Genomic DNA, 72,089 nt, shown 5'->3' on the forward strand with positions numbered 1-72,089 from the left:
TTGTATTGAGACAATATGCTCAGCAGTGGTACTTACTGGACTCTGTACTGTCCTACAACTCCTCAGGTGAAAAAAAAGCATTTTCTGTAGTTCACATTCAGAAGAACTAGATTACTAGGTCAAAAGATGTTCATTTTAAACATACTAAAAATAGCTTTATTGGGGTATAATTTACATACCATAAAATCCTGCTGTTTAGAGAGTACAGACCAATGACTTTTTTGTGGATTTACAGAGTGGAGTAACCATCACCACAGTCCAGGCAGCTACCATCTCGATGCGTTTCATCAAGTTATCCTTTAGTTGTTCTGTCCATATTCTCAGCAGGCTGTGAGACTGCCTGACAGTTTGGCAAGGGAATATTATCAATCGGAAATCTTTGTTAATTTAGAAACGAAAAACCAGTCTTTCAATTTTATTGCCACTTCTTTAAGTCTTTATGAAAATACAGTAACTTTTTCTTAGAACTATTTAACTACTAAGACCTACATTTTATCTAGGAAAAGTAGAAGATTTCATTAGGAAAATGAGCATATGAAGGTTTTATGGTTATTTCCTGCAAGGCTGCTCTTGACTTTGTTTTATAGCATTTCCTTTTTATCTTATAAATATGTCTATCTTGTCCATGTGACTTTTGGGTTCAGTAAGGATCCTAAGATGAAAAATTTTCCAATTCAGAATTCACACAAGGATTCACTCAGTTCTTCTGAAAGTTATTAGTTTGTTTACATTAAACGTTTGAGTCAGCCTGGAATGCATTTAGATGTACAGACTCAAGAAGGATCCGTAGCTTGTTTACTTAAGCACTACCTAGTTATCCCATAGCATTAACTGGATAATCCACTTTCCTCTATTGAACTGAAACGCTACTTCTGTAACTCCAGGCAGACCTGAATCTGCTTGGACTCCCTATCATGTTAGTGGGATTTGCAAGGGGAAGTCAAAAGGAATTGAGAGAGTGGGCCTAGAACATGAAAGCTGGGGGAAGGTCGGTCTGAGAACTAGTGTGGAGTCAGGGAACAAAGACAGAGGATCTTATGGATCATCCAGTGGGACAGTGCCGGGGGTGGTGGTGGAGACAAAGATGCCAGCCTGGTGCTCCATTCCTCAATGAAAATAAGATGAGGGGGAAATAACCACGAGACTGGTATTGACCACTGGAAAGATACAGTTGAAATGAGATCAACATTTTTTTAATAATTAAAGTAATTTTTAAGAATTATTTTAATAATTTTTTAATAATGAAAGAATATGATTAAAAATGTTTACCCCTCAATTGATGAAGTTTTCATCAGAAACCTTAAAGCAGAAATTCCGCCTCTGGGAGTTTATCCCACAGAAGTAAATCAGGCAAGTAGGCAGTGTGTTAGGATGAAAAGCTAGAGGTCCAACAATGTGGAATTGAGTCAATAAATTAGGGTACATTCATTCAACGGGAAAGCCATATTACTCGTTCAATAATCTCTTGTTATGGAAAAATGTTTATCATCATTATGTAAAACTTAAATACTATATACAATATTAAATTTTGCTTTTAAAATGATACATATATTGTACATAGAAAAAAAACCAACTGGAGCAGTGTAAATTCCAAATTGTGGTCCATGGTTATCTCTAGGTAATGCAATTATGAATCATAGGTAATGGCTTTCTGCTTTTGTGCTTATTTGTTTTTCTACTTTTTCCTGGAATGAACATGTATTATTTGTGTAATTAAGAAAAACAAATTATAAAACAAGAGCTATTAAACTTCCAATAAGCAGAAAGGTTTGCATGCCTGCCTACTGTAGATGAATTCAAGCCCTGATTTGACTTGGTTTTTTTTAGAGCTCTCCGCAGTTTAGTTATTTTTTGAACTTTGTCTCTAGCTCTGTCCCTCGGGGCCTGATCTCGAATCCTATGGTTTGCCTCCCTAGTCTCTAGCGTGCTTGTTTTTCCTCTCTATCTTTCCTTCTCCTGCTCATATTTCCATTTGCTAGGTAATACATTTCTCTTCTCTCACAGCCCAGGTCAGATCTGACTTCCTGCAAGAAATGCACCTATTTTCTCCAAGCCTGAAATTTTATCCCTTCTAGGAATTCCCAGAAACTAATTTTTGAACTTATTTTTTTATCATTTATCACAACTTCCTTAGAACTAGTAGTTTTTTCTTTTACCCCCATTTCATTGTGAATTCCTGGAGAACAGGGGCAGCATGCTTTGTTAAATCTTTGAATCTAATACCATCCTCGAATCAAACTTGGGTGTGCAATTTTTTTTAATATCATTTTTCTTCACGACTGATACATAGAGCTAGGATTGTTTACCATCGTCTCACGTCCATGATCTAGTTGTCATGTAAAATATATTCCGTACTGTTGAGGGCAGGTGTTTAAAGTGTCTACTGAATAACAGTGCTTTAGGGCTATAAGTTCCCATTTTTAAATTTTGGTTGTGTTTGAAGTAACCGTTTACCTATACGGGTGGGTGCTAGCTCTGATAGTTTTGGTGTTGACAGACCATCAGACTCTGGTACCAAGACTAACTGCTTGTGTTACATCTGTAAGGAAAGATGCCGACCACATTAATAAAAAACCTTGCTTCTCTCTAGATAATTTTTCTGAAGTTATGATTTACATTTAAAAAACAGGCTTTAGTTACTTTTTTAAATTTGTAGATTAGATTTAGTTGGTTACAGACATCATTTCAAGGTTCAAAACAGGACATGCTCAGTTTCTTAAGAGGATTTTACTACTGAAACTATTTCTGTAATGCACTCGGGCTGAGGAGTCAGAAACTCTTCAGTACTTGAGGTGGCTCTTTGGAGTTGAAAATAATGTACAGCATGGGAATTCGTAATATGTCCAAGAACTCATGCTGTATTATTGTGAAATGCAGTCACTAATGTCTGGATAATTTATCATTCATATAAATATTTAATTTCTAATACACTAAAAAATACTACAAATGTACAATGATACTATTTTTGAAATACTTCACATGCTTCAAAAAAACTTTTGTAGATAGCCTCGTACCTGTTTGTATGCGTGTATCCATTGTCAAGATCTACTTGTAAGTAGCAGATATGTTATAAGATCTTGTTTAGACTGTAAGGTAGAACTAGTTTATGCTATTGGAGTCGAAGGCAGCTACCATTTAGCTTGGGTACAAAAAGGGGAGAGTAGGTTAGCCCACCAGGCTGCTTGCTATTTTACTTTGGGTGGATGTAGAAGCCGGGACTCTGACTTGGATTATGTCTTAAGATGGTCACTCTGTCTGCTTTGTGGAGAGGAAACTATGTGGGGCAAGGGCGGAGTCCGGGGCCAGGTAAGAGATCACCGCACAGTCCTGGTGAGCAACGGTGGCCGAACCAAGGGCCATTGTAAAGTGGAGGCTCTGAGGAGTGATTTGATTCTGGCTGTACTTCGAAGGTGAGACGAATATACTGGCTGTTGGGTGGGATCTTTGGATGGAAAGAGGGGTCAAGGGTTACCCCAAAGTTTTTGGTCAGAGCAACGGTGAGGGTGGAGTTGCTGATTTGAAACAACCTATGAGGTTCCAATTTCTCTACATCATCTTCAGCACTTGTTGTTATTTATATTCTGGATACTCAACCTACCTAGGTGTGAAGTGGTATCTCATTGTAGTTTCAATTTGCATTACCCTACTGACTAATTATGCTGGGTTTCTTTTCACGTCCTAATTGGCCATTTGTGTATCTTCTTCAAAGACATCTATTCAAATTCTTTGTCCATTTTTAATTGGGTATTTGTCATTTTACGGTTGATTTTTTAATAGTTGTCACATATTCTGGGTAAGTCACTAAACAGATATATAATAGGGAATATAGTTCTCTCGTACTGAAGTTTGTCTTTTCACCATTCATGGCGTCCCTTGAAGCAGAACATTCTAAATTTTGATGAAGTCTAGTTCATCTTTTTTTTTCTTGTTGCTTCTACATTTACTGTCATATTTAAGGATTTTTTACCTAATCCAAGCTCCTGATTTACTTTTTCTACTGAGGCTTTTCAATGTTTCACTTTTACATTTAGGTCTTTAGCCACTTTGATTTAATTTTTGTGTATGGTGTAAAGTAGGCATCCAATTTCATTCTTTTATGTATGGATACAGGTTGTCCAAGCATTATTTTTTCAAAAGACTATGCTTTCTGCATTGAATTGTCTTAGCATCCTCTGTCAAAAAATTGACTGTGCCCCTGTAAGGGCTTATTTCTGGACTCTAGAGTATCTCTTTCCATTGAGCTATGTTTCTATCCTTATGCCGGTAGAATGAGTTGGAAAGCATTCCCTTACCTTCTATTTTCTAAAAAAGAATGTGTGGACTTTACTGTTAATTCTCGTAAATGTTTGCTGGGTTTCACCAGTGAAATCTTGTGGCCCAGGCCTTTTTCTTGACAGAAGTGTTTTGATTACTAATTCAACTTCTTTATTGTTTTACTGGTGAACTCTAATTTTCCATTTCCTCTTGAGTCAGTTTTTCAGATTTGTTTGTCTCTAGGAATTCTAGATCTCACTCAGGTTTTCTAATTTTTTGTCATACGATCATTCGTCATATTTCCTTACATAGTATTTCCTTATTTCTGTAAGGTCAATAGAGATGTCCTTTTTTCATTATTGATTTTAGTAATTTGAATATTTCTTGCTTTCTTGGTCATCCTATAAAGGTTTGTCAATAATAAAGATTTTTTCAAAGAACCAAACTTTAATTTCGTCCATTATCACCATTGTTTTTGTTGATTTTATTTCATATATTTCCACTCTAGTCTTTATTATCTCCTTCCCTTCTGCTTGCTTTCAATTAGTTCAGCTCTTTTTCATTCTAGTTACTTAATATGAAGAGTTAGGTTGTTAATATTAGATCTTTCATGCTTTTTAAGATAGGCACTCATGGCAATAAATTTCTCTCTGAGCATGCGTTATCTGCATCCCATTAGTTTTGGTATGATTTTCATTTTGGTTTTTTATCTCTAAGTATTTTTCTTTTTTTCTTTCTTTTTTTCTTTTTTTTAAATATGGCATCACTGCCGTTGACACTTTCTTTCCTCCTTTTTTTTAATGCTTTTTGTTGAGGAAAATTGGTCCTAATTGTAAGGTCTCTTGCCAATCTTCCTCTTTTCTCCCCCAAAGCCCCAGTACATAGTTGTATATCCTAGCTTTTTAGTTCCATGTGGGATGCCACCACAGCATAGCTTGAAAATCAGTGTGTAGGTCCACACCCAAGATCTGAACTGGCAAACCCAAGGCCACTGAAAATGAAGATGCATGAACTTAACCACTTGTTCAGGGACATGGCCTCTGTCTAAGTATTTTCCTAATTTTCCTTTTGGTATTTCCTGTGACACAATGGTTACTTAGGGGTTGTTCCTTAATTAACATATATTTATGAATTTTCCAAACTTCCTCTTGTTATTGCTTTCTATTTTCATTCCGTTGTGGTTGAATAACATAAATTGTACGATTTCAGAGACTCCTTTAAAATTTATCAAATGATGTTTTATCATTAACATAGTATCTATCCTGGAAAATGTTTTGTATGTACTCGAAGAATGTACTCTGCTATGATGAATGTATGAATGTATTCTGCTATGATGGGTTCAGTGTTGTCTAGTGATTTTTAGCACTAATTCCTTAATAATGTAGTCAATTCTTCTATTTCTCAGTTGATTTTCTGCCTGATTGTTATATCCATTACTGAAATAGGGATATTGAAATCTCCAACTCTCATTATTGACTTGTCCATTTCTCACTTCAATTCGGTCAGTTTTTCATTCATGTACTTTGGGACTCTGTTGTTCAGTGCATATATTTCTGTTATATATTTTTTGATAGATAGACTGCTTTATCATTTTATAATGTCCTTGTTTGTGTCTCATAATAGTTGTCTTCTCAAAGTCTATTATGTTTGATATTGATTGGGCACCCCAACTCTCTTTTGGAAATAGCTTGCATCCTATGTCTTTACCATTCTTTTACTTTCTAATTTATTTTGTCTTTGAATCTCACAGGTGTCCAGCATACAAATGGATGATGTTTTCTTTAATTCTTTTTGTTGCTAATGTCTGCCTTTCCATTAGAATGGTACATTCCATTTAAATTACAATAAGGTAGGATATATATCTATGATTTTGCTATTGCTTTCAATTTTCCATTTCTTTTATGCTCCTTTTATTCATCTATCACTCTCTTGTTTAGTGTGAAAAAGACATTGTCTAGTATGACATTTTATTGCCCTTGTTTCTTGTATTTTTGAGCTATTTTTATTAGTAGCTGCTCTGTGAATTACAACTAACATCTTAATTCATAACCACTAATTCAGATTAACACCAAGTCAATTTCAATAGTATACCCAATCTTTGCTCTTCCAAAGCTTCTGTTCCCTTCCCACTATCTAATGCAATTCTTGCCCTAAAAATTACATTCTGTATACACTGTGTGTCTATGAACACAGATTTATAATTATTTCTTTTTATACAAGTCTTTAAATCAGAATGGAGAAAAATAAATTAAAAACAAAATTCATATAATCTTATACATTTACCTATATAGTTATATTTACTAGTGCTCTCTAAATGGACTCATACAATATGTTGTTTTTTGGGTCTGGCTTTTTTCACTTGGGATGATATTTTCAAGGTTCATTCATGTTGTAGCATGTATCAGCACTTCATTCCTTTTTATGTTTGAATAATAGTCTATTGTAAAATATACCACCTTTTAATTAATCCATTTATCAGTTTATAGGCATTTGGTTTGTTTCCACTTTTTACTCTTATTGATAATGCCATAATAAACATGTATGTTCAGGGATTTGCTTGGACATATGTTTTTAATTCTTTTGTGTATACACAAAAGAGTTGAAAATACTACATAGTATGGCCATTCCAAGTTTAACATTTAGAGGAACTGCCAAACCATTTTTGAATGTGGCTGTACCAATTTACATTCTCACCAGCAATGTATGGGAGTCCATTTTCTCCATATCCTCACCAACACTTGTCTGTTGCTTTTTCTAAAAAATGTTTTTATTGCGGTAACATTGGTTTAGAACATCATATCAATTCCATGTGTACATCATTGTATTTCTTTTTTTCAATTTATTAACTTATTTTCGGATGTACATCATAATCTCTGAATTCTGTGTAGATTACATCATGTTCACCACCTGAAAACTAATTATAGCCCATCCCCTCACATTGGTCCCTAATCACCCCTTTTGCCCTCCCCCCTCCCCCCTCCCCCTCCCCCCTCCCCCCTCCCCCCCTCCCCACTTCCCCTGTGGTAACCACCAATCCAATCTCCATTGCTATGTGTTTGTTTGTTTCGTAGTTTTTTGTTTGTTTTTGTTTTTAAAGATTTTTTTATTTTTTCCTTTTTCTCCCCAAAGCCCCCGGTACATAGTTGTGTATCCTTCTCATTGTGGCATGTGGGGCGCTTGCCTTCAGCGTGGTGTCTGACGAGCAGTGCCATGTCCACACCCAGGATTCGGACTCAAAACATGGGCCGCCTGCAGCGGAGTGCGCGACTTAACCACTCGGCCACGGGGCCAGCCCTGTTTGTCGTTGTTTATCTTCTATTATGAGTGAGATCATATGGTATTTGACTTTCTCCCTCTGACTTATTTCACTCCTCATAATACCCTCAAGTTCCATCCATGTTGTCACAAATAGCAGGATTTCATCATTTCTTATGGCTAAGAGTAGTCCATTGTGTTCTGAATACCCACACCTTCTTTATCCATTTTTCCCTTTGATGGGCACCTAGGTTGCTTCCAAGTCTTGGCTATTCATTGTTATGCTGCAATGAACATCGGGGTGAAAGTATCTTTATGCCTTTGTGTTTTAGGATTACTTAGATAAATACCAAGCAGTGGGATAGCTGGATCATATGGTAGATCTATCCTTAATTTTCTGAGGATACTCCATACTGCTTTCCATAGTGGCTGCACCAGTTTGCACTCCCACCAGCAGGTAACAAGGGTTCCCTTTTCTCCACATCCTCTCCAACATTTGTTGTTTCCTGTCTTTTGTTGATTCTAGCCATTCTGACAGGAGTGAGGTGATACCTCATTGTAGTTTTGATTTGCAGTCCCCTGATAGCTAATGATGTTGAGCATCTTTTCATGTGCCTGTTGGCCATGCCAATATCTTTGGAGATCTCTTGTTCAGATCTTTTGCCCAGTTTTTAATTGGATTGTTTGTTTTTTTGTTGTTGAGCTGTATTAGTTTCTTCTATATTTGCATATTAACCCCTTATCTGATATATGTTTGCAAATATCTTCTCCCAATTGTTAGGTTGTCTTTTTGTTTTGTTGATGGTTTCTTTTGCTGTGCAGAAGCTTTTTAGTTTGATGTTAGTCCCATTTGTTCATTTTTTCTTTGTTTCCCTTGCCTGGTCAGACACGGGACTTGAAAATATGCTGCTCAGACCGATGTAGAAGAGTGCTGCCTATGTTTTCTTCTAGAAGTTTCATGGTTTCGGGTCTTACATTCAAGTCTTTAATCCATTTTGAGTTGATTTTTGTGCGTGGTGTAAGGAATAATCTCATTCTTTTGCATGTGGCTGTACAGTCTCCCAGCATTTATTGAAGAGACTCTCTTTTCTCCATTTCGCTGTTGCTCTTGGCTCCCTTTGTCAATATTAGCTGTACATAAATGTGTGGGTTTACTTCTGGGCTCTCAATTCTGTTCCATTGATCTGTGTGTCTGTTTTTGTGCCAGTACCAGCTGTTTTGGTTACTATGGCTCGTAGTATATTTTGAAATCAGGGAGTGTGATACCTCCAGCTTTGTTCTCCTTCAGGAATCCTTTGGCTATTCGGGGTCTTTTGTTGTTCCATATAAATTTTAGGATTCTTTGTTCTATTTCCGTGAAAAATGTTGTTGGAACTTCATAGGGATTGTGTTGAATCTATAGATTGCTTTAGGAAGTATGGACATTTTCACGATGTTAATTCTTCCAATCCAAGAGCATGGAATATCTTGCCATTTCTTTGTGTCTTCTTCAATTTCTCTCAACAATGTTTTATAGTTTTTGGTGTACAGATTCTTTCACCCTCTTAGTTTAAGTTTATTCCTAGGTATTTTATCTTTTTTGTTGCAATTGTAAATGGGATTGTAGTCTTACTTTCTCTCTCTGCTACTTCGTTGTTAGTGTATAGAAGCACAACAGAGTTTGTACCGTAATTTGTATTCCAGACTTGACTGTATTCCTTTGTTGTTTCTAAAAGTTTTTTAGTGGAATCTTTAGGGTTTTCTAGATATAGAATCATGTCGTCTACAAAGAGTGACAGTTTCACTTCTTATTTTCCCAATGTGGATCCTTTTTTTTTCTTGCCTGATTGCTCTGGCTAGGACTTCCAATACTATGTTAAATAAGAGTGGTGACAGTGACGTCCTTTTCTGGTTCCTGTTCTTAGAGGATAGCTTTCAGTTTTTCTCCATTGAGAATGATATTTGCTGTGGGTTTGTCATATATGGGCTTTATTATGTTAAGGTATTTTCCTTCTATACCCACTTTATTCAGAGTTTTTATCATAAATGGATATTGTATCTTGTCAAATGCTTTCTCAGCATCTATTGAGATGATCATGTGACTTTTATTCTTCATTTTGTTAATGTGGTGTATCATGTGATCAACTTGTGATATTCTAACCATCCCTGCATCCCTGGAATGAAACCCACTTGACGTAGATGTATGATCTTTTTAACATATTGTTGTATTTAATTTGCTAGTATTTTGTTGAGGATTTTTGCATCGATGTTCATCAGTGATATTGGCCTGTAATTTTCTTTTTTTGTGTTGTCCTTGTCTGTTTTTGGTATCAGGATAATGTTGGTTTCGCAGAATGAGTTAGGAAGCCTCACCTCCTCTTCAATTTTTTAGAAGGGTGAAGGATAGGTATTAAGTCTTCTTTGAATGTTGGTAGAATTCACCATGGAAGCAATCTGGTCCTGGACATTTACTTGTGGGGAGGTTTTTTGATTGCTGTTTCAATCTCCTACTGATGATCGGCCTATTCAAATTTTCTACTTCTTCTTGGCCCAGTTTTGGAAGGTTGTATGTTCCTAAGAATTTATCCATTTCTTCTAGATTATCCAATTTGTTGGTGTATAGCTTTTTTCATAGTCTTCTCTTATTATCTTTTGTATTTCTGAAGTGTCCATTATAATCTCTCCTCTTTCATTTCTCATTTTATTTATTTGAGCCTTCTCTCTTTTCTTCTTGGTAGGTCTAGATAAGAGTTTGTCAATTTTGTTTATCTTTTCAAAGAACCAGATCTTGGTTTCATTAATTTTTTCCTATTTTTTTTAGTCTTTATTTCATTTATTTCTGCTCTGATTTTTATTATTTCCTTCCTTCTGCTGATTTTGGGCTTTGTTTGTTGTTCTTTTTCCAGTACCTTAGAAATATGGCTTTACAATTGTCTATTTGGGATTTTTCTTCTTGTTGAGGTAGGCCTGAATTGCTATCAACTTCCCTCTTCAAAACAGCTTTGCTGTATCCCATAGATTTTGGCATGTGGTGTTTTTCATTTTCATTTGTCTCCAGGAATTTTTTGATTTCTCCTTTGATTTTATTCATTGACCTAATCGTTGTTCAGTAGCATTTTGTTAATTTTTCCACATTTTTGTGGCTTTTTCTGGTTTTCATCCTGTAGTTGATTTCTAGTTTCATACCTTTGTCATACAAAATTCATGGTATTACTCTTTGATCTTCTTAAATTTATTGATTTTCTCCATTCAGTTTTTTTGTGGCCTAATATGTGATCAATCCTGGAGAATGTTTTATGGGCATTTGAAAAGAATGTGTAGTCTATGGTTTTTGGATGGAATGTTCTGTATATATCTACTAAGTCCACTGGTCTAATGTGTCCTTTAAGGCCAGTGTTTCCTTGTATTGATCTTCTGTTTGGATGATCTATTATTGGTGTAAGTGGAATATTATAAGTCCCCTACTATTATTGTCCTCTGTCTATTTCTTCCTTTATGTCTGTTAATAATTGCTTTATATATTTAGGTGCTGCTATGTTGGGTGCATAGATACAAGTGTTATAATTTCTTGTTGGACTGTTCCCTTTATCATTATGTAGTGCCCGTCTTTGTCTCTTGTTACAGTTTTTGTTTTAAAGTCTATTTTGTCTGATATAAGCATTGTTACCCCCGCTTTCTTTTCTTTGCCATTTGCGTGGAATATTTTTTCCATCCTTTCACTTTCCATTTGTGAGTGTCTTTCAGTACAGAAGTGTGTCTCTTGTATGCAGCATAAGCATGGGTCTTGGTTTTTTATCCAATTGGCCACCCTATGGCATTTGATTGGAGCATTTAGTCCATTGACATTTAAAGTAGCTATTGATAAATATGTATTATTTGCCATTTTTCATTTTTTTTTCTGGTGTTTTAGTAGTTCTTCTCTGTTCCCTTTCTTTCTCTTGCTCTCTTCCCTTGTGGTTTGATGGCTATCTTTAGTAATATATTTGATTTCTTTTGTTTTCTTTTCTTTGCTTGTAGGTTTCTGATTTGTGGTTTCATGAGGATCCTATTAATATTCTATGCATATAACAGTCTATATTGCGTTGATAGACTCTTTAGCTTGGCCTCTTTCTAAACGCTCTACTTTTTCACTCCCCTCCTCCCACATTATATGTCTTCAAATCATATATAGTCTCTTGTTTAGTGTGTGTCTATCCGTTACCCTCTTATCACTGAAATAAGTGATTTTAGTACATTTGTCTTTAACCTTCATATTATCTTCACAGGTAGTTGATCTGCTGCCTTTACTATATTTTTACCTTACAAGTGATTTTATTGCCTGGTTTTTTGTTGGTTTTTTTTTTTTTTTTTTGATAATTTTGTTAATGTTTATTTGTGGTCATTGCTTTCTCACTTAAATAAGTCCCTTCAGCATTTCTTGCAGAACTGGTTTCTTGGTGATAAACTCCTTTAATTTTTGCTTGTCTGGGAAGCACTTTATCTCTCCTTCCATTCTGAATGACAACCTTGATGGATTGGCTGTAGGTTTTTTTTTTTCTTTTTAGCACTTTAAAAACATCGTGCTGTTCTCTTCTCGCCTGTAGGGTCTTGGCTGAGAAGTCTGCTGATAGCCTGATGGGCTTCCCTTTATATGTCACTTGTGGCCTTTCTCTTGCTGCTTCAGGATTTTCTCTTGTCTTTAATTTTGGACATTTTAATTATAACATGGCTTGGTGTGGGCCTCTTTGGGCTTATCTTTTCTTGGAGCTCTCTGTGCTTCCTGAAGTTGGATGTCTCTTCCTTCCTCAGGTTAGGAAAATTTTCATCTATTATTTCTACAAATAAATTTTCTGCCCTTTGTCTCTCTCTTTCTCTTTTTATTGGGACATCTATAATCCAAATGTTAGCATGCTTGATATTGTTCCAGAGTTTCCCTAGACTGTTCTCATTCTGTCTAATTCTTTTTTCTCTTTTCTGTTCTGCTTTGAGTGATTTCCTTCATCTTTCATCTAGCTTGGCTGATCCGTTCTGATTCCTCTACTCTGCTATTGAGTACCTATCATAAATTCTAGTTTAGAATATATCTACATTTGTCATGTTTTTTTATATCTCCAGTTCTTTGCTGATGTGCTCACTGTGTTCATCATTCTTCTCCCCATATCTGTGAGCATCCTCATTATATTTTGTTTGATTCTTGATCAAGTAGGTCGCTCGTTTCTGTTTCATTAGGTCCTTTTTGGGGGTTTTGTACTGTTCCCCTTGCTTGCAAAGTATTCCTTTGCCTCCTCATTATGCCTCTTTCTCTGTGCTTATTTCTACGTATTAGGTGAGTTGGCTATGTCTCCTGATCTTGGAAGATTGGCCTTATGCATGAGATGCCTCATGAGGCCCAGCAGTGTGCTTCCCTCTCATCACCAGTCCATAAGAACCAGGAGTGACCCCTCTGTGGGCTACTCTACCTTCTGCTATGCTAGGGTTGCTCCCACTGCAGGTACCCAGGGAGTCTGAGCTCCTTCCCTGGCCAGCTGTTTGTAGATCCGGTTTGGGGAGCCTCAGACTGTTGGCTACAAAGTCTATCAGCACACTCCTATTGCAGTTTTCCTCTTAGCTGGGGTGATTACACAGTCTAGGTCTGCTAGGCTCAGGGGCTTACAGTTGTGATAGGCCTAGGCCCACATGGCTGTTGTCAGACTATTAGGAGTGCAGCTGAGTGGGGCTGACCCTTGGCAAGGGGGCACTCAAACTATTCAGGCTTTGGAAGGTGGGGCTGATCTTTTTTATGGCTATTTGTGAAGCACAGGTCTTCTGCCACTGAGGACAGCCCCACACCCCACAGGTCTACACACACTGTCAACACAGTCCTGGTCCGTGCACACTTCTTCCCAGACCACCTAGAGCGTGCCCCCGATGGCACACTGCCGAGGCCCCCACCTCTCCACCAATGCCCCCGACAGTTCACCTGGTCCTCACACAGGCCCTGCCCCACAGAGGCAGACCCCCTGCCTGCCTGTCGAGGATCAAGGCACCCAGTCAATGCAGGCTGAAAAGTAGCCTGAGGGCTTGCTGTTAGCTGGGGCTGGTACCTAGGGCAGGTTGCCTGCCCTGGCTGAACTGGGATTAATTTGTGCTCCAGTGAGTGTGGTAGACCTCTGGGCTAACAGGCCAAGGGATGAACCTCAATGGCACCCACCAGGGTCATGTCAGCATGCCTGGACCAGCTCAGAACAATGGCACCCACCAATGTCTCAGTCTGGAAAGGTGTCTCCTCACCAAGATGCCCCCAGAGCCCACCAAGTGAGTCTCATTTCACCAAAGGACTGTCAGCCTTCTCTCTGGTGATTTTATGTTGCTGCAATGAGTGAGTTTGTGTGTGGGCCCTTTAAGACCTGGGTCTTTTTGGCTTTGGACGATAGCTTTTCTGGGGGTATCCTCGCTGCAGTTAAAAGCCAGCAAAGCCAGACAGTAAGACTCCTGTCTCAGTTGTGCTGAGTCTGAAGGATGCTTATAGCAGTCTGGACCCCGCTCCGGACCTCACTCCTCCAGGGAGAGCTCGTACCTTAGGGTGGCTTCCCTCGCCTGGCCAGCTGAGAAGCTCCGCTGCTCCCAAAGGTGGCTTTTTCCTCTCCAGCAGGAATTTCTGCCTCTTCCGCCTTAGTCAGGACTGTCCTTGTTTGTGGGGCCCCTCTATACAGTTTTCAGTTTTGAATCTGGGGTAATTTTTCCAAAAATAGTTGTAACCTGGTTGTGTTCATGGGAGGAGCAAGAGCTTCAATGTCTGCTCACACAGCCATCTTAGATTGCCCCTGCTTTTTTTGACTATAGCTATCCTGAGTTATTTTGGTGTGAAGTGATATTTTATTGTGGATTTGATTTGCATGTCCCTAATTGCTGATATGACTGGTTGAGCATTTTTTTCATGTATTCTTGGCCATTTGTATACATTCTTTTCAAAAATGTCTATTCAGTTATTTTCCCCATTTATTAGTTGGGTCATTTGTCTTTTTTGTTGTTCAAGAAATAATTTTTTATATTTTCTGGATACTGTACTGTTAGCATATATATGATTTGCAAGTATTTTCTTCTATTTGTGAGATGTCTTCTCACTTTCTTGATACTGTCTCTCATTTCATTTTTAGTATATGTCAATATTTCTTGCGTGCCCCCTCCAGTGCCAAACACTGTGTCAGGTGTGAAACATTTGATGGATATGACAAGTGAATATGTCAGGCAAAATTCCTGCCCCAGGTCGCTTGTCTCCCAAAGTGTGTTTAGAGAGGGCATATGCTGAAGAACATGTAAAGAATTCCTTTCAGTTATACTAAGATCTCTGAAAGAAATCAGCCATTCAACCCAAATACCACCACTGCTGTCGCCTTATTTATAAAAGGGATAGGGACTTGGAGTATGGATTGGATTTTCAAACATAGCTAGCCCTCTGGGAGCTTAGAGAACAGACTCTCAAACTTCAGTGTCAAAACTCCCTTGTAAAAAATTTAATGAAAAGCTAAGGCCACGGGGATAATGATTTTATTTATAGAAAAAAACACAGAATCTTCACAGGTCTCATGGACTTCTTGAAGTCCCACAGAGTAAAACCAGCAGGGCTGGCTCTAAGACCAAGAACTCATTTTCAGTGAGATAAGCCCCTACTGTTTTTGCTTTTATTAATTTTATTGTGGTAAAGTATGCGTAGTAAAATTTATAATTTTAACCATTTTAAGTGTACAGTTTAATGGTATTATGTATATTCTCATTATTATAGGACCATCACCACTATCCATCCAGAACATTTTCATCATCCTAACCAGTAACTCTGTACCCATTAAACAATAACCCCATCTACCCTACCCTAGTTCCAGGTAACCTCCCATCTACTTTCTGTCTCTATGAATTGGACTGTTCTAGGTTTCCTCATATAAGTGGAATCATATAATATTGTCAACCTGGTCTGCGTTATTTCACTTAGCATAATGACTTCATGGTTCATCCATGCAGTAGCATGTATCAGAGTTTAATTTCTTTTTATTTCTGAACAATGTTCAATTATATGTATATACTACATATTTTGTTCATATAATCTGTCAATGGATATTTGATTTGTTTCCACCTTTGGTTCTTGTGAATAATGTTACTATGAACATTGTTGTACAAATATCTGTTTTGAGTCCTTGCTTTCAATTTTTTATGAATATATATAGAAGTAGAATTGCTGGATCATACGGTTATCTTATGCTTATGTTTTTGAGGAAATGCCATACTGTCTTCCATAGAGTTTCTACACCATTTACACTCCCACCATCTATGCACAAGGTTCCAATTTCTCATGTCTGGCTAACACCCTGTTATTTATGGCTTTTTTTCCTTTTTAACTATAGCCATGCTAACAAATGTGAAGTGATAGCTCATTGTGTTTTAATTTGCATTTCCCTAACGATTAGTGATGTAGAGCATCTTTTCATGAGCTTATTGGCCATTTGTACTTCTTCTTTAGAAATGGCTATTCAAGTCCTTTGCCTATTTTTAAACTGGGTTGTTTGTTTTTGGTTGCTGAGTTCTAGGAATTCTCTATATATTCTGATATTAATCCTTATCAGACATGATTTGCAAATATTTTCTCCCATTCTGTCGGTTTTGCCTTTCACTTTATTTATAGTGCCTTTGATGCACAAGAGTTTTGTCTTTTGATGAAAGCCAACTTACCTACTTTTCCTTTTGATGTCTATGCTTTGGATGTCATATCTCAAGAATTACCCGAATCCTTCGTCATGAACATTTTCCACTATGTTTTCTTCTAAGAGTTTTATCATTTTAGCTTCATATGTTTAGATCCTTGATCTATTTCAGTTAATTTTTGTATATGATGTAAACTAGGGGTCCAACTTCATTGTTTTGGATGAAGATATCCAGTTTTCACTGAACCATTTGTTGAAAGAGTTGTCTTTTCCCCACTAAATGGTCTTGGCACCTTATCAGAAATCACACACTTGGACCATGGGGCCAGCCCTGGTGTCCTAGTGGTTAAGTTCAGTGCATTCTGCTTGATGGGCCCAGGCCCGGTTCCTGGACATAGACCTACACCACTCATCTGCCAGTGGCCATGCTGTGGCGGAGAATGTGGCAGTTGATGTTAGCTCAGGGTGAATCTACTGGGGAAAAAAAATCATTGGACCATATGCAGGGGTTTATTCCTGGGCTTTCTATTTTATTACATTGGTGTCTATGCCAATCTTTATGTCAGAACCCTACTGTTTTGATTACCGTAGCTTTGCAGTAAGGTTTGAAATCAGGAAGTGTGAGCTCTCCAACTTTGCTTCTTTTCAAGATCTTGGTCTATTCTGGGTCCCTTCAGATTCCATATGAATCTTAGGATGGGTTTTTTTCTATTTCTACAAAAAATATATTTGGAGTTTTAATAGACACTGAATGTGTAGATCAGTTTGGGTAGTATTGCCATCTTCACGATATTAAGTCTTCCAGCCCATGCACATGGACTGTCTTTACATTTACATTCTTGTCTAATTTCTTTCAGCAATGTTTTATAGTTTTTAGTGTACAAGTCTTTTGCCCCCTTGGTTCAATTTATTCCTAAGTATTTTATTCTTTCTGATGATTTTGTAAATGGAATTGGTTTCTAATTTCCTTTGTTTATTATTCCATTGTTTATCCATCGTTCATGTATAGAAACACAACTGATTTTTGTGTGTTGGTTTCGTATCCTGAGATTGGTGAATCTGGTTGTCAATTCTAACCATTTTTGGGGGGAATCTTTCAGAGCGTCTGCTTTTTAACTATCTTCATATATTGCACCTTCAAGAAAGATTACTTTCACTTGAGTATACTGCAGCTCCCACTCATCCAAAAACTAGTTTAGAAATATCCACCTAGATGATCTATCTCTACTTATATTTCCAACATTCCATTTGTAAAATTCCCACCTGGCAAGACATTTCCTCTGTTTACTTTCTTCAGTTAAAAAAAAAAGATTGTGTCCCCCTGCACTTTTTCAGTGGCTTAGTGGCAGTCTCAGTTGGCACTCTTTCTCTTAGATCACTGTCATCCGGCTGGAACACGAAGCTGCCCACCACACTGGCCAATGTGTGATAAATTTTAAACAACTTAAATGTCTATCAACAGAGGCCTGGCTGAATAAACTACGGTGAATCCATTCTACAGACTACACTGCAGACATTGAAAACAATGTGATGGATTTCTGTGTGCTAATGTGCTAAGATGGCCATATATTAATGAATGAGAAAGTAAGTTTGGAAGACAATGTATATAAAATAATACCATTTTTATTATACTGGAAAATATTTTTATGTTGAAATATCTGGAAGGATACACAAGATATAACAAGGATCCCTCTAGAGAGTAGAATTGGAGGGGATGGGTTTAGAGTTGTGCTTTTTACTCTATGTCCCCTATACATTTGATATTTTTCATGAGCTATGAAGTTTTATATCATGCTAAACATAGCCCATGAATATATATTCAGTGTAACCCAGAAAATATAGCCGGCTAAATGTTAGAGCCTTTGATGTTTTTCTCCTTAACTCATATAGCCTTAAGTTGTTAAAATCTCATTAACTGAGATATTTGTTTCACTGGGGTGCAGAGGATTCAGAAAGTGATTGTGAAAAGCAGACTGTGCCCATAGAGAAACAAATACATGAAGTTTTGAAACTAGGATGAGTTTAAGTCTCAAGTCAAATAGGGAACTTTGAGCCAATTGGAAGGAAAGACAGCACAGACCTACCTCTAAGGTAAACACAAACACACACATATTCAGAACAGGCATTTAATATAGACACGGACTGGGGCACAAAATCTCTCCACTTTACACCTAGTGAAAAATAAAATGGAAGCCCCATGGTCTTATATGACCTCACCTTGGCATTCACAAAGTATTGCTTCTGCTGTACTCTGAGATTCTGTTCATTTTTCTTCATTCTTTCTCCTTTCTGTACCTCAGACTGGATAGTCTCATTTAGTCTATCTTCACACATGCTGATTCTTTCTTTAGCTTGTAAAAGTCTGAATCTGAGATTCTCTAAGGACTTTTCATTTCAGGTATTATATTGTTCAACTTCAGGATTTTCACTTGGTTCTTTTTTATAATTTCTATGTTTTTATTAATATTCTCTGTTCGGTGAGGCATTGTTGTCATACTTCCCTTTCATTCTTTAACATGTTTCCCTTTATACCTTGGAACGTATTTAATATAGCTGATTGGATGTCTTCGTCTAGTAATCCAACATCTGGGCCTTGACAGGGACAGTTTCCATCAACTACTTTTGATCCCCTCTGTGTTGGTTATACATTTCTGCTTCCTTGTGTGTCTCGACTATTTTGTTTAAATAACTATACATTTTAAAGACTATAATGTGGCATCTCCGGAAGTCATATTTCCCCCTTCTTCCAGGTTTATTGTTGTTGCTGGGGTTTGTTTGTTCATTTGTTTTTGAGTTTTTGTTGTTGCTGTTTGCTTACTGACTTTCCTGAATTAGTTATCTACTGTTTATATTCTTTGTCGCGTGTGGTCACTGAAGTTTCTGCTCAGTTACCTTTGTGGTGAATCAATGATTGGAACTAGATTTCATTAAAAGTCTTGAACCAATAAATCTCCCAACTTTTGCTAAGGGGTTTTGTGTTCCTTCAATGCACATGCAGTTTACAAGTCTGCCTTATCCTTCAGTTCCTGTTTGTGACAGAGCCTCAAGATCAGCCAGAGGCAAAAGCATCAGCCTTCTTAGGTGTATCCATCACCTCAGGCAGCCATAAAATGATTCCATTGCCAGTAATTTTTTTTCTTGACAAATGCCCCCAGGAAATGCTTTTCACCCTGGGTAAACTCTAAGTCAGGACAAATAAAGTCAGGTTTGCAAATGGGGTCTTCCAGGGAATATCCAGCCTCATCAAATAATGATGCCATGGATACTAGACTCTTGTTAGATATGGGATTTGCAAATATATTCTCTCATTCTGTGGGTTGCTCTTTCACTTTCTTTTCTTTTATTTTTTTTTGATGAGGAAGATTGGCCCTGAGCTAACATCTGTTGCCAATCTTCCTCTTTTTTTTTTTCCTCCCCAAAGCCCCAGTACACAGTTGTATATCCTGGTTGTATGCCCTTCTAGTTCTTCTATGTGGGACACCACCTCAGCATGGCTTGACAAGCAGTGCTAAGTCTGCACCGGAGATCCAAACCAGTGAACTCCAGGCCACCGAAATGGAGTGTGTAAACTTAACCACTAGGCCACTTGGCCAGCCCCAACTCTTTCAATTTCTTCATCATTCCCTTTATTCATTCATGTTTACCTCAAATATGTATTGAGTGCCTCCTATGCGTCCCTCACATTGCCAGTTGTACATTCAATGAGTGGGACAGTGAACATGTTAGGCAAGATCCCTGCTCCAAGGAGCTTAACACATAGGGTAGGGGAAGGGGTTCACACACTACACATAAGGAAACAATAATTTCCAATCACAACAAGAGCTATAAAAGAAATAAGCCATTCAACCCAAATATGAGCACCATTAGCCTCCTAATTTATAAGTGGGTTAGAGATTTGAACTAGAGTATCGGTTTCCAAAGCATGCCCCTTAGACCCCTAGAGAATGGATTCTTAAACTTTGGAGTATTAGCGTTCCTTGTTAAAATAGAATGAAAATTATAGGCCATAGGGATAGTGAGTTTGCTTATTAAAAAGCACATATACCAATAACTTCCTATCTCTCTCTTCTCAGGGTTCATGGATTACTCAAAGTCTATCTGGAGGAAGCTAGTAGTGGTGGCTCTAGGCTTAGTCCACCCGTCAGCCAGAGCAGCTCCTATTGTCGACTGTTTTTACATATTGAACCTTCAAGAAAGATTTTATTTGATCCAAGTGTGTTGCAGGTCCCACTCCTCCAGAAAATAGTTCATAAATACCCAGCTAGATGATCTGTGTTATCAGTTTCAACAAAACATCTGTAAAAATCCTGCCCTTCAAGATGCTTTTTCCCTGTTTACTTTATTCAATGAAGAAGCTAGACTGTGTTCACCTTCTTTTCTTTTATCCCTGTCATCCTCCTGGAATAGTCACCTGCCCGCCATTCTTGTCAATGAGTCATAAATTGGGATCAACTTCAGCGTCTCTCAGCAGGGGGCTGTCTGAACAAATTGTGGCAAGTTCATTCCATGGACTGCACTACAGCCACTGAAAATGAGGTGGCTGGCTTCTGTGTGCTAACGTGCAATGATGCCCATATGTATTCTTCAAGGAGGAAATCAAGTTTGCAGTGCAACGTATATGATACGAAACCATTTTTGCAATACCTGAAAATATTTTGATGGTGAAATATTGAGAAGGATACACAGAAATATCATGGCTGCCTCTAGAGTTTAGACCTGGGGAGAGGAGAGTTTCTGCTTTTCGCTCCACATCTTCTCTCTATTTTGATATTTTTCTATGAGCATTTAGATGTTTTATGTCACAAAAGAAAGCTAGACCAATACTCTATTCACAGTGTAAATAATATGGTAAAACAGAAACTCTAGCCAGCTAAATATTAGAGGAGGCCTTTGGTGTTTTTGTTCGTAACCTATACATCGTCAAAGTGTAAAAATCTCAGTAACTGAGATGTTTGTTTCACTGGGGTGCGCAGGATTTAGAAAGTGATTTGTAAAAGCAGATTGTGCCCATAGAGAAACAAATAAGTGAAAACTGATAGTTTGAAAACTAGGATGAGTTGAATTTTACAAGTCAAACAAGGAACCTTGAAAAAATATGGACGTAAACACAACAGGGACCAACCTCCAAAGGAAACACCAACACACGCATACACAAAGCAGGCATCAGGTTAACATAGACACAGACCCTTTCACTGGGGCACAGAATCTCTCCCTTTCCCCTAGTGACAAAATGGAAGCCACATGGTCTTATAGGACCTCACCTCGGAATTCATACAGCATCACTTTTGCTGTACTCAACTAGCAGCCGGCTCAAGCCTGCTAAGTCTTGAGGTCAGGGGACATATACCTCACATCTTGATGTTAAATGTATGAGTTTCCTATTGCTGTTGTAACGAATGACCACAAATTTAGCAGCTTAAAACAACACAAATTTATTATAATACAATTCTGAAAGACAGAGGTCTAAAGTCAAGATGCCTGCTGGGCCAAGTTCTTGTTGGAGACTGGAGGGAGAAACTATTTCTTTGCCATTTTCAGCTTCCCTGAATTGTGTGGTTCATGGCCCCTTCCTGGCATTACTCCAACCTCTTGCATCTGTCGTCATATCTCCTACTACTCACTCTGATCCTCCCACCTCACTGTTATAAGGTCTGTTATGATTATATTGGACCAACCTGGATAATCCAGCAAAATCTTGCCATATGAAGATCCTTAACACATACAAAGTCCCTTTTGTGATGTAATATACCATATTAACAGGTTCTGGAGATTAGGGCTTGGAAATCTTTGTGGAGGGCATGTTTTTCTACCTGCCATAGGTCCATAGGAAGGCATCTGCAGCAGTGTTTTAAAAGTGCTACAACAAATAAACCAAGATGTGGAGGCTTGTCAAGATCATCTATTTCGTACACATTTGAAAGACCTCTCAAGCTAATATTACCAGCTCTCAGCTTGAAAGGGGAAGACTTGTAATGAGAATCATAGACTTCCTTCACTCTTTCTTCTTACCTTGGTGTGTTGGGAGGACTCTTTTGCATGCGAAGGATACCCTGAGAGTTATATCTTAAGAGAAGGAACTCCAGCCCATCCAGGGTGAACTGAGGTGTCTCAGGAGATGTGGCAGTGGAGGTATTCCCCCCCACCACCACAGACTAAGATGAGCGGCCTCCTGTCCTTCACTGCTTGCCTTCTACACTCTCTTCTTTTTAGGAAGGGAGCCTCGTTGGAAGAGATGGCTAAGGAAGAATTACTATAAAATGCAATGCCAATTAGACCAAAAAGGCCTCTCTCAGGACCAACTGGTATGGTCTGACCTTCTTGAAAGGGCCTCCAATTTAGTTTTTTGACATCATCTCCAGTAATTCATACATTCCTATTCTTATGTTGGGTATTAAAGACACTAATGAAAGATAAATCTTTTAAATATATCAATATGTTTGTAATAGTTTATTATTCAAGATCCTTAACACCTTAACAGTGTGGACCTGGCCTGTGCTAGACCTCTGAGAAGTCCTGTCTGACAACAAAAACTGGATTGGAATCCAACTCCCCAATCCCAGTTGTTACCATCTGAGAATTGGAGCTGAGTAAACTCAGCATATACGCTAAAGACAAGCTGAGAGATGAGCTCTTAATCCATTCCATTCCACATGTGTCACAGAAGACTACAGGGCAGGAAGTAGAGAACTGAGCCTCAGGCTTAAAGATGAGCTTTGGTTATTTATGTGATTACTTAACTCATATCACAAGGTTGGAAATGAGAGAGGGCTTCAAGAGGAAAGATCATACAGTTTCCTGGGGGTGACCAAGACTGTTTCTCTTCAGAATGTCGTGGTAACTGCAGGTGCAAGTGAGAAAAGTGTAATTTGCACCTCCCCCACCTGATGGCGAGCCACTTGGGGGCTGATTCACCCGTACAGTACCTTGATTTTGGCCTAGACAACCTCCTCAGCATGCTGTGAAACAAGCCCTGCTGATTCAAGAGGGCCTGTTCCAGAAACCTCAAAGTGCCCATTGCAACTTCTCTCTGTTTTCAGGAGTACAGACCACTACGGAATCTCAAGGGAGAGCTTTCTCAGCTGGGTGTGGGGAGACTAGGTCTCGCCTAGGCGCTTCGGCTTCCTGCTTTCACTGCCAGCCTTGACAGCGGGGCACCTACCCACAATTGCTGTATAACATCCATAAGATGAGTCCAAAAAACCTCTTAAGAAGGGAATGGGGAGTACACGGATGCAGGCATTCAGAATGGGGAGCAAGTCAACCTACTCTGTGTCACTGCCACTTCAGGAGCACCAGGGATACTTCCAATGCCACAAAAGTCATTGAGTCCCCAGACTACCAGAGACATTTGTGCACCTTACAAATGGAACCTTTATTCTCTGTGGTCTTAGGACATAAGTCTTCAAGGAAAATTAAATGAACTTCAGAGCAGAAATAGAATGAACCTCATTTATTAATGAAAATGAATTATAACCAAAAAATGACAGGAAAATGTCAAAATTGTCCAACTGTGGGGCAGAGAAAAAATAAAATGAAAACTTCAATAACAAACCATTGCAAAATCATAAATAAGAACATTGTATAAGATTCATGGAATGTGACCAAAGCTAGACAAAGTTCAAAGTCTTCAATGCTTTCATCGTTTCAAAGAACAAAGAAAGAAAATACCATATTTAATGGAAGTTCACTCTGGGTAGGGCCTCCATGTTAATATGTTCCATTCACTCTTGCTTGTCCTTGTGTGGTGGGTACTGTTCTCTGCCCTTCATAGTACTTTATGAGTTGGACATCTTTCCTTGCCCCTATCTTTTTGAAATGCACCAGATTTCAAAAATGGACTGTGTTAAACACTCAAATGATGTATAAGCATAGGAATGGCTGCACAGGAGACAGTGATTCTGACATGTGGTGTAAGCGGGGGTCAAGGGAAGTGCTCCTTGTCCCCATTGGGGCAGCATCTGCATGGTGCTCCAACAACTAGTCAGTGGGAACGAAACAGGAAGAGCACACCCATTTCCTTGGGAATACAGTATCGCATAGATACAGGTCATCTGGGCACAACCCTGTTGACTGGGATACTGACCCGAGATCTGAAGGGAATGCCAGCATTTATATGCTTCTTACTTACACCTGTGCTGCAGTCGGCTTGGGACAAAGACATTTCCATCGTAATGATTAAGTAAGGCTCGCCGAGACAGAAAAAAAATGAAATCCAGAATGATGGCAAGAGTCAGTGAATACTCTAGAATTTACTGGCCTTGGAAGATGGGTTTTAAACCAGTAAAACATACAGCTGTTGTAATGAATGAACTCAAACAAAATGTTCTTCCCAGACAGCCCAGTGTAGGCAGAGGCTTTTGGGAATTCGTGTTGATTTGTGTCGGAGCTGATTCCCTCAACAAACTCTCAGAGAGCTCTTCTCTGAAGTGAGCGGCTTGGTGCATCCGAAGGCCGGCATCCTTTATGAAGCTTGGAGGACAATGACTACGCTTCTACGGCCTCTGCTCTGCATGGATTCTTAAATGAAAAGCAAGGCTTGATCTCTGCCTATAGCTTTTCCCACAATACTCGCATATAAACGGCCTCTCTTCAGTGTGTGTTCTCTGGTGCAAAGTAAGATCTGTCTGTCGACTAAAACTCTTCCCACAACTGTGACACCTGTGGGGTTTTCCACCTGTGTGTGCTTTCAGGTGTCTTATAAAACTTGTTCGATTACAAAAACTCTTCCTACACTCCGCGCAGCGGTATGTTTCTTGCTGAGAATAGGCTTTCTGGTGCAATTTAAGGTGTGAGCCCTGGGTGAATCGCTTGTTACACACGGGACATTCATAGGGTGTCTCCCCCGTGTGGATTCGTGGATGCCTGGAGAGGTCTGACCTACGAAGGAATCCTTTGCCACATTCGAGGCACTTGTGAGGGAGCTCTCCCAAATGAATTTTCAGGTGCCCATTAAGGAGCTTCTTGTTAGCAAAACGTTTCCCACAGTGCGCGCATCGGTGTGGTTTCTCTCCGGGACGGTTTGACTCCTGGGCTCTGGGGCTGAGAGGGTCTCCCTGGTTGGCGCTCTCAGCTGTCCCTCCTAGAGCAGGCTTCTGCTCAGGGACAGGCAGTGTGCAGTCTCTGGGTAGATGCTCTGCAGGGTTTCCCAAGTGATTTTCTAGCTGTTCAGAGTATTCGGGTAAACTGGGACCAAGCAGTGCATTTCCATCTAAAGAAACAGAAAATGGACACACACTCTCCAGCTGTTTCTGCTTGACATATTTTCTCTCCCAACAGCAAACTTGAGAGAAGGACCAGAAATTGCAGATGTCACTGAATGGAGACAAAAGGGACTAAAAAGAGCTAAACTCAACAGCTAGCCGGAAGACAGAAACTCCCAAGGGGCATCCGAAACCTCTTTACCCTGGGATTGAGGTGAATTTTTCTTTTCTTTCTTCCCGAGCATCCGCTGAACTCTCACCTACCTATCTCGGGGTCAAGTAATTGTTGCTTCACTTCCTTGGGATCCTGTATTGTCTTCACCCATGGCTCTTGTCCCTGCTCTTCTGGGGACCTCTGCTCAGCCTTTGATCGTGGGTGTTCTGGCCATAGGAGAGATGGGGGGAAGGACAGTTTGAGTCTTCACAGGTTTCCTTCTCCAGAGTCCAGGCAGCATTTTTTTTTTATTTCTTGAGGAAGATTGGCCCTGAGCTAACATCCATGCCCACACTCCTCTATTTAATATGTGGGATGTCTGCCACAGTGTGGCTTGACAAGTGGTGTAGGTCCGCGTCCGTGCCCGGGATCCGAACCAGCGAAGCCCAGGTGGCCGAAGAAGAGTGCGCGAACTTAACCACTATGCCACTCAGAAGGCCCCCCAGGTGACTTTTCTGGACACATGGCCTCTCTGTACCTACCTACTTCCTTCTCGGTTAGGACTGCCTCACCAGGAGCCTCTGACAAGTGGTTTGTTTTGGTTTGGTTTTCAGGATCAGAACAAAACCAAATGAGGGCGGGGGAGGATCCCAGTGTGCTCAGTTCAAAGCTATTCTCTTCCGATCTATGGAAGGAGAGTGCATCGATTCTGGGGTGAAGTCGATGCCCTGAAGGAGTTCCACATCGGTCTTGAGAATGGAATTATTTAGGTGAGAGCCAGAACATGAAGTCGATCTTCCTAAAGTGCCGGCACATGAAAACTGAGAAACACCCTCTTACTGACCACCAGGTGAAGAAAGAGAGAGGCCCGGGGGAAATAGGAAACTGCTTACTGGAATAATTTCACTTGGACATATTCAAATTAGAATGGTAACGGAATTAGGTTGGCAACAAGCAAAAATAACTTGAGAAAAAACAAACTCTAGATGTCTGTTTCAGCTGAAGGCTGGAAGTGGATTCTCTCAAAATTAACCCAACCAGCCATCCAGCAGTGCTTCTCAAGGCCAGTCTAAGGACAACCAGGAGAAGTTTCCACACTCCCTGTCACCCTGTGTCCTACCACCCCTCTCCTCAGTAAGACCCCGTGTAATTTACATCCTCTTTCCCTGTCCCTTCCTCAGCTCTGGCCAAGTTGATGGATCTGCCGGAAAACGTGGGTTGGAAGTGGCTCATTTGAGATAGAAATGCAGGATGATGTTTAAATATTAGCATTAAGTAACATGACATTAGCAAGTTAGTTTGGCTAATGTTAATTCGAAGGAAAATTTACATTTCAGAAAATTATATCAAGGCACAGGAAATTGACTAAAATACCTTATTTCTTATTTTGATGGATAAACGGCCATATATTTTCAGACAAACAGAATTTAGAATAAAAAGCTGTTTAAATTCCCATTTTGTTTATGCTTGGGTTTCAAAGCTAAGGTTGGGATGAGAGGGTAATGAGACCAAAGTCAAATAAACTGGAGGTCCTGGATCCAAGGAAAGCTGTTATCAAGTTCAAGTGGAGCCAACCGAAGGGTGAGGGATGGGGAGTGGCACAGCCTTAGGGAGGAAGAATCCAGAAGGCCCAGGACAACCCCACAAGAGAGACAAGGAAAACAGTCCAGAACGGCAGGAAGTGTTCATATGGCGGTTCCCATCCTGTATGTAGATTGTAGACTGGAAACTCTGAAGGCTGCAGATTTCCTTGGGGTCACTCTGAAACCACCCCAGACACCTGCTCCTTGGGGGGAAGAGAGCTAAAGACATGAGTAGTCAAGGACTGAGAGCGGCCCGGGAGGCAGAATCAGTCACCCACAAGAACGAAGGCCAGGAGTATCGTTACTAGGCAGCTGTGTCTCGTGGACTTGCCATCAGTCCAGCTGCTCCTTTCTGTGCAGCACCAAATCAAAGGCCTGAGAACTTCCACCTCAGTTCCCCAGCCTGGCATAGTGCCCCTTGGTGCCCGCTTTCAAAGAGGCTGGCCCAAACTTGAGCTTCCTCCTGGATGTTAACGTCACACACTTCCCATCTACCACCCCCACCCACCCCGTTGTCCTGTGTAACGCTCAGATCCTTGTGCCTCAGTGCACTTGGCCTCTGCTCCTGGACTCTCAAAGCCCTGCTCCTAGCACTATGACCAGTTGGCATTCCCCAACCTATGCTCACGGCCCATGTCAGCTAAGGCCTCTAACCATTCCCCTTTGCCCCATCTCCCACCCTCCTGACCTCACTTCCCATCTCTACTCTTACACATTCCAGAAAACAGCTTCATCAATGCTGAATGAACTTGACGCTTATGAAAAAGGTCTTCCCAGATAGCAGCCCTCCTTCTGTCTGCCAACATGGGGAAAACAGCCATGGCGCTCATCACAAGTCAAAGCGTAAGCCATTTAAGGTACCCAGGGTGAGTGAAGGGGAGAAGAAACGATCACTTTCATAAGCTGTGGTGGGAAGGTAAACTGGTACAATAATTTTGGAGGACAGTGGACCATAGCTATTAAAGTTTTTAATGCACAAGCCCACTAACCAATCATTCCTGTTCTAGAAACGTGTCCTGCTCACGCATGCTCATAGAAGGATGCTCGCTGTGTGTTTTATAGCTTGGCTCCAGGGTTTTGGTCAACGCTGAATGGCAGCCAGAAGTCATGCCTCTAGGCCTGCCTCTGTTGGCAGGACTCTTCTCTGTACCCTCAACAACAGCCAGTCTGTTGCCACAGCAACCACCAGAGAGGTTGTTCTAGAAATGAGCCTAAGCGTATGAACAAGCCCTCTTTGTTTTGGCCCGTAGGTTGTTCATTTCTTCATTGCAGGCGAGACTTCCTAGCTCAGAAGCCAGCCAGTGCCAAACTCAATTTTCACACATCCCATTATTTAAAAGCTAGCCCCCAGAAGCAGCTTTTTATCCATTTAGAGCCCACCTGCTTTGCAAATCCCAGAAAACTGCACCCCACACCTGCTAGCCATTGAAAAGATGGAGCCTTGTGGTTATATGTCCCCCAACCACTGCTGCCCTTTGGAATTCTCTAACCCATAGCCTCCCTGGCATGCTACTGGGCTGCGACACCACCTAGACAGGTAAAGCCCTCTGAGCCTTCACTCCCTGGGGAGTCCCCTACAAGCAAACCTGACAACGAGTTGCCCAACAAAGCTTGTGCGTGCTACTGCCACCTCCTGGTCATATCTTTTCCCTTGATCAGCCCCCAGATCCCTCAGACCCTCTACAAGTGGTAAGGAGGATGGGGTTTTGGTGACCAGGCGGTAGGTATGGGACCGCCCAGTCAGTAGGACAAAGCATATTATATCACTTTAAACAGTGATCAGAAAGGGGCAGTTTCCTCTCGTCCTAATTGGAATATTTTGCTTGTTTAATTCATTCTCTCTCTCCCTTGTTAAATCCACTGGCTGTGGAGAAACCTTGGGGCTGAAGAATGACACAGACAAGCACAGATCTAGGCCCAGCGGCCTCTGCTGCGTCTTTTGGTCTAACTACCAAGATCCCAAACTCTTTTCTTACCTGCTCCTCTTGTATCTCAGGTTCTGTCTGTAAGAATTCTACCAGTGCCAAAATGATTTCTTTATTTTGTAGGCCGAATGGCCTCACCCAGGTCTCTATCTCCATGGGCAGAATGGTTAGGAATTGCTCCAACACTAGCAGCTCCAGGATTTGCTCCTTCGAACGCATCTTTGGCTTCAGCCACTGACAGCAGAGCTCCCAGAGTTTGTTGAAAGCTTCGTGGGGCCCGGCTGCTTCTTTGTACTGGAACTGCCGGAAGCGCTGGCGGAAGACTTCACAGTCAGTATCATACTCTTGAAACACCGAGCCCTGATTCAGGGAGGCCTGGATGGCACACCCCAGGGCCACCGCCATCGCCCCTTCCAGCAGTGTACACCTTATCCCGAGCCTGAAGTCTCAGATTGCAACTGGTTTCTTTGTGTAATTGTGGGGCAGGGAGCCACCTACAGCAGAGGACAGGGCAAAAGGAGAGAGGAGAGGCAGCAGTGGTTACCAGAGGGCATACGTAGCTCTCTCAATTGCTCACTTTTCACCAAAGCCCTAAAGCTGCAGATTGTCAAGTTGGTGAGGGGTTTGAGAGTCTGATCAAAGCCGTGGACGCCCTTCCTGGAAAAACCAAAAGATTCAGAAAATGTCCAAGCCCATCCACGGACCCTCCAGCACTGCGCTGTCCAATATGGTAGCCACTAGACCCACGTGGACCTGGTTAAAATAAAAATTCCGCTCCTACGCACGTTTCCAGCGCTCGACAGCCCGCAGGGCAGAGGGTTCTGTGGGCAGCTCTGCTCTAGAACTTACCCCCCCCCACCCCCCCACCCCCCGACCCAGCAGGGCTGAGAAGCCCCGCCCCTAAGGAGGACCCAGAACGCTGGGCAGGCCCGCAGCCCCACGCCCAGTCTAAGCCGGGCTGGCCTGTGTTTCTGAATACAGGCAGGCGCAGAAGAAGCGGAGCAGCAACACTCATAACCCCGGTGAATAAGCCTGGACGTCCATCCAGCCTTCAGGAACCCTGAGTCTCCTTCACCCACGGCCCCTCAGCCAGAGCCACGCCTGGCAAAGGCGCAAATCCTCAACCCCTCCTTGTTCTCCCCTCGAGGTGTGCGCAGTTCAGCCGACATCACCGTGCCCCTCATCCTGCTGTAGCCTCCCAAGGGGCTTTCTCAGGAGAAAAATCCGCGGCAGCAGGGCGGGCCACCAGGAATGTGGTCTGCGTCAGTAACGAAGGACACTTCTCAGGTTCATCAGGCCGGGAGCAGGCGCTGCTCTAAGCCTCCTCGTCCACTAGTTCATGGAGCCCTCGCCCCGTGGTAGGAGGTGGGCACTAGCATCATGCCCGGAATACAGAGGAGGGCGCAGAGGGGTGAGGCTTAGGAGGACTGGCTCACTTGTCCCAGGTCACAGAGCAAATGCCAGAGGGACGTGGTGACAAGGCCAGACTCCATAGATTCCTGCCATGCCCATGTCTACAAACATCCAAGCGTTCTTAGCACAATCTCTGAGGTCACAGAGCCAGTCACAGACATGTCTCCAGACGAGGCCCTGCCTACATGCTATGGGGCCTCTCTCCCTGTATTTGTCCACCCGGCTCATGTTCCTGTCCACTTTCCTGGGGGCGGGGGGGATCAAGAAAAAAATACTCAGGACGCTTCCCATTGAGTCATCCCAAATGGACACTGTCCCCCTACCACCCTTTCTCTTTACGGTAGCCAGGACTTTAGCTGCAGACCAATGGAGGTGTGGTAACCTGCTAGCTGTGTGACCCTGACACCCAGGGCTTCTGTCCGTCACATGAGAATAATCATAGCATCTATTTCACAAAATTTCCTGTGGCGCAGCCCATCGTCTGGAGAGAGGACAGCAGTGTGCCTGGCACGGAGGAAGCGCTCAAGAAAGGTCATTGCTCCTGGGGACTCATTCCTAGGCAGCTTCTCTTCCCCCCTCCCAGGCAGCTGACCGTCGCTGGAGGGCAGCCAGGAACCGTGTGGCTTTTGCCTGTCACCCTCCCTTAACCCCTCCTGCCTCACAGCTGGGCAGCCCTCCCCCCACTGACCCCACCCTTCCACCACGCCTCCCGGGGAGTCGACCTGATCCTCCGGGTTTCCCTCCGTGGGCCCTTCCAGATGAAAACTTCACTCCACCCCGGGCTGGTGGCTTCTCCCCAAACCGTCCTGAATGAAGCCGCGCTCCCAGGGCCCGTGGATAAGGAGCTGTGTGAAAAGAGGGCACTCGGGGAGAGGCAAGGGGGACGAGCCCCTGAAAGCTCTCAAAGACAGTGTGAAATCGGATGCCAGGGGTGCGGGTGCGGCCCCATCGCGCCCCTGGGTGAAGATAGTCCGCCCGAGGGGCTGCTCCCAGGTCCCGGTGACCCCGGGAAGGCCTGGCTGGGTCGCAGGGAGAAGCAGCGGGGGCCCGGGACGGACATTGGCCTGCTGCCCGTCGTTCCTCCCCGCGCCCGCGCCCCTTGGAGGGACAGACGCGCTGCCGGTTGCTCCCGCTCGCGCAGGCAGCCCGCATCAGGGCAGCAGGCGGCCAGTTGCGGTGGCTTCGGGTACGAAGGGCGCCCCTGCCTGCGCGCGGGGCTCTTGGATGCACCCGGACCGCGCTCCCTCCATTCCCGCGCCCGCGAAAGGACCAGGCTCAGCGCGCATCTGTCCTCCCTGCGCCTGCTGCTTGATCACCGATGGAGGCGGCCAGTTCCCACGACCCTGGCCACGGCTGGAGCCCCTCCGCCCGCGCCCCCGCCCCAGGGACCGACAGCGGCCCCCGCCGGGCTCCTATCCCGCTCGCCGCACGGTCAGCGCTGGAGGTGGCCCGTCCCAGGGAGCCCCGCTGCCCGCGCCCAGGGGCCTCGGTGCCCCCCGACGCGCAGACTCACCACCCACCGCCTCCGAGCTCAGTTCTGGAACTGAGGTCCGGAATCGCCTTGACCTCAGCAAGGCGAGACCCGCAGGGTCCTGCTCCAAGTACAGTTTCAGCCTGAGGCCAAGAGGTGCAGGGGGTGGGTGCATCTCTTGTTGATCTCCTAAAACCCAGGTCAGGATTCCCTGCCTTCTGTGAGGGGAGACTTTCTTGGGAGAGCTTGTTAAAAATTTAGATTTCTGCGCCACACCTCGACACCCTGAGGCGTTGGCTCTGTTTTGGGCTCCAATAAGGGCATTTTAGTATGTGTTCCTGGGGATCTGACTGGTCAACTGTGGCTGCGAAATATGCATTCTTCGCTCTTTGGGAGTTGATGCCTTATGAGACATGAGAGACCTCAAACTTGGTAGAAATAGTGGGTCAGATAGAATGATAAAATTATTAAAATGTCTCAACCGTTTAAACCCAAATAAGTTGCCATATGCCCCAGCAATTCCACCCATTAGTATATATCCAAAACACTTAGAAACATATGTCCACGTAAGCAATTGCACACAAATATTCATTCCATGTTTATTCATAATAGCCAAACAAAGGAAACAACACATATGTCCATCAATTGATTGCTGGATAAACAAATGTTGTATATCCATATAACGGAGGAGTATCAGTCGTACACAAGAAGCACTGATACATTCTACAACCTAGATGAATCTTGAAAACATTATGCTACCTAAAAGAAGCCAGTCACAAAGTACTAAACACCGTATGACTCCATGGATATGAAATGTCAAGAATAAGCAAATCCATAGAGCCAGAACTGAGACTAGTGGTTACCGTGGCTGCTGGTGTTGGGGATAAAGGTGATGATTTCTAATGGGAGTCTGTTTTCTTTTTGCAAGTGATAAAAAAAGTCCTGGAATATGTAGTGATGTTGGTTGTAGAGCTTTATGAATATACTAAAAAATCACAAAATTTTACATCTTTAAGAGTGATGTTTATGGTATGTTAGTTTTGTCTCTAAATGAATAAAGTTCCCTGGATCTTAACTGCTCCAGTTTCAAAAATTATTTCTGCTATTTCAATATATCCTGCTTTAGACTGGAAAGTTCTGCTTTCTTCCTGATCATCTTAGATTATCTCACAGGTGCTTTAGGCATCACTAAGAAGATTTGCTTGGCCTATTAATACCAGGTCAGCAGCTCCAGGAACCCACAGTTCCGTGTGTAACTTTTATCCCATGGCCCCATCATTGTTCCATACACTCATTTGTCTCAGCGACCAGAGGCTGGCTGTGAGTCAGCTGCCTTCAGGGTCCTTACAGTGCTTGCTGGCCTTGGCGAGAGCCCAATAAACATCTTTCTGGTTCAACCTGAGAATTTCACACATCTGCTGTTTGTACTGTAAATACCCCGTGGGGTCCATCCATTTTCATAAAATATGGTAGGCTTGGATATCATTGTATTAACACACTCCAGTGAACTCAGTATTGACAGCTATTACAAAAAACCAAAAGGATAGAGTCCTCTATGAAATGTAAAACACATGGGCCAATTGAACAGTGGGTAGGTTCAACCAACCAGAGCTCGTAGACGCCTTGATTCCTGGCCAGTCACACACAAGGTTTTTTGTCCATCCAGGCATCGGAACTCAGTAACTGACCTATAGGATGGTCAGCACAGTCCTTTTTGAGCCTCACAGATCAGCAGAAAAAGTGACACCCATGGTTCCTGACTAATAATAAAATAACGTATTAGTCTCTCACAGGGAGGCAGTCTGGTCTAAGGGTGAGTAGAAAGGGATCAGGAGTTTGATTGATCCAGATTTGAATTCTGGCTCTGGGCAAATAACTTGATAAAAATAATAAAACTAAAAAGTTCTCATTTGTTGACTCATATGGGGAAGCCATTCTGGTTAATCCTGATTTGGCCTAAAACTTGTTTTTCCCAGAGCAGCCTGACTTATGCCCTGCCAAATATGCATTGTACATCTGCCTCAGACATTTTCCCAAAGCAAAGAATGCACTCTTTAAAGATAGGGACGAATGTTTCCCTTTCTCTGGTACCAATACCAGTATTTCTTTGAAGATAAGCTTTTCTTCCCAGAAAGCCAAAGCCAAGTTGACCTGCTGTGTATGTACTAAAGTGTAGCAAACCATCTCTTTGTGACTGTGGGAAAAAAATTGTGTTCCTGTCCTGCTCAATTATGATCTTTGTTCTGAAATGGTATATAGCCATGCTTCTCCAGAGTGCTTTCTTCCCTGGGAAAGAGAACACTTTCAGGATAGTCCTCAGCATTGGTTCAATAGATATCAATAAATATCACTCTATCTTTCTTATCTATAGATTGGTTATTGATTATTTGTGTTGACATTTCTTGGTGTAGTTGTCAGTATTTCAGAGAGACCCACCTGAGACCACCTGGAATTTACTTTGAATTGGTGCTTGGTGCCAGTCCAGGCCCACTGAGTCCCGCCAGCTTCACTGCACTCTTCAGGTGCCTCAGTGAGTTCTTCTGAAATCCGGACCTCCCTGCTTAAGTTGACTGTCCTGATATTTATTTGAGCTGTTTCAGGTCTTAAGGCTAGGTGTCTGAACGGAATACTGGTACATTTCCTAGGTAAGAGGAAGCTAGGGGGGCATTTCCTAAGCAAACAGAACCTAGGGAGCATTTCCTAGGCAAGAGAAACCTAAGAGGAAATTTCCTAGGTAAGGGGGCCTAGGGGAAACTTTGGAGTGAACTGGGCTGGCTGTCTTTTTAATTTGGCTTTAATTGGAAAGGAATTGTGCGTATAAAGTCTGAACAAACTGTTTGATAGTAAAATGAGAGACTGAATTTGTTCAGCTCTGAAGAGAAGGGATACCAGTTCCTTCCAGTCATAAGGCATTCTCAGGCGACTGAGAACCTAGTGGAAGTGTCTGAGGTTGAGCCTCATGACATGCAGTGGTCTGATAGGGAATTCCATCATGATCGTTCACTTTAAATAAAGGTTTATGCAGAGGTGCACACATAAGGATTGGCCGTCCACCACTCCGAGCCCTCGTAGTAATCTTAGACTACTGGCGAGAGAAACCAAGACATGTAAGAGAGAGTTCATGACCTTTTAGGAAGCAGCACACTTCTGACCCACTACATTGTTCTTAGAAATTGTTCAGACTTTAGAGAAAAACGAAACTAAAAGAAAATGGGAAACCATGATTCTAAAGCCAGCCAGCTCCTGGACAGACAGCCACCCACTGGAACTCTGGCTGGCTTCATGTACAATACATGGAACCAATACTTGCAAGCACCTAACAAAATGAGAAGGCTTAACCAAAGATGACTTGAGTCATAAATGGCCAAAACGGGGAACATTCGACCTATCAAAATTAGTTTACTTGCACACACAATTGGAAAAAGATGGCTATGAAATTAAACAAATATAATGAGAAGCGTATTATAATTGGTATTTACAAGCTTCAAAGTATAGTAATGACAAAATGACATATTTACAGGAAACTAACCAAAATTTGGTAGAGACTGTGGCTAAATTAGAGAAAAAGAAAAATTCATAGGATGCCCTGCCTCCCTCACATTTTCCACCACCTCTGCCACCACTTTCAGTATCTCAGAGCTCATCGCCTCCCCCTCCACCTCTTTCTTCTCCTTCAGCACCTCCTCCCCTACCTCCTTCTTCGGCACCTTTGTATCCTTCACTTTCTGAACTTCTGTGCCCCAGCTTGTCTACTTTGCCTCCTCCTCTACTCTTAGAGAAAACAGTAAGTAAATCCCAGGGAACCAATACTGAAAGTAAATCTCAGGAAACAAATACTGGAAGTCCTAAGGCCACTGCAGATCCTTTTAAAGAGAAACCTACTGGGAGAGGTGAGCCTACACTTGTCTATACTCCCTGGACTAGAACTGAACTTAAGAATTTAACTAAATATTTCCCAGACCCTTTACAAGATCCCTTAGGGTTTACTTGGGTATTTGATCCAACTGTTAAAACATGTGAACCAGGATACTCAGATTTATATCAGCTTGTGCATTTGCTAGTATCCAAAAGTAAAACTAAAGATTGGCTAAAGAAGGCAAATTGGAAAGCACCCATGGAAGATTTTCATAAACGTGAGTTTGCTGACCTTCAGAAGTGCAGGGAAATTGCTCTTAACTTGTACCAAGCCACTCCCAGAATTTTTCCTAAGAAAATAGATCGACCAAGGTCCGTCAATATAAACAGAGGCCTGGAGAAACTATGTTTGATTATTTTGAAAAACTTGAAAAAAACCTGCAAACAATATTCTGGGATGGCTCCTGAGAGTGTTATGCATCATCAAAATGATCCAATTTTAAATCCTATCTTTTTGGAAAGATTAGGTGAAAAATTAGCAAGGCTAATCAAAAGACATGTATTGAATTGGGATGCATTACACACTAGTGCACTTGTCGCTATTGTGAATAAACTCTCTAAAACCTTACAAAAGAAAGAAAAAGAGAGAGCTACTATGATTATGAGTGTACAACTGCAACAGCTTATTGGCTCAATTAAGATGCTTTTTTCAAATCTGACTAGAAGTGAAATGACCACACTTGTTTCTATTGCAAAAAGCCTGGTCAGGGACCAGCCTGGTGGCATAGTGGTTAAGTTCCTACACTTTGCTTTGGCAGCCCAGGGTTCACTGGTTCAGATCCTGGGTGCGGACCTACACACCACTCACTCATCAAGCCATGCTGTGGTGGCATCCCACATAGAAGAACTAGAAGGACTTACAACTAGAATATGTATCTATGTACTGGGACTTTAGGGAGGAAAAAAAGAGGAAGATTGGCAAGAGATGTTTGCTCAGGGCCAATCTTCTTAAAAAAAAAAAGCCTGGTCATTTCTAACTCAATTGCTATAAGCTTAAATGGGATTTCGAATAAGCAAAGTTAAAAAGGAATAGGGATGCTTCAAAGATTAGGAGAGGGAATTTCTCCTCCTCCTCACTAATACCTTAGGGAAAATTGAAATAACTATCAGAGGGGAAACTTCAAATGCCCTTCTAGATCACAGGGCTACATTATCAGTTCTTAACCCTACCCTTGTTGGTTTCCCTCTCCCTTGGAGTACACAATCGCCTCAAGTGGTAGGGGTTTCTAATTTACCAATGCAAGTCTTTAAATCTGAGCCAATAACCTTTCAATTAGGAACCATCACAAGGAAACATGTTTCTCCTGGTAAAGTGTGCTCCAATTTGTTGGATTGCACAAGACCTCCTAGAAGCAAATAATGCTCATATTGCCTTTTCACGAAAGGGTGAAATGCTTCTAGATTTAGAAACTTTGGATGCTGACCAAAATTTAATTACTGAAAAACTGATGGGTATAAACTCAGTGACTCAAAGAGACCAAGAAAAATTTGATGACCTGTTATTGCAAGTGCCTAAAGAACTTTTGTCATCACCTTCTTCAAATATTGAAAAGATTAAATTGGCTACTCTTATTAAGGTGACTGTTGACAACTCTAAGCCTCTACCTAATATTCAGCAATATCCACTTAAACCAGAGACATTAAATGGGATAAGACCTATTGTTCAAGAATTTCTTGAGAGGATACTTGTAATTCCTTGTACCAGTCCATGTAATATAGCTATTTTAGCAGTAAAAAAAAATTAATGGAAAAGTCTGGAGATTTGTTCAAGATCTGAAAGCTATAAATAATATTGTGATTCCTCGACATCTTGTGGTCCCAAATCCACATACTCTTCTCTCAGTCATTCCAACTAACAGCTGCTATTCTTCAGTAATTGACTTATGCAGCACCTTCTTTAGCATTCCAGTAGAAAAAGACAGTTAATATCTCTCTGCCTTTATGTGGGAAGATCACCAGTATACCTGGACAGTTACACCACAGGGCTATACTGAAAGCCCTACTTACTTTTCTCAAATACTCAAGGCTGATTTAACTAATGTAGATTTTCATAATGACTCTTCTTTAATTCAATATGTAGATGACTTGCTCTTGTGCTCAAAAACTTAATTAGACTCTCAAAGTGATACAACCTATCTGCTACAACAACTGGCATCTAAGGGACATAAAGTATCCAAGGATAAACTACAATTTTGGTTGCCTTTTGTGAAATATCTAAGGCACATAATATCTAAAGATGGACTGTTGATTGATTCTGCATGGATTAGAGGAATTTTGGCTTTTTCTTTCCCTCAAACAAAAAAACAATTGAGGGGCTTTCTAGGACTAACTAAATTTTGCACGAAATGGGTGCCTAACTTTCCACTTATCAAACTTTACATGCATTACTCAAGTCTGACCAGCCTGACCTGATTGAATGGATGACAGAAAGAGAGAAGGCAGTAAGTAACTTAAAGTCCATCTTGGCTCAGGTACCAGCTTTAGGACACTCTAATTACAGCTGGCCATCTTTCTTCGTTCTGCACAAAGATAAAGGAAAGGCTTCAGGTTTTTTAAACTCAAAAACGTGGTGATGAACATCAACCTATAAGATGTTATAGTCAGCAATTAAATTCAGTAGCAAAAGGACTTCCACCATGTATGAGGGCTATCTCAGCAACAGCTGTCTTGTATAAAGCTACTGAAGAAATGGTGGCAGGGGTCTCCTTTGAATATTTATGTCCCACACTCAGTTGAATCTCTTCTACTCACACTCAGCATTACTCTGTAAGCTGATTAGCCTCTTATGAACTTCTGTTGCTTTCTGCACCTTAGCCCAATGTATTAATCTTAATCCTGCAACTTTGCTTCCAGCACCACAGGAGGGAAAAGACCACAACTGTATTTTCATAACAGATTACCTTCTTCCTCCTAGGAATGACTTACAAGAGACTCTTATTGATAACACTGATCTAATTTGGTTTACAGATGGGTCTTACTTAAAGGATGAGCAAGGACATTACTGGGCAGGATATACAATAACATCTTCAGTGGACGTAATTCAGAGTCCTTATTTACCAGAAATAAAGTCAGCACAGCAAGCTGAATTAATTGCTTTAGCTCACGTTTGTCAATTGGCTAAAGACTAGGTGGCAAATATTTATACTGGCAGCCATTATGCTTTTGGAGTGGCATACGATTTTGGAATGCTATGGAAACATCAGGGTTTTTAAATCTCTTCAGGGCAACCTATAAAAAATGGAAAAGAAGGTGCAGAATTATTAAATGCTATACCACTGCCAAAACAATTGGCAATTATTAAAATACCAGGGCATTCCAAATCTGACCACTTTGGAAGCTAAAGGAAATCAACTTGTGGATGCAGCTGCTAAGCAGGCAGCTTATCCTGTCCAGCCCTGAAAATGCCCACTGCCATTTTTCACCTCCTAGCAAAAGCTACCTCCTGGCTCTGGGAAAAGCTCCTGACAAGCTTTTCCATTTGAACATATATCATGGGAGAGTAGCAGTGTTGCTTGTATGGGAAAATGGGAGGGTATTCTATAGTGGGAAGTGTTGCTGCCACCACCCTTTTCAGAGTTGAGCATTTCTTTTAAATAGCCCTCTTTGTCAATTTGTTATTGTGGTAAATGGAGGAATGCAGTGTGTCAAATTTCTTATAATAAGTAATTTAGTTTGAAAATATCTAAGTATCTTATCCCTGGCACTCATCTCTAACTTTCTGTTCTAGTGGAAGACTTTTGGCAAAATCAAATATCAGTGTGAGTGCATCTGTAATATTTTTTACTTGCTTTCTTCTGACAGTAACCAGGAATTTTTTAAATCCTCAGAGCAAGTGTTCAAAGTGTAAACACTCTCCTTTATCCACCTCTGATCTAGTTCACCAATAGGTTAGTCAACCTACAATTTGCATCATTCTGTCATTTGTAGATGAAGACATTCTGTGTATCATGCTTTTAATGACTAGACTTTTGGTTATTTCCTGAGGAAAAATGTAAATATCTTGCTATTATTTAGAGAGTATAAGCACCTGGCCATGATGTCACTCTGCTGAAGATGGCAAGACTTGGTCTGGATCCATAGAGGACTAGATGCTGCAGTTTGATTCTATATCCTAGCTTGCAAAAAGTGACATATTCAAAAGTACTTAAATGATCAAAATCTAAAAAACAAACAAATAAAAAACAGCAAAATCTCCCAAATCTCTAAGCTGAAGAGTTCATGAGAAGTACAGAAATTTTAAACCATGATGAGCAAATAATGACAGCTAACAGATAAGAGAAGAAAATGACCTCCTTAGAAACATCATCATTTTTAACCATTCTTACAATAATTTATTTAGGAAGAGAGCACTGATGGATGCTAAAGTCATTAGGTGAAAGATCATAGGAAAATAAAGTATTTACACACTCTCAGACTACTTACTTATTATATAGAGGAAATTCTCCATTAATTACAATGGAGCTATCTTGAGACACTTTAATGTTTAACTTCAGTCTAATAATTAAGAAAAAAATCAGACAAGAGAGGACACGCCAGCATCATGGCAGAGTGAGCTCCCCGGGACTCTCTCCCCTTCAAATTACAACCAAAAGACGCAAGCGCATTCCAACAAAAAAATCCTAATAGCACAGAAATCGTCAGAGACCCACAGCAGCCAAATGACGGAGGGTGGAGAGGCTGGAGACCCCTCTGAGGAGCTGGACTGGGGTAAGACAGAACTTCGCTCCCTCCCCTAGAGACTGGGATTGCTGCCACGGGAGGCTCCATTATGGAAGGAGCAGGGGAGGGGCCGCCCGTCTGGGGTATCATCCAGGACTCCCACAGACTCTTGCAGTGGAAACCCTCTAACTGCGGAAAGCTTTTGCGTGGGGGGAACCCCATCAAGCCAAGGCCCCAGGAAACCAGAGAACAGAGCTGATCAGAATCCAGATCTGCCCAGGAGAGAAAGTGCCCCTCCTCCTCCAACCCGCACTGTGCACCATCATCACAGCTGAAGGTGGAGGGCTCAGAATGCACGGCTCTCTACCTCCCCATCTAGTGACGACAGGCTGTAACTGCAACTGAATAATGGCATCATGCACAAAAACCGTTCCTCTACCATCCAGCAATTTATAAAAGCTCCAGTCCAAAAGGAAAACAATAAAAATACAGAAGTACGTCCTGAGGACTTGAAAATAGGTAAACTAAGTGACAATGAATTCAGAATAGCTATCATCAAAAAACTCAATGAGGTAAAGGGAAATATAGAAAAACAAGTCAATGAGTTCTGGAGTTACTTCACAAAAGAGATTGAAACTATAAAGAAGAATCAATCAGAAGTACTAGAGGTGAAAAATACAATGGATCAGATAAAACAGAATATGGATTCCCTGAATGCCCATGTAGACACCATAGAGGAGAAAATTAGCATAATCGAACATAGACAAGTTGAATGGCTACAGACAGAGGAAGAAAGAGAACTAGGAATAAAAACACTGAAGAAAACCTCAGAGAAATAGCTGACTCAATGAGAAAATGCAACTTAAGAAGCATCGGTATTCCTGAGGGCATGGAAAAGGAAAATGGAGCAGAAAGTGTGCTCAACAAAATAACAGCAGAGAACTTCCCAAATCTAGTGATTGAGAGAGAAATGTGTGTGGAGGAAGCTTTCAGATCTCCTAGATTTGTCAATGTAAAAAGACATACTGCAAGGCATATAGTAGTAAAAATGGCAAAAATGAATGACAAAGAAAGAATACGCAGGGCAGCAAGGCAGAAGAAAACAACCTACAAAGGAACCCCCATCAGACTTTCAGTGGATTTCTCCACAGAAACCTTACAAGCTAGGAGAGATTGGAATGACATATCCAAAACTTTAAAGGATAAAAATCTTCAGCCAAGAATACTCTATCCAGCAAAAATATCCTTCAGATATGAGGGAGAAATTAAATCTTTTCCAGACAAACAAAAGCTAAGGGACTTCATAGCCATAAGACCTCCACTACAAGAAATCCTCAAAAAGGTCCTCATACCTGAAAAAAGGAAAAAAGGGAGAAAGGGGTCACAAAAAACAGAGTAGGGAGACAAATAGATAGAATCAGAATAGGATAGCAAATATTCAACTATAGCATTAGGATAAAGGGAAGGAAAGCAAAGGCAATCTTATCACTCTAAGCACAAACTCACAACACAAGTTGGAATAAGAGATGAAAATAATAATTTAGGAGGGGGGGAGGAAAGGGACTGAATCAATTTAGGCTAAGGAAGTAAGAGACCACCAGAAAATGGACTATGTTATGCACGAGATTCTGAATGCACAAACTTCAAGATAGCCACTAAACTAAAAAACAGAACAGAGACACAAAACATAAATAAGGAAAAAAGCTAAGAAACCCAGCATAAGAAATTGCAGAAGTGAATGGGTAGGCTAAAACACACAAGACAAGAAACAAAGGAAATGCAGGAAAACCAGAAAACAAGTAACAGAATGACAGCATTAAGCCCTCATGCATCAATAATTGCCCTCAATGTAAACGGATTGAACTCTCCAATAAAAAGACACAGAGTGGCAAGATGGATTAAAGAACAAGATCCAACAATTTGTGACCTCCAGGAAACAAACGTCAGCTACAAAGACAAACACAGGCTCAAAGTGAAGGCATGGAAGGCAATACGCCAAGCTAATAGCAAAGAAAAGAAAGCAGGTGTCACAAAACTTATATCAGACAAAACAGACTTCAAGATAAGGCAGGTAAAGAGAGACACAGAGGGCCAATATATAATGATCAAAGGGACACTTCATCAAGAAGAAATAATGCTTATAAATATCTATGCACCCAACACAGGAGCACCAAAGTTCATAAAGCAACTATTAACAAACCTAAAAGAAGATATCAAAAATAACACAATAATTGTAGGGGACCTCAACACCCCACTAACAGCAATGGACAGATCATCCAGACAGAAAATCAACAAAGAAAGAGTGGAGCTAAACGAAAAGCTAAAACAATTGGACTTAATAGACATACATAGAACACTTCATCCAAAAACACCAGAATACTCATTCTTCTCAAGCATGCATGGAACATTCTCAAGGATAGACCATATGTTGGGAAACAAGACAAGCCTCTACGAATTTTAAAAAATTGAGATAATAACAAGCATCTTCTCCAGTCATAATGTTATAAAGCTAGAAATTAATTAGAAAAAAATTAGAATTAGAAAAAGAAAAAAGCTGAGAAAGGCACAAAGAGGTGGAGGCTAAACGACATGCTATTGAACAAGCAATGGGTCATTGAAGAAATCAAAGAAGAAATAAAAAAAATACCCGGATTCAAATGAAAATAATAACATGCCATGCCAACTCATATAGGATACAGCAAAACCTGTATTAAGAGGAAAATTCATCGCAGTACAGGCACATCTTAACAAACAAGAAAAATCCCAAATAAGCAATCTTAAACTACACCTAACTGAATTAGAGAAAGAAGAACAAACAAAGCCCAAAGTCAGCAGAAGGAGAGAAATAATAAAAATCAGAGCAGAAATAAATGCCACTGAAACAAAAAAGGCAGTATAAAGGATCAATGAAACAAAGAGCTGGTTCTTTGAGAAGATAAATAAAATTGACAAACCCCTAGCCAGACTTACAAAGAAAAAAAGAGAGAAAGCTCAAATAAACAAAATCAGAAATGAAAGAGGAGAAATAACAACAGACTCCACAGAAATACAACAGATTATAAAAGAATACTATGAAAAACTATATGCCAACAAAATGGATAACCTAGAGGAAATGGATAAATTCTTGGATTCCTACAATCTCCCAAAGCTTAGTCAAGAAGAAGCAGACAATTTGAACAGACCAATCAAAAGGAAAGAGATTGAAACAGCAATCAAAAGCAACCCAAAGAATAAAACCCAGGACCAGATGGCTTTCCTGGGGAATTATTCCAAACTCTCAGCTTTTCAAGCTATTCCAAAACCTAGGGAGGATGGAACACTTCCTAACACATTCTACGAGGCCAACATCACACTGATACCAAAGCCTGACAAGGACAGCACGAAAAAGGAGAACTATAGGCCAATATCGCTGATGAACATAGATGCAAAAATACTCAATAAAATTTTGGCAACCAGAATTCAGCAATTCATCAAAAGGATCATACATCATGATCAACTGGGATTCATACCAGGGACACAGGTGTGGTTCAACATCTGCAAATCAATCAACATGATACATCACATCAACAAATTGAGGAAGAAAAACCACGTGATCATCTCAATAGATGCAGAGAAAGCACTTGACAAGATCCAACAGCCATTTATGGTAAAAACTCTGAACAAAATGGGCATAGAAGGAAACTACCTCAACATAATAAAGCCCATATATGACAAACCCACAGCCAACATCATACTCAATGGGCAAAAACTGAGCGCCATCCCCCTGAAAACAGGAATGAGACAAGAATGCCCTCTATCACCACTCTTATTTAACATAGTACTGGAGGTTTGGGCCAGAGCAATTAGGCAAGGAAAAGGAATAAAAGGAATCCAAATGGGGAGGGAAGAAGTGAAACTCTCGCTGTTTGCAGATAACATGATCTTATATATACAAAACCCCAAAGAATCCATTGGAAAACTTAGAAATAATCAACAACTACAGCAAAGTTGCAGGGTATAAGATCAATTTACATAAATCAGTAGCATTTCTATACTCTAATAACGAACTAACAGAAAAAGAACTCAAGGACACAATACCATGCACAATCGCAACAAAAAGAATAAAATACCTCAGGGTGAATTTAACTAAGGACGTGAAGGACCTATACAACGAAAAATACAAGGCTTTTCTGAAAGAAATGGATGACGACATATAGAGATGGAAAGACTTTCCATGAACATGGATTGGAAGAATAAACATAGTTAAAATGTCCATTCTACCTAAAGCAATCTACAGATTCAACACAATCCCAATCAGAATCAATCCCAATGACATTCTTTACAGAAATAGAACAAAGAATCCTAAAATTCACTTGGGGCAACAAAAGACCCCAAATTGCTAAAGCAATCCTGAGAAAAAAGAACAAAGCTGGAGGCATCACAATCCATGACTTCAAAACATACTACAAAGCTACAGTAATCAAAACAGCATGGTACTGGTACAAAAACAGGTGCACAGATCAATGGAACAGAATTGAAACCCCAGAAATAAAACCACACATCCACAGACTGCTAATCTTTGATAAAGGAGCTGAGGGCATACAATGGAGAAAAGAAAGTCTTTTCAAGAAATGGTGCTGGGAAAAACTGGAAAGCCACATGTAAAAGAATGAAAATTGACCATTCTTTTTCACCATTCACCAAAATAAACTCAAAATGGATCAAAGACCTAAAGGTAAGACCTGAAACCATAAGGCTTCTAGAAGAAAATGTAGGCAGTACACTCTTTGACATCAGTATTAAAAGGATCTTTTCGGACACCATGTCTTCTCAGACAAGGGAAACAATAGAAAGAATAAACAAATGGGACTTCATCAGACTAAGGAGCTTCTTTGAGGCAAAGGAAAACAGGATTGAAACAAAAAAACAACCCACTAACTGGGAAAAAATATTTGCAAGTCATACATCCGACAAAGGGTTAATATCCATAATATATAAAGAACTTACACAACTCAACAACAAAAAATCAAACAACCCGATCAAAAAATGGGCAGCAGGTATGAACAGACATTTCTCCAAAGAAGATATACAGATGGCCAATAGGCACATGAAAAAATGTTCATCATCGCTGATCATGAGGGAAATGCAAAGCAAAACTACACTAAGATATCACCTTACACCCATTAGAATGACAAAAATAACCAAAACAAACAGTAACAAATGTTGGAGAGGTTGTGGAGAAAAAGGAGCCCTCATTCACTGCTGGTGGGAATGCAAACTGGTGCAGCCACTATGGAAAACAGTATGGAGATTCTTCAAAAAATTAAGAATAGAACTACCATATGACCCAGCTATCCCTTTATCCCAGATATCCTTTGGGTATCTGTCCAAAGAGCTTGAAGTCAGCAATTCCAAAAGTCCGACGCACCTCTATGTTCACTGCAGCATTATTTACAATAGCCAAGATGTGGAAGCAACCTAAGTGCCCATCCACAGATCATTGGATAAAGAAGATGTGGTATATATACAATGGAATACTACTCAGCCGTAAAAAAGAAAAAATCGTCCCATTTGCAACAACACAGATGGACCTTGAGGGAATTAAGTGAAATAAGCCAGACAGAGAAGTATAATCTCTGTATGACTCCACTCATGTGAGGAATTTAAAAATGCAAAGAGAACAGATTAGTGGCTACTGGGGGAAAGGTGGGGGGCAGGGTGGGCACAAAGGGTGAAGTGGTGCACCTACAACATGACTGACAAACAATAATGTACAACTGAAATTTCACAAGATTGTAACCTATCATTAACTCGGTAAAAATTAAATTAAAAAAAAAGAAAAATAAAAAATCAGACAAATCTAAATTCAGAGGTGTTCTGCTTGGAATGAACTTTTAAAAAATGTCACTATCTTGTAAGAAAAAATAATGGAGAAGTATAGATATTTTCTAGGTGAAATTAGACTATGGAGACACGACAAGGAAATGTGTTGTACAATCTTTGATTAGAAATGAGACACAAAGGATGGTATTGGAGCAATTAGGGAATTTTCATTATAGACTGAAAGTAGAATTGTAACTATGAAAAAGTATGTCTGTGTAAGAGAGACAGAATGAGAGAGAGGATCAAATATAATAAAATTGAAACAATTGCTGAGTCTAGGTAAATGGGATATGGGTGTTCATTGTACTATTCCCTCAACTTTTCTGTAGGGTTGAAAGCTTTAAAACCTAAAAGTTGGAGGAAAAATCAGGAAATGCCAAAAGACAGATGCAGGTAACTGAGGTAGAAGTCAGCTCACCCCACATACAACTTCCATTAGCTTCGGAGCCACCTTGGGACTCTGCAGTGGGCTATAAACTCTGGAGGATGACTCATGCCCTTTTCAAAACTGTTTCTCCAGCATTCTGGCACGGTTTCCAGAATATATGTCAGGTGAGGTGAATGTGCCTAGAAGAGTGCCTTCTTTCCAGGATATGCTCCCAGGGAGCAAGGATAGAGTTTGCTGTAGGGGCAAACAAACCAAGTGATGTTCTCAGGCATGGTGTCTTGAGGCCTTTGGATTTCTGGAAGAACCAGGTGACTGGAACTGCATCAGCATAGATGCCACCCACGATGGAACTTGAGTGTCTTTGGCTGGAGATTGTCCCCTGGCAGTGCCCTTTCTGAGCCTCAACTGCCTTCTTTGGTAGGGAAGAACAGAGCTTGCAGGGATGTCTCTGTTGTCCTTTTTCCTCCTTCAATTCATTGGCCCATGAAGCCCCAAGTTGGCTAGAGGGGCTGATGCTCTTCATGGTCCCATCCAGTAAGGGGCCAGGTTTTCTGTTACCACTCCTTATACTTATTTCGATGGATTGCTTTAACCACTCTTCAAATGTTGAACCAGGCTTGCACCCTTGATTTATGTTCTTGACATCTGTGAGGCAAGAAATTCTCAAAGTTCTTTATCCCAATGTCAGCAACCTTGGATAAGGACTTTCTGTTGCTGCCATTGGCTGGATCAGACCTTGGGCAATGGCCAAAGAGTCTGTAATAATTTGCAGATTCAGGAAATTATTGGCAAGGGCATCCAGTGTTAAGACAACTGCCTGAAATTCAATCATTTGTGCAGATCCTTGAGTCTCATCCTTTTTAGAGGCTTCTTGGTCAAGCTCCACCACATATGATGGTGGAGATGAGGTCTAAAAACTCCCTTTGCTTTACAGTCAGTTCATTCCAAGGGCCTCTCCATTAAGTCAAGGGTTCCAGGAGAGGAATGACCTACTTCAGCACTACAGCATCTGGCAAGAGAGTAAGGGCAAAGAAAGATACATTTTCCTGAAGGTGGGATATTCCAGAAGGCCAAGTTTGGCTCTATCATGTAGGAGGGAGATCTTGGTGTTTGTACCCAGCTTATGGGGTGCTGCTTCCGTCACCCAAAGCATAACTGGTAGCTGGGTTTGGGGAGTAAACAAATCAGGGCCTATTTCTAGGAGAGCCCAGTATGTGGTCACCAACTGCCTCTTTAATGTCATATAGCCTGGGGCCAAGTGCTTACATCAGAAGATCTTGGGTGACTCATGCTATCATAGATGGTCTAGAGACTCCTAGAAGTTTAGAAGAAGGTTTCTAAAGCCTCTACAGTGAAAGGGTCTCTAGGGGGCACTAACAGGAGTGCCTGTTGTCTTGAAATTTGAACAGATTCTAGGGCCTTTTGCTGGAGGGGCCCCATTAAAGGCAGGCTTATTTGAACATATCAGCATAAGTGAGCTTAAGCAAAATTTTTAAATGAGGAATATGTTGTCTCCAGAAGCCAAAAATGACTAAAAGATGTTGCTTTTTTTTTTAATGTTGTGGGTGGTGAGAGGGTTGGTCAATAATTGTGTCAGAGTCAGAGGTGGAGATGTGACTACAGAAGCAGAGGTTGGAGTGATGGGAACTACGAGCCAGCGAATGTGGGCAGCCTATAGAGGCTGGAAAAGGCAAGAATGGATTCTTCCCTAGAGCGCCAAAAGGAACACAGTCCTCCTGACCCATTTTAGACTTCTGACTTTCGTAACTATAAGATAATATGTTTGTATTGTTTTAAGCTGCTGTATTTGCGGTAATTTGTTACAACAGCAATGGAAAACTACTACAAGGACTTAATGGGTGGACCTTGACATCAAGATTGAGGAAATCCACCATGAAGTGTCATTCATTTTTCCCAAGTTTTAGAACAGGCCAAATTAGACTACTAAATGGAGAGGCAGTGGGGATAATTATCACTTGTATAACTAGATCGTGCATAATAAGTTTCAATTCTTCAAGACCCTGTTTTAATTTATATTGGGCTTCAGGGGCCAGCCCGGTAGTGTAGTGGTTAAGTTCGCACACTGTGGTTCAGCAACACGGGGTTTGTGGTTTCAGATCCCAGGCACAGACCTACATACCACTCATCAAGCCAGGCCATGGCAGCATCCCACATACAAAATAGAGGAAGATTGGCACATGTGTTAGCTCAGCAACAATCTTCCTCAAGCAAAAAGAGGAGGATTGGCAACAGATGTTAGCTGTTGGGCTAATTTTCCTCACCAAAAAAAAAAACACACACACAAAAATAATTTATATTGGGCTTCATCAACTATTTCAGGCAGGGGAGAGGGGAGTTCATGGGGTCCCATCTTGTCAAGCCAATTGTAAATGCCAAAGACTTAATTTTAATTTCTTACTTCTTAGGTCAGAGTGTCTATGCTCACTGTGGGATATTTTAGGGCAATGGGCAGTATGACTACGGAAAATTTAGGCAAGGCAAAAGTACTAATGTTTAGAGTGACTTGTATTTATGCGCCCTCTATTTTGTGTTTGGTAACTGCCCTAAGAGCATAGGGACTACTTTGCTTAAATTTTGGGATCCCCAGGTATAACTGTACTTTCAGCCCCAGTACTGATTAAGGCCATGAAAGTTTACCTGGTGGTTTATTTTATCTTATTTTATTTTATTTTATGTTAATTTTGGTGAGGAGGATTGGCCCTGAGCTAGCATCCATTGCCAATCTTCCTCTTTTTGCTTGAGGAAGATTGTCCCTGAGCTAACATCTGTGCCAATCTTCTTCTGTTTTGCATGTGGGACGCCGCCACAGCGTGACTTGATGAGTAGTAGAAGGTCTGCACCTGGGATCTGAACCCGTGAACCCCAGGCCGCCAAAGCAGAGCGCACAAACCTAACCACTATGCAACTGGACCAGCCCCTCATGTTTACCAGGTGGTTTATTTTAGCAGATGTTAAACTTAAGCCTGAACTCAGACGCATAAAAGCTGACCAACATCCTTTTATCTTTTTGTTGTATGTATTATTTCAGTAAATGTTGGATTTCCAACTGGGTGAAATTGTGAACCTCTCTTTCAATTTTTTCTTTCTTTCCCCTGTATCCAGATTTGTTTTTTTTTTTTCCAGTGGATTCTCAATATACTTTGGCGGGTCCTCTCTACTCTGCTCACTCTGCTCATATTTATAAGTTTCTTTATCCCCTTTCTAGTGTCATAGGGGTTCAATGAGTACTTTTCCCTAACAACGCTGAGGATCAGGAGCTCTGTTGCAAGAGAGACACAGGCAGAAAAAACAGCAAAGGCATTTGTTAGGGCCCTAGAAAGCCATATGCTTTTAGGAGTGTGAAGTCAGCATTCCACATGATAACTACTCTTCTTCCATACAAGCAACCACCTGCTGGGCACACATATTGCATAGGGCATTGTGTTTTCCGTTGAGTGCTCTATAGAATGGGGGCCAATACCTGGTTGAGACACACAACTAACGGCATAGGGTAAGAGTCATTCCATGAGCCTAGTGTCAGAAATAACTTATGCTGGAATTCATACACAATGCAATCTGAAATATATAACCATGTCTGGAATGAGACACATGACCCAGGGTCATTTTAAGGAGTATCCCAATCTTATAATTCTGTCTCTATGTGCTAATTGTTGAAATTTCCAAATTAGGTTAGTTAAATCAGTAACAGGGGCGTGGTAGGACCCATCAAATGTAGAACAAAAGAGCACAACTCAAACAGCAAGCTTTCATAGGCAGCAGCTCAATTCATCCTTTCAGGAGGCATCCAAGCCAGTTAGGAAGCCACAGTCAAGCAGTGGTGGTATTCATCACCTAGACATGCTGCTGACTGTACCAATAGTTGTTGTAAGCCCACAGAGATGCAGTGGACACCGTCCCCCACGCACACACTCAAAATTTGGTTTGGGTATCAAGACTGATGATGCTACATAAGCACCAAGAGTGTATTAACAGGTTTATTACTCACATACTGAGGCTTTCTGAGGAGAGCGGGGCAGACTTGCCAAGATGGGAGTTGAAATCTACCAGTAGTCAAACATCAAAAATGGAGTAATATACTTGATTACAGACAATTTCTTGACAAACTCTGGGGTAAAAGTGATTAGGACTGCACATTACAGATAAGAAAATAGGCTTAAATAGATCAATACACATGGCCCACATACTCACCGCTTGTAAGTGTCAGCACAGGGGTTTGGACACACATTTACCTTGTGTCAGTGCTTGTGTTATTAACCCAACAAGGTAAAGTGGGAAAATGTGCTCTAACAACAAGTTGATTTCCAAGTAAGAGAGCACAATGTTTTTATTATGTCAGGATCCTTATAAATTAATGATAAATGTCATACCAGTTATATGCAGTATACAATTACCCTTTAAATTTCAGGGTGTTGCTGCTGGTATATTCACTCTTGCTCCAATTGGACATAAAACTCACCTTTACATCAGTGCCCCGTGCTGCATTAATAGAAATGTATTTTCTTGCCTGAGGACACACACATACCTCTCTGCCACCAACAACACTGTGGGCAGAGGCTGCAGGTCAGTGTGTCTGTAGATTATGCAATCTCATGGTTTTGTCCCTGCTTAGGGTAACGACTCCCTGAGCACCACCAGTATCACTAGCAGCAGCACCTCGAGCCCAGATGCCCAGACTGGCGCCCATCTGGGTCACAGGCCGACCTCGGGATCCCCAGTCCCTATGAGAACTGGAATTGAGCTCAGGCATGGCTGCAAGGGTAGTTGTCCTACTTCTCTGGGCATATGGAGCAGGCTGAATAATTCAGCTAAAGTTCTCAAGACCAGATTCTGGCAGAACTTCCAGGGATACAAATGGAACATCCTCTTTTGAGTGAACACAAGTAATTGCACAGCCGAGGGCCTGACCATCAGCCATGGTGTGGAGACCAGCTTGAGACTCAGGAGCCCTGCCCCTTCTGATACCGTGAGGATCACGAGCTTTGCCTTAGCCCAAGATCTCTTCTTTGGAAATGGGACAGAGAGGAGGGAGCTGTGCCACTGGGGAGGTGAACTCCGAAGGGATTGAATATGTATCCAACTGAGACTGCTGAAACCAGGGAGGTTGGCTGAGATGACCACAATGATGAATGCTAAGGTCATCTGAGCACTACCTGCCTGCTAGACGCTGTTCTGAGTGCCTTAACAGTATCTTCTCATTTAATCCTCACAAACTCCCAACGGGAGGAAGTATTGTTGTCATCCCCACTTTACAAAGGAGGAACCTTTGGATCAGGGAGGTTAAAAGACTTGCCCAGGGTCACACAGAACTGGGAGTGGAAATCAAACCACCTATCTCTTGAGCCTGTGTTCCTAACCACTTCTGCATGTTATGTATTTTTACCACTTTGGACAAATGACAGTTCTCACCCTCCCATTACCCAGCAGGGTTGGAGTTCATTAGTTCAATTAGTTTGTTGATGGCAGATAAAGATGCCACATTATCTTGGTTTATCAGGATGTTTTCTCTCCCATCCTACTGAGCAGACACTGTTCCTGCAGGAGCAGCAACTGACCCGGAAGGGAAGGCAAGGAAGGAAAGGAAAGGTACCTTCCCTGAGTCCCAGGCTCTGATTGGTTAAGCACCAAGAGGAGTGATCATGACTCACAATGTGGTTCAGAACCTAGTAATCACATCTGTTTACAGAATCCAAGCACTGGCCACAACCACGTGGGTTACTCCGTGTTCAGAGCTGAATACGGTGAGTGAGAGGTGCTGGAAGAGGGGGCACATACTACCTATGTTTGGGTACCATCTCTACAGCTGTTCCCTGGATAGGATACTCGGCTAGCTTGGCCTCAGAGCTCTTCCTTGGCTTGAGCAAAATCCCTCCACTCCAACTTCTCCTGTGTGAGGAGTTACCAAAATGTCCTCACAGTGTTCTCTGTGTTTCAACAGGTCCACTGGACAACGGACAGTGATTGTGGCCTCAAGATCCAATCACCCAGAGAGAGGTGCAAGGGAACTCAGCTCCCGGTAGGAGTTTCTGCTCTTTCCCCATCTCTGCATCAAGCCTTGGCCACAGTTCTGAGATTACTACATTTATAATACACAGTACACATAAATGGGGTGTTTAATTGTAGAAATTTCTGCTGAGTGGTCGTACTTCTCATGCCGTATTACCTTGCGAGTCTCTGATATGGAACAACTATAGAGTTAACATTGAAGTGTGACCCGTGTGCGTATTGTCTAGAGGTAGGACATGGATTCTGACGGGATGTCAGAGGGATAATGGTGAGGACAGGGCTTTGTGTGCTTTATGGAGCTGTTCCCCTGAGGAACTAAAATGACTGTTATGAGGAGATGTGACTTGGCCCCGCGCTGGCTGCCCCCTCAGTCCCACATAACCACTGAGGAAATTGAGGCACAGCTGCCTGTAAGAGGGACCCAGGCCACACGCCCTTCCTTGAATGGCAGGGAAGGCTCGGTTACCCAGGTTTCCTCCCATCCCATAGAGAACCATGGAAAGACACTGAGATATGTGTTCAGTGTTCAACCAAATGGAAGGACAAAGATTGTTTCCTTGCCTTCCACAAGGATCAAGAGGAGGCATCCTGAAGGGTTGGGGGCTGGGGCGCTGAAGCCAGACAAATTAGGTTCACATCCAGGTTCTGCCACATACCAGCTATGTGACCTGGGGCCCGTTACATACCTTTCCTGTGCCTCAGTTCCCTGTCCTGGATAAGTGGGCATGGCAGTGGCCCCAACAAGCTGTTAGAGGTCCCCTGAGCTGCAGGATGTAAAGCCCTTGGGGAAGTGCCTGGAGGCAGAACCCCTGAGCAGAGGTCTGGTATTGCTGGTGGTGTTACTCTTGTTGTTACCATATGTACTCCTGGGAAGAAGGGGAGGCCTAGGGAGCCTAAGAGACTGGAGAAGAGGTGTCATCACCTCCTCTTTCCCTCCCGAATGAGAACCTCTTACAGTCACAGACAGGGCAGAGACCCTGCCCTGGCTACATCTGCTCTCTTGCTTGGAACTCCACTTATAGGCTGGTTCACTTTTCGTTTGTTTGGGGCTTTGGGTGCCTTTCTTCTGAGCTCCCTTCCCTGGAGGACAGAGGCTATGCCTGGGTCAACCTGCCTTGGTGTTTGTACCTCTCTGTGTCTCAAATCTATGCTTCTGAGGAATCTCGGTTTATTGAGCGAATTTGACAAAATTGATTTACACATATTTTTACATTCTTGTTTTAGAAAATACAAGTAAGAATTACATTTATAGAGATCAACTGATAATCCCCCTTCCTTTGCTAGACTTCACCATCTTACACCCCTACACCAGAAGAGATGCCTTAGCAGTTTTTGTAAAGTTTTCCGATCTTATTCTTTGCATTTACTTTTATCGCTATGGATGACTCTGTGAAGAAAGACAAATGGGATGATAAGATACATACTGGTTTCAAGTTTCTTTCTTCAGTTACCATTTCTTAGAGATCATTTCCATGTCAGTACATAGAGAACCCCTTCATCTCTTTCAATAGCTGCATTTTATGTCATATTATTCATATACTTGTAATTCATACAAATAAGGAAATTGGAAAAATGCCTTTCTCTTTTTAAGTGAATGTCTCTTTAGAATAACCAAGTCAATCACCGAAATATTTTACAAAAAAGTAAGATTGGACACAAGTGAAACATACAAAAGAAGATATTATATACTTCTTTAAGAATAAAATGTGAAATAATAGAAATAATAAATTTAGTTCACACTGTCCACAAAACAGTTGTGAATTTCTTTTTTAAAAATAGAGGGAAAAATGCATGAAACCTTTTTATGAGTTTCCTGTTTTGACACTAAAAATACCAATTCATCCTGGATAGGAAAATTAATTATTGTAATCTTATGAATGCTTCCCAAAATAAATCTCTGAATTCAGGCATGAACCTTAACAGGATTTTGCCATGAAGTAAAATGAGCTGATTATTCAATAAAACAGAGGAGAACATATGTAAGAGTAGCCATGATAGTGACATTGCCCTCCAACGTAGGAAAATCTAAACTATCGATTTAGCAATTAAAATAGGAGTGGAAAATACATTAATGGAACAGAACAGAGATTCTCAACACAGACTCATGCAAATAACAGAATGAAAGAAATGATAAAGTTGGCATTTCAAGTCCAATGATGTGCAAAAGCAACCTCTTATATCAATGCTGGAAACAGATGTGATTATGTTGGGGAGGTGGCAGGGGGAAGAGTGGCCTGGATACACTGGATTAAGTGAGGTTCATCTTCTTTTTCAGGCTTTTTCAGTTGTGCTCTCTTCCTGAATCCATCTGTGGTGTCAACCAGTCATGGATGCAGGAGACTCTGAACTTAAGCCCAGCAGCACCACACCAAGCATCAGGAAGAAGACAGATGAATACCTAAAACCCACTGTGGTTTCCAAAAACGTGGTGAGCTTTTTACTCGGTAGGCAGCTGGGGAGGCACAGAAGTGATGTGGATCTGTCAAAGTGGCTGTGGATGCTGACAAGAGACATGCCAGGCTGGAGGTGGCCTTTGCCAAAAAATCATGTGACTTACCTGCTTATGCCTGCCAATAATTTTGGAAAATGCAAAAAGAAAAATGTTTAAAATAAACTTCTGCCTTATCTCAGCTGTTAAAATAAAAGCTGTGTATTCAGTCCTTTTGGTCTGATGTGTTTTTATGGCCATACATCTTTCCTGGGCTACCCTGGAGAGGGGAGCCCATTCCTTCTGACATTCTGTGCAAGAGCTCTCAGACTCTGGGAGGTGGTGAGATCACACTGCATATCAGATTTCTTCCACCTTAGTCTGAAGAACAGGAAGGGAATAGTTATGAAGTATTAGGTCGCTCCAAGATGCCAGACTCCTCTCCCTAGTCGCTTTGGAGAGACCTACACTCTGTTCCCCTCTAAAATCTAGTTGCTTCCCCTGGTGAGGAGACATTGAGATCAGACCCTGAGTAGGTGGGAGGTTTAAGATGCCTGCCTTTTTATTATTCTGATGCTCATGAGAGTGTCATTTAGAAACTGCAGCACTGTGTCTTGGCTATTCTATTTAATATTAAATAATCAGAGCACAAGGCATTTTATTTTTTTCTTTTTCTTTTTTTTATGAGGAAGATTCTCCCTGAGCTAACATCTGTTGCCAATCTTCCTCTTTTTGCTTGAGGAAGGTTGTTGTTGAGCTAACATCTGTGCCGATATTCCTCTATATCATGTGGGATCCTGCCACAGCACGGTTTGATGAGTGCTGCTAAGACCGCACCTGAGTTCTGAACCTGCAAACCCCAGACCACGGAAGTGGAGCATGCAAGCTTAACCACTACTCGACCAAGTCAGCCCCAAGGCATTTTAATGCGGGAACATCATACCTTCAGGGCCTTCTAAAGGGAATCTCTTCTCACTGTCCCCAAACAAGTGGAATCCCCAGGGCCCCTTATTTGAGCCACATGAAATAAACCAGTTCAGGTCACAGCTGACTGAAGAGAAGTCATCTGTCTGAAGTGAAGCCAGCCCTTCTCCACAAGACTTGTGCGAGGGCTCCCACAAAGAAGGCTCCCCAAAGGCATGTGCTGGGAAAGTCAGGTCTCACTGGGAGAAACTGGAAATGGGAACTGTAGGAAATGGGGCATTCAGAAGTGAGGGCTAAGCTGAGAGGAGGACAGGGAGAGCTAAGGGGAAAGGGGATGTGAGAAAGCCTAGATGATGAGTAAGCTTACATCTGATCAAGGGGGAAAAGTTCAAACCATCACATACTCCAAGCACGACCCTTATTTGTTCTCTACAGGGAGATCCAAAGGGAAACTCCAGGTGCATTTCTATCCCTGCTCCTCCCTTCTCCATCCTCTGTGTCCTCACAGCTTGTAGAGCATTTCTACAACACCCTTCCTGTCTCTCCTCCTCCAGCCATGTCTCAGGGGCTGTTGTTCTCTCTCCCCTTAGCCCAATGTCTCCCAGCTCTTTATTATGCACAACAATTGACATAATTATGCAGAACACTTTTCACCCTCCTCCCTGTTCCTGTCCCCTTGGCTGTGCACACTCTGCTGTGGCATTGTCAAATATAGCCGCTAGTCTCTTCTTAGTGGCTCAGGTGTGGCCGTGGGATGGAGAGGAGGGTCTTCACACCCCTGTGTAGGTGACTATAACCTACCAATCATGAGCAAACAGAGGCTGTGAGCTGGAGGAAAGGGAAGACCTGAGGCTGGAGACCAGAAGGTAGGGCAAGAAGGAGACACACCAGGAAGCAGAGACCAATCATAGCCAACCTCCTACAGTCCACTGACATCCAAGAGAAGATGTAACACTTAGACCCTACAGCTTCAATTACCCACGTGGGTAAAGCTCACAACCATCATAGTGAGTGAAAAAAGAAGCAGTGGGGAGGAATGTAGCCAGGGGTAACTGAAACGTGCCAAGCAGTCTTCAATGTGGACATATGTAGTAAAGGTCCCACAAGGAGTGCAGCAGGATGTTCAGGTGTAGCTCTCTCTCATCTCAGATTTGGCTGACTCCCCAGAACAACTGGCTACGACTACCCCCCATCTCACAGGGGTCCCTGACCATCCATGGAGGACTGGGAAGGAAGGCAATCACACACACTCATGTGAGTTCTGACCACCCACCCACAAGAGGGTGTGGACTAACATGAAAGAGTCTGGGTGGGTTGAAGGCCACAGAGACTCTTCACAGAGGCTCGGTGGTGTGCTGAGCTTACAGGAGGAAAATCTCCTTCAACTACCAGGGGGATGGAGGGTGTGATTTGTCTCTCCATAAGGCAGAATCACATGTAAGAAATTCAAAAGGTGAGTGGGTAACTGAGTGAGAGACAGACAGACAGAGTTAGAGGGAGAGGGTGACAGAGGTGGGCGGAAGGAAAAGAGTGACAGGAAGTTGATCCTGGGCCTGCGGCACAGTGTCTGCCATGTCCACACTCATCCTCCTTAGGAACCTCCTGTTACTGCCCAAGGGAGTTCGTCTGCCCATCACAAGACATGCCAATAGTCAAGAGGCAAGGTGGTAAGAGAGAAAGGGTTTTATTACAGTTTTCTAGCAAGGGGGAAGATGGCTTACTAATGTCCAAAAGAACCATCTCACAGAACAAAGACTATAGGCCAGTTATATAGGCACCTGGTTCCTGGGTTGGGGAGACATCTGGTCTTGCGTAGGGCAGACATCTGGTCTTAGTTCCTGATAATCTTTTGTTTTACTGGATATGCGTCAGAGGCTGGAGTAATGCCATATACCCAGATATTTCAATTCTCATAGATGATGGCTATCAGCATAGACTCTCTGCCCCAGGGGCTTATCACATTCCAAAGGAACTCAAAAGAACAAAGTTATCAACGTATTGCAACTGGGAGGGGCTATGAAATTTACAGAGCATGTATATCTCCTGGAGGATGTATATCCACCTGGGTTAGCTAATCAGAAGTCATTCAAAGTTACAATATGGTTCCTTTTCTACAATATGGCTCCCCTTATGTCAATCTTGTGCTTATCTGGTATCAATTCCCCATTTGGTTGTTCATTCCTCAATCTTGAGGGCTATCCTGCTGATGAGGGGTATAGGTTGTTCCATCTCATTGAACTAGTCTCTTAGTAAGACAGTGATGCAGGTGGGCTCCAGAAGTTAGGCCTATATTCTGTAACTAAGTAACCAGGTATTTAAAAAGAAGAATTTCTAGAGAGACAAAGAGAAAAACAAGGTCAGTGGTGGGAACAAATTATAAACTAGTTTCTGAGCCCAGGGCACAGCCAGTCAAAAAAGATTTTTAGATGTCAGAGTCAAAGCATCTTTTGTAGTTTCAAATGTCTCTAATGATGTCATCAGGTGTTCAGGTATCTTTCTGAGTGGCTTACACAGCAACAGGCATGAATTTCTCTTAAGCTTGTATCAAATTCTCCAGCTTCAGTGTGCAAGGCTTTAGGGAAAAGGACAGGTTCAGTTCTCAATTATTCCAAATGAAAATGATGGGAAAAAATAAAAAACATTAGTTTTGAGATTTGTAGCCAGATATTTCAGGAGACTAGAAAAATTCAGGATGCAGTCCAGTTAACAGATAGAAAACAAAAATCTCAAAGTCAATTAGCAGAACTAGAACCTAATATCCATGAATGTGTACTACAGTTTCTATTGAAACATAATTTTTCTCTCTAAAATCACCCTCATTTTTACCAAAGATAGCAAATTAAGACTCAGTGGTTTGTAAAATAAATTTAGTTTTAATAAACTTGGCCCAATTATTTACATAAGTGCAGCAAGAGTAGCAATTGATTATATAGGCTCTTTTAAGCCTGCTTTGCTAGAACTTTTTATAAGGAATCTCAGATTAAACGTTAAATGTCTCTCGAGGCCTGGAAAGCCAAAACAAGGACTTGTCATCAGACTCCACCTGCAATACCTACAGATTTGGGTGGATTCCTGTCTTCTTAAGGTCCCCAAAATATTCTGAGGTTTCGGGCACCTGCCAAGGAAGTGACCTTCTTTATTCACCTTGTAAGTTTTCTGGGAATCCTGTAAGTAAGTTACCACGCCAATATTTCCAAGTGGCTTTATTTCATAAAGTCAAACTTTGTTCCTCAAAAGCTGTCTTGTCATATCTGAGTCTGCATGTTTCTCTCAAATATGACATTTAAATCAAAGCCTTGATAATATACCCAATGTTTCCAATTGTTTCCTGTTATAAGAACTTATGCAAACAACTGTATTGCTGTGAAAACAATACTCACTCATTAAGAGTTTTCAAATTCTGGAGGGATCGGGCAGGGGGTAAAGAAGATAAATGTTTCAATTCTGCCTTCAAAGGTATAATTTACCAAATTGCTATAAGTCATAGTTAAGAGAAAAAGGTTTTCTTAAATCTGGAAAAACATTTAAAAATCAGCAACATCTCAAATGAAACATCATGAAAATTATAATCATCCTCTTCAGTCCTGTGTAATCTATTCTTGACCTTAATCTTCTATTAGCAGCTTCATTAAGTCATAAGTTTCTCTGTTAGAGTTCTGTAATTTTTTACCCAGTTCAATCTTATGATCTGAAAGTTTACCAGAAACCTGTATTCTAGAGTAAGTGTCAGAGTCCTTTCCATGAATCTCTCTGAAGATGAAATATATTTGTAAAAACCTCAGAGTAAAACAACAACTATTTGCAAATGACAAAAGACTCAAAAGGGGCAATTGACAAAGATACTTGGCTATTTCTGTGACATACAACACTTCATGATAATAACTAGAATTATGGCTGACAACCAGGATAGATCAGAATTTTAGTAATGTTACATAATTTTTAAAACATATAGATCAATACCATTTACCCATATAATATCACCTATGAAGTTTTATCATCACTTATTTGACAGTGCTTCCTATGTAATTTAACATACCAAATAAGCCTAATTAGTTTAGTATCTTCTTCTTTAATAAGAAGAGAGAGAACAAATTTCTGTAGTTCCAGGGCTAATTGGAAGTTCTCAAAGTTTTCTTTTTTAAGTCAAAAGAAAGACTCTAATTTGGGGGAAGTTCATCAAAATTATCAAAAAGATTTAGAACACTTGGTCAAATAGGAAACAATGCTTAGTTATCCACTTAATCAAAGTGACAACAGAAACAGTCAAAAACACCTTAATAGATTTCAGCCTTTATGAATGTAGGAAATTATTTTAACAAAACATAGCTTTTCTGTATTTTAGGTAGACTTACTCAGAAATGGAGAAAAACCTTTTATAACTTCTTTACCAAGAGCAGACCAAAAGTTCAAGAAAATTATTCTTTTAAGAGAGAGAAGGCCAAATTCTAATTTTGCACCAGCTTACTTTTGACATTAAAACTCGTTTACTTAATTGGATTTACTTTAATCTTAGTTAACTTGACCATGCATAAAACTCCTCAGGGTTTTACTTTCACAAATGTTCTGTGACTTACTTTTTTACATTCAGAATTTGTCCCAAGTTTTTTCCTTTTTTCTTTCCTAGTGCTTTAGGACAAATTTATCTTTCTTAACAAAACAAACGAAAATATTGATACCAGCTCATCACAAGGTTGACATAAGGGAAGCCATATTATAGAAAAGAAACAGGGATGGCCCTGAGGCTGAGTGGTTAAGTTGTGTGACCTGCTTCAGTGGCCCAAGGTTTTGCCAGTTTGGATTCTGGGTGAGGACATGGTATCACTCATCAGGCCATGCTGACGCGTTGTCCCACATAGCACGATCAGAGGCACTCACAACTAGAATACATAACTATATACTGGTGGCTTTGGGAAGAAGAAGAAAAAAAAAAAGATTGGCAACAGATGTTAGCTCAAGTGCCAATATTTAAAAAAAAAAACAAAAGAAAAGAAACAATATTATAACTTTGAATGAGCTCTGATTAACTAACCCAGCTGGATATGCACCCTCCAGGAGATATACATGCTCTGTAGATTTTAGGGCCCTTCCCAGCTGCAACAAGTTGATGACTTTGTTGTTTTGAGTTCCTTAGGAATGTGATGACCCCTGGGGCAAAGAGTGTATGTTGATAGACATCATCTATGACAACTGAAACATCAGTGTATAGGGTATTGCTCTGGTCTCTGATGCATATCCAGTAAAACAAAAGATTATCAGGAACTAAGACCAGATGTCTGCCCCACCCAAAACCAGATATCTGTCCCACCAGGAGACCAGCTGCCTCCCCCATCCAGAGACCAGTCCCCTATATAACTGGCCTGTAGTCTTTGCTCTGTAAGATGATTTTTTTGGACATTAGTCAGCCCTCTTCCTCCTTGCTAGCAAGCTGTAATAAAACTCCATCTCTCCTATCACTTTGCCTCTTTTACTAGGGGCATGTGTCGCATCAGGCAGACAACCCCCCTGGGCAGTAACAAATTCTCTATTCTTTACTCCTTCTTTACTGAAAACATGCACTTGACTTTCATTGTATACAAACTTTCTAGAAATATATGCTTCCTTATAGAAATTCCTTAGCATGTACAAACCATGTCTGTCAACAAACCCAAGTATTTTTTAATTTCTCTGAGATAAGAAACCAAAGGCAGACAAATGTATGCTCAATAATCAGCTTCTAATATTTTATCTGATGTGGAAATGACCTAGATACTCAATAAATTTTTATCATTTAACTTAATTTAGCAAAACTCTAAAGTTTTAAGTTACCAAATAGAATCTGGAAACAATTTTATTCAAGGATACAGCCCATAAAACATAATTATTGTACCCAAAAACTCTTATTCATTTTCATCTATCTAAATCATTTGTTTCCAACAATTATGTTTTGATTACCATGCAAATTTCATGAGACATTAGACAAAATTAGCTATCATTTCAAGCTATTATGTTGCTGACAAATTTGTAACAGATAACGTGAGTTTATTTGACTAGTAAACCCAGGCTGCATGTCTGGATCATATCGAAATACTGACAACTCTGAGGAGGCATATTTTAATCAAACCAACAAACTTAAACAAGCTCTCATTTACCAAAGATTAATTTGTATCATGTTAACTTGAAAGATATTTGGGCTAGTTTCTATTACATTTAGAAATAATTTATGTAAGCACTTACTTTAAACAGAGTCTTAATTTTGTCCATACCATCCAGAGGTAAAATATCACACATATATAACACATACATATAGACATACATGAGCACACAGGTAGACACAGACAGAGAGACCTTATAGCTTCCATTAAATTTTTATGAATCAGGTGCAATACAAAAATTACTAATTTCAAACAATGGCTCTCAGATCCTAGAGAAGGTGGGAGCAGAAAATTTACATCATAAAGGAACAGAGAAACCACTCAAGTTTCCTCCAAGATGAAGTTTCTGTGGGCTATTTGCCTCATCAGTTTCTAACATCACAATATCTAGGGGAGGCTTTGGGATTGGTAAAGGGACAAGGGAACTTTGAGCTGCTCTCTAGAGTCATACCTCCGGCCTTGCATAGGTTTGCAAGACAAAGACAGTTGCTTCCAGTTCCCCCAAGGAACTGGATTACAGACTGAATGACAAAAGAGGTTGACCCACCCTTTCAGCTATATTTTTTCCAATTGCTTCTTTATATCAGGGAAATTTTTAACAAAAGAAGTGAATCAGTAGATTTTTATGTTCTAAAACTTCGGGACAATGTGTTGCAACTTTAAAAGTCTGCACGAAGTATTTAACAAAGGCCCCCCTTTCAAAATGTACAATTTAACCCTAGACTAATTTACCTTGTGAGGGGAGCTTTTATTATCTTTTTATTAGCACTTGATACTAGCCTCTAGTTTTTGTCTCATACTGTGTGGGGACTCAGACAACCCCACTGACTTCTCTTTAGTATGTTTAACATTGTCTGAAGGACAGATTTGTACGCTGTCTTACAATCAGGCAGGGGAAACATTCCCCAGTGAGACAGTGTGTCTATGCCCACAATACAATCTATAATACAATCAGGCAAAAAAAGATGCAATCACTTGACATATAAGCCTGTAAATGTATCAATTTTCCTACAAAATTTCATCTGCATTCCATCCACTCTTATACCTCTAATCATAGCTTCCATTAGGACTTTTATCGATAGGTCTCGGTCTTACAATATTGGATAGGGGAAGCATTCCCGGCCAAACAGAACACATTTAGGCAAAGTTGATATAACCTCTTTATATAAAATAAGCTCTTTACATTTTCTCAATTTAATTGTAGCCTGATTGAAGGTCTTAAATCTAGACATTATTTTTATATTTCCTTTTAATTTACTTTTTTCATAGGTACCAATAAAACAATTATGACGAGAGGTCTCTAAAACTTTTTCCCAATTTATAAGTTTTTCCAGTTTAAATGATCCATCATATGGCCACATTGTCTAGTGGGATCTTAATAGTGACTCAAACCAACAAGCTTTTTACAGCTTAACCATGGACACAAGAGGTGTCCCCAAAAGAGAGTGTGAAGAAAGTGTAGGGGAGGAAGACATTTCCTCGATCCCTGTCTGGGTTCATCTGGCCGGAGAACAAATTAAATTCACATGAGACAGAATAACAGGAGTAAATTAAACAAAGCTTTATAACGTGTATACATGGGAGAGGCTCAGGCAAGCTGAGCAACTGGCCAAAATGGCTGAAGCCCCCACCTTAAATATCATCTTCAGCTAATGACAAAGGAGGATGTTGGGGGTGGAGGGGGAGTCGATCATGGGAGATTACCACACAAGTACAGTAAACAAAATGCAGATTTAAGTGCTTGGCTTTGGCATTGATTAAGAGTTTCTAGAGATAAAGTCATCCCCCTCTTCTTCCTGGTACAGAGAGGGAGGTACCTTTACAGATGGAGATTTCCTTTACAATGTAAACGTCTACTAACAAGGGGCAAGCAAGTTCCACTCCTCAGAGCCTCCTTTTATTAAAAGTAATGAACCCCAAACAATCCTCATGCCAAAGAGACATATCTTGGGGTGGCCAATTCCAGGCCCCTACAAAAGCAAAGGCCTTCATTGTATAGTTAGTGCCAGCATTAACAATTAACAAAGGTTGAGGTAACAAAGGCCCCATATGAAAGCAACTGGGACACCTTATGACAAACTCCCCTGAGAGCTGACACAGCCAGACAGAGAGTGCTTCTTGGAACCCCAGTCTATTTGACTGGCCACCAAGATGCATGCAGGTATGTGTATCCTCCAGATGGCAGAGACTAAAAAGGTCACAAAGCCAAGCTCTCAAGACATAGAACAAGGCAAAAGAAAAAACCTCATCTTACATGCACATTAACAGCTTTAGCTAAGGCTTGGGTCTCGTGGAGTCAAATGAATACCTAGGAGGGCAGTGCCATGGAGTTGGGGATTGTGTGGTTTTACAGAGTACCTTGTTGCATGGACATTTTCTTGACATTGGCGTGTGACCTGTGTCATTTACCCTATTCCATGACCAACTTATCCTATCATGGGAATCTTCTTGAGGGGGCGACCACCCTAGTGGCTCTTAACTGCTCAACCCGTGCCCACCAAATTTGCAGGGTTTTTGGCTTCCACGATGCTTTTAGCAACAGCTTTCACCTCATGCACGTATTCCCAGACAACAGGATAATAGAGACGCCTGTGTCTTGCCTTATGGTTTGCCTTTTTATGGAAAACCTCATAAAAAAACAGAGACAAGGGAAAATAGTGACCATCTCTGGGAGGAGAAGGATCAATAAACCAATGAGTACTCAGTAATTTGTACTACATATTCGTAGCTAAAAGTCACCCAATTTGGGAAAATGCAGCCTAAGGGGCTACAGGTGGGGATCAAATTAGTGTTTCCCATTGTTTCAGGATTTAGACATGGCCAGTTGAAAGTATATTTATGCTGCAGCTAGAAAGAGATCGTGAAAACTAAGACCCTCACAATGAAGGCCAAGACAAGGCTTTCTTCTAATGGCCAATCCAATTTCCCTGAGGCTGATGCCAGTTTGGTAGGACCCTTAGCCACAAACAGGAGTGCAATCTGCATTTCTGTCCAACCATCTCTGACCAAAAAATGGAATGTGACAGCATTTTTTTCCCACTGTCCCACCCCCCTGACAATTATCAAGCCAAGCCCTCAGGACATCAAACAAGGTTGGTAAGATTCTGCAGTTCTCGGTAAACATTTGCAGTTCTCTATAAACATTTACATCTCCTGGACCCTTTAGGTTGAAAGGTGGAGCCTTTGACTCTTTAAAGATTTTTTTCTTGGTTCAAAAGCTCAAAAGGAGCCCAAAGCGGCCACTGTAAGGCAACAAATCCCCTCACCTCAACTGCCACAAGGGCCCTTGGCTTTTTTGTTTGCCAACCTGAGAAAGAGTGTGTCTGAGAAAAGGAGCTTATTGCAAGAAGGAGGAGGATCATTGATGCAAGATCAATGGGAGCAAGTGGGACAGGGAGACATCAAGGCCACACCGAACAGAGGAAGGAGCAAGCAGTTATTCCATGGGGACTGGGAGCATCTGTGGAAAGGTGTGCCTAAATGCCAGGCTGCCATTTCTGACTTCCCCTTGCCTTCTCCCGTTGGTGTGGGGCACTGCCAGGATGTCTCCCTCCCGGAGTTCCAGGAAGACTGTGGGGCCAGGTGCCATTCAGAGCTTGGATTCCCAACGTTTCACATTTCCTGTCTCATCCTCTCTCCTTCCTTTTCTAGCTTCTCTCTAGGCCCACTACATACAGTTACACAGGTTGTGAACTCTGCAATTAAAGTGGATCCATTCACATGTGGTGCACCCTTGAGTTGTGGAGTGCACAGCCTCTCTGGCAGCACATATTGACGCTGTGCCCAGCCCCCTCCCTAGCTCTAGAAGGGCCTTACTCTCTTCTAGGGGAGAGAAATCATGAATTTATCCTATCCTGGATTCTGCTTATCTATGGCTTAAAATGCAAATCTCTAGGCTCTGAGCTTTAAACTTTGGCTGTCTGGGGCTGCCCCCCCACCACATATACTTCTTTCTTTCAAGAAAGACTGGCTCTTGCAAATGAAAGCATTAACTTTAAAAACTAAGATCTATGCAATGGGCTCCAAAGCTACACCTTGAGTGGATGCTGGTTTCTGCCATTCTTCTGTTGAAGGGGATTCCTCAGCTTCAAAGGGGGAGTGGTCATGTGCAGCAAGAATGATTTTGGGAAAGAAAACCTTGGTTTCACATCACTAAATATTTCCCCACTGCAAATTTGAGTAGTGGTTAGGTAGGTATGGGTGTGTAAGGCACAGTAGATTCAGGACTGAAATTCTTCCACAAGGTCAAGAACACGTAAGAATGGTCCTCTGGGGCCAGCCCCGTGGCCGAGTTGTTAAGTTCACGCACTCGGCTTTCATGGCCCAGGGTTTCGTTGGTTCTGATGCTGGGCGCGGGCACGGCACCACTCATCAGGCCATGTTGAGTTGGCGTCCCATATAGCACAACCAGAGGCACTCACAACTAGAATATACAACTATGTACTGGGGGGCTTTGGGGAGAAGAAGGAAAAGAAAAAGATCGGCAACAGATGTTAGCGCAGGTGCCAATCTTAAAAAAAAAAAGAATGGCCCTCTATTCAAGGACCAACCCAAAACAAGAGCTTTGCCATGTCCACTCCTCCCTGCTAAAGAGAGGGCAAATAAGGGAAGGATTGGTGGGGACATGATCTTTTAGTCTAAGGTGGAAGTACCCTGTGACCTTTCAGGCTGAGGACCTTTCAGATGTGGAGTGATGGGAAGGCAGACCCCAGGGAGCTGTGTTCTCCTGTCCCTCTGTGGGCCTGTGTCTCAGAGGAGGCTCATGATAAAGGGGACTGTGCTGATCTGCAGGAAACAAACCTGGCTACACACATAAGTGTTCTGCCACATTGCACACCAGAGCAGATAGAATAGCATCCTTCAGAAGCATGTGGGAGAAGTCGCCCTAATCAAAATTTCTTTTCCTAATGGGAAATCTGTAAGAGAGAAAATGTTAGAGAGTGGGTAAGTGGACACTAAATATTCTGGGCGACTGTAAGAAATAGAAGTCTTTTAAAATTTACTTTAAATGTGGGAAGTAAAACAAAACCCAGTGCACTCAATATTTCATGGGCATCAACCATACTGACCCGCTGTTGCAGGGAAGTTGAGAAACACTTCATTTGTAATTTTATTTTATCCCAAGAAGATTAATTTATTTATAAAGCCAGTGAAAAACACTCTATGTCTAAGATAACAGCAGATTAAACAAAGGGAAGGTAGCTGAACTTTGTGTACAAAGACAAGTGAATCCACAGGAATCTGTTATTTACACGATGCTGTATCTGGCTTTATTATTCTGTAAAATGCCTGATATTTGTGATCATTTCTGTTTTCTGCTCTGTGCTGTTACACAAAATGTAAGTTAGTATGAAGTGTTTTATTTTAAATTGTTAAAAGAAATAGATTTTATCACTGAACTGCAACAGGTATCGAAACTACATTTTATTGCTATCTTTTCACATAATCAGCTAAGAGATACAAACTTCCGTTATGAAGTGGGGAGGAAGCTGCTGGATGATGGTGGTGGGAGAGTGTAAAGTCACTTACCACCTCATCACTGGGGCTCTGCTTTCTTCTCCCTAAAACCTTGTTCCTCTTTTAATAGATACCCTTTGCCAACTAAAATTGAAGAGAACAAAACAACGTAAAGGATTAAAACAACTTACCTCTACAAGATTCAACACACTGGTGATGAATTTCTGGAGTAGAAATATTTTTGCATTCGCAAACCACATCACAATATGCACTTGCCAGGAACCCTTTGTTTAAAGAAGCAGCATGTTAACTGAGGCCATGGAGATAGTGTGCATCACAGGTCCCACCTCCCCCCGTGTATTCAGTGTATTCATTTGCTAGGCTGCCATAACAAAATACTACAGACTGGGTCACTTAAACAATAGACATTGATTTTCTCGCAGTTCTGGAGGTTAGAAGGCAGAGACCAAGGTGCCAGCAGGGTTGGTTTCTCCTCAGGCCTCTCTCCTTGGCTTGCACATGGCCACCTTCTTGCTGTGTCCTCACATGGTCTTTCCTCTGTGCAAGCGCATCCCTGGTGTCTCTCTCTCTGTGTCCTAATCTCCTTTTCTTATAAGGACATCAATCAGATTGGACTAGGGCCCACCCTAATGGCCTCATTTAATTTACTCGCCTCTTTAAAGACCCTACTTCCAAATACAGTCACATTCTGAAGTACTGGAGGGTAGGGCTTTAAAAAAAGAAAAATTCAATTTTTTCTTTCCTCCATAGGGAAAAACCATACATAGTGTTTCTTCCCTAAGAGCTTTCTTCCGTGTGAGTCCCCTTTACTATTCAAAACACTTCACTTCTGGTCACCAAATGTGCGGAGGTTTTTCCCCACACCAAGTGATTCTCTGGGACCCTAGCAAGGTGTCCTACAATTTAATTCAATTCTAACACTATCTACAGTGTCAGATCCCATACATTAAGGGCTCCATTCCACAAGATTGCCCCCTTCACACACACGCACACACACAATTCAGACACCAATCACAAGTCCAGGTTGCCACCGGTGCTTCTGACCAAATGGCTATAAATTGGAGGTTCCCACGACCTCCTCCTCAGGTTCAATTAATTTTCTAGAGCAGCTCACAGAACTCAGGGAAACACTTAGTTACGTTTACCAGTTTATTAAAGGATATGATAACAAATACAGATGAACAGGATACAGATGAGCAGCCAGATGAAGAGATACACAGGATGTGGTCTGGGAGGGTCCCAAGCATAGGAACTTCTGTCCTCATGGAGTTGGGGTGTGTCACCCTCCCAATATGGATGTGTTCACCAACCTAGAAGCTCTCCAAACCCCACACTATTGGGAGTTTACAGAGGCTTCCTCATGTAACATGATCAGTTATTAGCTGCATGTTCAGCTCCTCTCCCCGCCTCTGGCGAAGCAGGGGATGGAGATGAAAACTCCAAGCCTCTAATCATGACTTGGACTGTCTAGTGACCAGGCCCCCATCCAGGAGCCATCCAGGAGGCCACCCAGAGTCACTTCTTTAGAACAAAAGATTCTCCTAGTGCTTTCATCAGTTAGAAATTTACAAGGGTCGTAGGAGTCCTGTGGCAGGGACAGGAGCAAAAACTAAACATCAGAACAAGAGATGCTCCTAGTGTTCTTATCACTTAGGAAATTATAAGAGTTTTAGGACCTTGTGCCAGGAATAGGGACAGAGACCAAATATATGTATATTTTCTATTATATCACTGGCTTCAACATATGAATTTGGTGGTGGGGACACAATTCAGCCCATAACATCAGGTCTTTACAGTAGAATTATACTTGCCTAACCAAAAATTAGACAAGGATCTCCAGCAGCTATCTGAATCAAAGACTTGAAATTGATCTTTTGAACAAAGTTTCTAGCTAGAACCAGGTTTACATATTGTTTTAAAGGCTCTGAAGCCTGAGCTGGAACTGATAACCAGTGTAGCATAGTGTTCAGTACACCAACTTCGGGCTCAGAAAGTCCTGAATTTCTATCCTTGGTCAGCTCTATAACTGACTAGCTCTATGACCCTCGGCAAGTGGTTTAACCTCATTTCCGTCATTTATAAAGTGAGGACAATAACAGTAGCTATTTACTATTGTGAGGATGTATTAAGGCCAGAATTGCAAAGTCTTTCGCATTTAGGAATATTTCAATATGGTAGTTAGGGGACGCAGGTAGGGAGTAGCAGTGGATACATCCCAAATCTATACATATTGATCCTTAGGAAACTCCAGTGCCCAAGGTATCTCATTGTGGTTTTGATTTGCATTTCCCTAATGGTTAATGACTTGAGCATCTTTTCAAGTGATAATTCGCCCTTTACATATCCTCTTTGGAGAAATGTCTATTCAAGTCCTTTGACCATTTTTAAAAATTTGGATTGTTCCTCTTTTTGTTAAGATGTAAGAGTTCTTTATATTCTGGACACTAGAGCTTGCCATATGTGTGAACTGCAAATATTTTCTCTTATTCTTGGAGTTGTCTTTTCATTCTTGTGATAGTGTCCATTGATTTAAAACTTTGAACAATTATGATGAAACATAATTTATCTATTTTTTCTTTTGTTAGTTTTGCTTTTGGCATCATATCTAAGAAATCATGGCCAAATCCAAGGTCATGAAAATTTACCCCTATGTTTTCTTCTAAGAGTTTTATAGTTTTAACACTTACATTTAGATCTTTGATCCATTTTGAGTTAATTTTTGTATATCATGTGAGGTAAAGGTCCAATTTCACCCTTTTTCATGTAGCTTCCCAGTTCTCCCAGGACCATTTGTTAAAAAGATTATCCTTTCTCCTCTGAGTCGTCTTGATATCTTTGGCAAAAATCAAGATCATTCTAATATCCAGAATCTATAAAGAACTCTTAAAACTCAACAACACAAAGTCAAAGCCTCAATTTAAAAATTGGCAAAGGGCTTGTACAAAAATCTCTCCAAAGAAGGTATACAAATGGCCAACAAGCACATGAAAAGATGCTCAACGTCATTAGTTATTAAGGAAATGCAAATCAAAACCACAATAATGTACCACATCACACTAACTAGGCTAGCCAAAAAACAAGATGAAACAAAAGAGAAATTAACTAGTGCCGGAGAGTATATGGAGAAATTGGGACCCTCATATATTATAGGAATGTAACATGGTACAGACGCTTTGGAAAACAATCCAGCAGTTCCTCAAAAAATTAAATGTAGAATTACCAATAACCCAGTCACTCCACTTCTAGGCATATGCCCAAGAGAAATGAAAATGTATGTTCACACAAACACTTGTAGACAAATATGAATTTCATCTTTATTCATAATAGCCAAGTAGAGGAAACAACCCATATGTCCATCAAATGATTATTGGATAAGCAAATGTGGTATATCCATACAATGGGATGTTATTTGGCCATAAAAAGGAATAAAGTAATGATACATGCTACAACATGGATGAACCTTGAAAACATCATGCTAAGTGAAGGAAGCCAGTCACAAAAGACCATATTTATATGATTCCATTCATACGAAAGTCCAGAATAGGGAAATCTATAAAATATCCTTGTGTTGTTCTTGATCTTAGGGGCAAAGCATTTAGTCTTCCACCATTAAGTACGATGCTAGCTGTGGGTTTTTCGTAGATGCCCTTTACCGGGTTGAGGAATGAACTGAGGATATTAGTATTAACTGGAAAATTTATCAGGTTTCTTTTTGGTGTAGTATGAGCAATTTTTCATCAGTAACCATTGCATGACACTGTTGAATTTACCTAGGCCATTCTCTCTGCCTCCTTAGCTGTCCCTTACAGTGACCTCATGGGATCCTCCAGTAAGGAGCTTGGACCTGCTCTTTGAAATGTGACTACAGGAGAATGGGAGGTCATCGATCCTGCCTTTCAATAGCAGACTATTCCCTGAAATTCCTTCCAGTGTTGTCTTACATTGACCCCAGTGCCAGGGACTTAGAAGAAAGGAAATCTGCCAGTTTTATCTACCCACAGTTGGCACGAATACATGTGTACACCAGGCACTAAGTGTTTTACATGCACTAGTTTGTGAAACATCATCTCACTAAAACAAGGCAGTGAACAACTATGCCTGTGAAGTTTGCCAGAAGGAGAGCAAGATTGGGTGAAGTTTCCTATTGGAATGCTTTTTTACTGCCCATGGCCAAGTATCCGGGCTCCTCATTGTCCTCGGATCAAGGGACAATGCCTCAAGTAGGAGGAAGATCATTTTGATGACATAATAAGATCTGCGTAGGGATATTACAGTGGTGGTGGGGAGAGGTTGCATTCTTTGAAGAGTGAGTTTAATATTATAAGAGAGCCTTAACTCTTATGTATAAATATGAAATGGAACTACATTTGACTGGGAAACTCCAGAAGGAGAAAA

The 72,089-nt window shown here is 41.3% G+C and overlaps 1 protein-coding gene and 1 long non-coding RNA gene across 2 annotated transcripts; one reads left to right on the forward strand and one right to left on the reverse strand.

Moving 5' to 3' along the window:
- Positions 1 to 23,580: 23,580 nt before the first annotated feature.
- Positions 23,581 to 25,840, reverse strand: LOC103544218 (zinc finger protein 449-like). Its single transcript, XM_070603369.1, has 3 exons — positions 25,835 to 25,840; positions 25,600 to 25,703; positions 23,581 to 25,451 (listed from the first exon to the last, which is right to left on the reverse strand). Exons 1-3 carry the CDS (start codon positions 25,838 to 25,840, stop codon positions 24,632 to 24,634), a joined length of 930 nt encoding a protein of 309 aa, XP_070459470.1. The 3' UTR covers positions 23,581 to 24,631.
- A 26,495-nt stretch (positions 25,841 to 52,335) lies between these two features.
- LOC139080984 (uncharacterized) lies at positions 52,336 to 55,393 on the forward strand. Its single transcript, XR_011535882.1, has 3 exons — positions 52,336 to 52,468; positions 52,666 to 52,743; positions 55,009 to 55,393. It is a non-coding gene; the product is annotated as an uncharacterized lncRNA (long non-coding RNA).
- Positions 55,394 to 72,089: the final 16,696 nt, after the last annotated feature.

This window comes from Equus przewalskii, chromosome X, assembly GCF_037783145.1.
Source record: "Equus przewalskii isolate Varuska chromosome X, EquPr2, whole genome shotgun sequence".
NCBI lineage: Eukaryota > Metazoa > Chordata > Mammalia > Perissodactyla > Equidae > Equus > Equus przewalskii.

Coding starts and splice junctions, on each gene's coding strand:
- LOC103544218 (XM_070603369.1), bottom strand. Junction 25,452..25,599: donor CTTGACCCCGAGATAGGTAG/GTGAGAGTTCAG, acceptor GTCTCCATTCAG/TGACATCTGCAATTTCTGGT.